This window comes from Apodemus sylvaticus, chromosome X (genome assembly GCF_947179515.1).
Source record: "Apodemus sylvaticus chromosome X, mApoSyl1.1, whole genome shotgun sequence".
In the NCBI taxonomy this organism is placed as follows: Eukaryota; Metazoa; Chordata; class Mammalia; order Rodentia; family Muridae; genus Apodemus; species Apodemus sylvaticus.
This window is the reverse complement of record NC_067495.1, coordinates 71901191-71973279: the sequence shown is the minus strand read 5'-3', so window position 1 is coordinate 71973279 and position 72089 is coordinate 71901191. Positions and strand designations below refer to the sequence as shown.

Sequence of the window (72089 nt, the reverse complement as noted above, 5' to 3'; positions counted from 1 at the left end):
AGTGGTTGTACCAGCTTACCATTCCACCAGCAATGGAGGAATGTTCCTCTTTCTCCACATCCTTGCCAGCATGTGCTGTCACCTGAGTTATTAATCTTAGCCATTCTGACTGGTGTGAGGTGAAATCGCAAGGTTGTTTTGATTTGCATTTCCCTGATCACTAAGGATGCTGAACATTTCTTTAGGTGCTTCTCAGTTATTCTGTATGGCTCAGTTGAGAATTCTTTGTTTAGCACTGTACCCCATTTTTAATAGGGTTATTTGGTGCTCTGAAGTCTAACTTCTTGAGTTCTTTGTATATATTGGATATTAGTCCTCTAGCAGATGGGGTACAGAGTTAAACTAAGAATTCTCACCTGAAGAATTTTGGATGGTGGAGAAACATCTTAAAAAATGCTCAACTTCATTAGTCATTAGGGAAATGCAAATCAAAACAACCCTGAGATTTCACCTTACACCAGTCAGAATGGCTAAGATTAAAAATTCAGGAGACTGTAGGTGTTGGTGAGGATGTGGAGAAAGAGGAACACTCCTCTACTGCTGGTGGGGTTGCAAATTGGTACAACCACTCTGGAAATCAGTCTGGCGGTTCCTCCGAAAACTGGGCACCTCACTTCCAGAAGATCCTGCTATACCACTCCTGGGCATATACCCAGAAGACTCCCCACCATGTAATAAGGATACATGTTCTACTATGTTCATAGCAGCCCTATTTATAATTGCCAGATGCTGGAAAGAACCCAGGTATCCCTCAACAGAAGAGTGGATGCAAAAAATGTGGTATATATACACAATGGAGTACTATTCAGCCATTAGAAACAATGAATTCATGAAATTCTTAGGCAAATGGATGGAGCTGGAGAACATCATACTAAGTGAGGTAACCCAGACTTAAAAGATGAATCATGGTATGCACTCACTAATAAGTGGATATTAACCTAGAAAACTAGAATACCCAAAACATAATCCACACATCAAATGAGGTACAAGAAGAACGGAGGAGTGGCCCCTTGTTCTGGAAAGACTCAGTGAAGAAGTATAGAACAAAATGGGAAGTGGGAAGGGTTGGGTGGGAAAACAGGGGGAAGGAAGGGGACTGATGGGACTTTCAGGGAGTGGGGGTCCAGAAAAGGGGAAATCAATTGAAACGTAAATAAATATATCAATAAATTAAAAAATACAAATACTATATATTTGTGATGAATAGTATAAAAAGTATACAATACTTTATATATATATAAAGAATTGCTTTGGAATTGTGATGGGGATTGCATTGAATCTGTAGATTGCTTTCGGCAAGATGGTCATTTATACTATATTTATCCTGCCAATCCATGAGCATGGGAGATCTTTATAACTTCTGAGATCTTCTTCATTTTCTTTCTTCAGACACTTGAAGTTCTTTGACATACAGATCTTTTACTTATTTAGAGCCACACCAAGGTATTTTATATTATTTGTGACTATTGTAGACGGAGTTGTTTCTCTAATTTTATTCTCAACCTGTTTATCCTTTGAGTGGAGGAAGACCACTGATTTTAGTTAATTTTATATCCAGCTACTTTGCTGATATTGTTATCAGGTTTAGGAGTACTCTGGTGGAATTTTTGGGATCACTTAAGCATACTATCTGCAAATGATAATATTTTGGCTTCTTTCTTTCCAATTTCTATCCCTTTGACCTCCTTTTGTGGTGTAATTGCTCTGGCTAGGACTTCGGGTACTATACTGAATAGGTATGGAGAGAGTGGACAGCCTTGTGTAGTCCCTGATTGCAGTGGGATTGCTTCAAGTTTCTCTCCATTTAGTTTGGTATTGGCTACTGGTTTGCTGTATATTGCTTGTACTATGTTTAGTTATGGGCATTGAATTCCTGACCTTTCCAAGACTTTTATCATGAAGGGGTGTTGGATTCTGTCAAATGCTTTTTCAGTATCTAATGAGATGATGATCATGTGTTGTTGTTTTTTTTTAGTTTGTTTATGTAGTAAATTGCATTGATGGATTCTCATATATTGAACCACCCCTGCATCCCTGTGATGAAACCTACTTGATCATGATGGATGATAATTTTGACATGTTCTTGGACTAAGTTTGCAAAAATTTTATTGAATAATATTGCATCAATATTCATAAGGGAAATTGGTTTGAGGCTCTCCTTTTTAGGGTCTTTGTGTAGTTTAAGTATCAGAGTAATTGTGGCTTCATAGAATGAATTGGGTAGTGTTCATTCTGTTTCTATTGTGTGGAAGAGTTTGATGAACATTGGTATTAGGTCTGCCTTGAAGGTCTGATAGAACTCTGCCTTAAACTCATCTGGTTCTGGGCTTTTCTTGGTTGGGAGACTATTCATCACAGCTTTTATTTCATTTCGGAATATCGAACTGTTTAGATCATTTATCTGATCCTGGTTTAACTTTGGTACCTGGTATCTGTCTAGAAAATTGTCCATTTCATCCAAATTTTCCAGTTTTGTTGAATAAAGTCTTTTGTCATAGGATCTGATGATTTTTTTTTTTTTTGGATTTCCTCGGTTTCTGTTTTTATGTCTCCCATTTCATTTGTAATTTTGTTCATTTGGATACTGTCTATGTACTCTCTGGTTAGTCTGGCTATGGGATTTTCCTATCTTGTTGATTTTCTCAAAGAACCAGCTCCTGGATTGGTTGAATCTGTATAGTTCTTTTTGTTTGTACTTGGTTGATTTCAGTCCTGAGTTTGATTATTTCCTGCAATCAACTCCTGTTGCTTCTTTCTGTTCTAGAGCTTTTAGATGTGCTGTCAAGTTGCTAGTGTATGCTCTCTCTAGTTTCATTTTGAAAGTACTCAGAGCTATGAGTTTTTCTCTTAGCACTGCTTTCATTGTGTCCCATAGGTTTGGGTATGCTGTGCTATCATTTTCATTAAATTCTAAAACGTCTTAATTTCTTTCTTTATTTCTTCCTTGAGCAAGTTATCATTGGAGTAGAACATTGCTCAGCTTCCATGTATATGTAGACTTTTTATTGTTTTTAAGGTTATTGAAGATCAACCTTAAGTCGTGGTGATTTGATAGGATGCATGGGATTTTTTTCAATCTTCTTGTATCTCTTGAGGCCTGTACTGTGACTTATTATATAGTCAGTTTTTGAGAAGATACCATGAGGTGCTGAGAAGAAGGTATATTCTTTTATTTTAGGATAAAATATTCTAGAAATATCTGTTAAATCCATTTGGTTCATAGCTTCTGTTAGTTTTACTGTTTCTCTGTTTACTTTCTGTTTCCATGATCTGTCCATTGAGGAGAGTAGGGTGTTGAAGTCTCCCACTATTATTGTGTGAGGTACAATTCGTGCTTTGAGCTTCAACAAAGTTTCCCTTATGAATGTGGGTGGCCTTGCATTTGAAGCATAGATATTCAGGATTGAGAGTTCTTCTTGGTATATTTTTCCTTTGATGAGTATGAAATATGCTTTGTTATCCTTTTTAATAACTTTAAGTTGAAAGCTGATTTTATTCCATGTTAGAATGGCTACTCCAGCTTGTTTTTTTTTTGGGACCATTTGCTTGGAAAACTGTTTTCCAGCCTTTTACTTTGAAGTAGTGTCTATCTGTGTCTCTGAGGTAGGTTTCTTGTATGCATTGAAATGTTGGGTACTGTTTATGTGTCCAGTCTGTTAGCCTGTTTATTTTTATTGAGGAATTCAGTCCATTGATATTGAGAAATTAATTGTTGCTTCCTGGTATTATTGTTGTTGAAGGTGGAGTTATGTTTATATGACTGTCTTCTTATTGATTTGTTAATGGAAGATTACTTTCTTGCTTTTCCTAGAGTGTAGTTTCCCTCCTTGTGTTGGAGTTTTCCATTTATTATCCTTTGAAGGGCTGGATTTGTGGAAAGATATTGTATAAATTTGGTTTTTTCCGGGAATATCTTGGTTTCTCCATCTGTGGTAGTTGAGAGTTTTGCTGGGTATTATAACCTGGGCTGGCATTTGTGTTCTCTTAGGATCTGTATGACATCTGCCCTGGATCTTCTGGCTTTCATAGTCTCTGGTGAAACTTCTGGTATAATTCTCATAGGTCTTCCTTTATATGTTACTTGACCTTTTTCAATTACTGATTTTAGTATTTTTTTCTTTGTTTTGTACATTTGGTGTTTTGATTATTATGTGATATGAGGAATTTCTTTCCTGGACCAATCTATTTGGAGTTCTGTAAGTTTCTTGTATGTCTGTAGGCATCTCTTTCTTTAGACTAGGGAAGTTTTCTTCTATAATTTTGTTGAAGATTTACTGGCCCTTTAAGTTAGGAGTCTTTGCTCTCTTCTATACCTATTATCCTTAGGTTTGGTCTTCTCATTGTGTCCTAGATTTCCTGGATGATTTGGGTTAAGAGCTTTTTGCATTTTGCATTTTCAGCTCAAAGGGCCAGTAATAAAATATTCAATAAAGTAATTATAGAATAAAACTTCCCTAACATAAACAAAGACATGTCCATAAACAAACAAAAAGACTTCATCACATGAAATTGATTGGATGAAAAAATAAAGTCCTTCTATCACATAATAAACAAAATACAAAATGCACAGAAAGAATATTAAAAGTGGTAAGGTTTTACATGGAAGTCCTTGATCCACTTGGAGTGAAGTTTAGTACATGGAGATAAGAATGCATCAATTCGCATTCTTCTGCATGCTGACCTCCAATTGATCCAGCACCATTTGTTGAAAAGGCTATCTTTCTTCCACTGGATATTTTTGGTTCTTTTGTCGAAGATCAAGTGACCATAGGTGTGTGGATTCATTTCTGGATCTTCAATTCTATTCCATTTGTCCACTTGTCGGTCACTGTGCCAATACCATGCAGTTTTTAACACTATTGCTCTGTAGTATTGCTTGAAGTCAGGGATACTGATTCCCCCAGAATTTCTTTTGTTGTTGAGAATAGTTTTAGCTATCCTGGGTTTCTTGTTATTCCAGATGAATTTGAGAATTACTTTTTCTAGCTCTGTGAAGAACTGAGTTGGGATTTTGATGGGGATTGCATTGAATCTGTAGATCGCTTTTGGCAAGATGGCCATTTTAACTATATTAATCCTGCCAACCACGAGCATGGCAGATTTTTCCATTTTCTGAGGTCTTCTTCGATTTCCTTCTTCAGAGACCTGAAGTTCTTGTCATATAGGTCTTTCACTTGTTTGGTTAGAGTCACACCAACACACACTGAAACTAATAGAAAAGAAACTGGGGAAGACCCTTGAGGACATGGGCACATGGGAGAAGTTCCTGAACAGATCACCAATAGCTTATGCTCTAAGATCAAGAATTGAAAAATGGGACCTCATAAAATTACAAAGTTTCTGTAAGGCAAAGGAAACTGTTAAAAGGACAAAATGGCAACCATCAAATTGGGAAAGGATATTCACCAACCCCACATCTGATAGAGGGCTAATATCCAATATATACAAAGAACTCAAGAAGTTGGATCCCGGGGAACCAAATAACCATATTAAAAATGGTGTGCAGATCTAAACAAAGAATTTTCACCTGAAGAAATGGATGTGCAGATCTAAACAAAGAATTTTCACCTGAAGAAAAGGATGGCTGAGAGGCACCTTAAGAAGTGCTCAACATCATTAGTCATTAGGGAAGTGCAGATCAGAACAACCCTGGGATTTCACCTTAAACCAGTCAGAATGGCTAAGGTCAAAAACTCAGGGGACAGCAGGTGTTGGGGAGGATGTGGAGAAAGAGGAACACTCCTCCACGGCTGGTGGGGCTGTAAGATGGTACAACCACTCTGGAAATCAGTCTGGAGGTTCCTCAGAAAACTGGACATGAGACTTCCCGAGGACCCTGTTATACCTCTCCTGTTCATATACCCAAAGGATTCCCCAGCATGGAATAAAGACATATGCTCCATTATGTTCATAGCAGCCTTATTTATAATAGCCAGAGGCTGGAAAGAACCCAGATGCCCCTCAAAGGAGGAATGGATACAGAAAATGTGGTATATTTACACAATGGAATACTACTCAGCAATTAGAAACAATGAATTCACAAAATTTTTAGGCAAATGGTTTGTTCTGGAAAATGTCATCCTAAGCGGGGTGACCCAGTCACAAAAGAATGCAATCTCTGATAAGTGGATATTAATTAGCCCAGAAGCTCTGAATACCCAAGGCACAAATTACATAACAAATGACTCCAATGAAGAAGTATGGAGAGGGTCCTGATCCTGGAAAGGATTGCTCTAACATGGGAAGGGAATATAAGGACAGAGAAAAAGGAGGGAGGTGATTGAAGAAGGGATGGAGAGAAGAAGGTTTATGGGACATATGGGGAGGGGGGATCCGGGAAAGGGGAAATCATTTGGAATGTAAACAAAGAATATAGAAAATAAAAATATTTAAAAAAAAAGTGGTAAGGGAAAAAGATCAAGTAACATGTAAAGGCAGACCTATCAGAATTATACCAGACTTCTCACCAGAGACTATGAAAGCTAGAAGATCCTGGGCAGATGTCTTACAGACCCTAAGAGAACAAAAATGCTAGCTCAGACTACTATACCCAGCAAAACTCTCAATCTCCATAGATGGAGAAACCAAGATATTCCATGACAAAACCAAATTTACATAATATCTTTCCACCAAACCAGTCCTAGACAGGATAATAGAAGAAAAACTCCAAGACAAGGAGGGAAACTACACCCAAGAAAAACCAAGAAATTAATCTTCTCACAACAAAAGTAAACAAAGAGAGCCACAGAAAGATAATTCTATCTCTTACAACAAAAATAACAAGAAGCAACAATCATTGGCCCTTAATAGCTATTAACATCAATGGATTCATTTCTCCAATAAAAAGATATAGACAAACAGACTCAATATATACACAGAACCAAGCATTTTGCTGCATACAGGAAACATACCTCAGAGAAAAAACATACACTATATAAAAGTAAAAGGCTGGAAAAATTCTTTTGAAGCAGATGGTCCCAAGCAACAAGCTGGAGTAGCAATTCTAATAGTGAATAAAATTGACTTACAACCAAAAGTTATGAAAAAAGATTAGGATGGACACTTCATACTCATCAAAGGAAAATCTACCAAGATTAACTCTCAATTCTGAACACTGATACTCCAAATGCAAGGGCACCCACATTCATAAAAGAAACTTTACTAAAGCTCAAAGCACACATTGCACCTCACACAATAATAGTGGGAGACTTCAACACCCCACTCTCTTCAAAGGACATATTAAGGAAGCAAAAACTAAATAAACTCACAGTGAAACTAATAGAAATTATGAACCAAATGTACTTAACATTTCACCTTAAAACAAAAGAACATACCTTCTTCTTCTCAATATCTCATGGTACCTTCTCCAAAATTAGCCATATAATCAGTCACAAAATAAGCCTCAACTAAAACAAGAAGAATAGAAATAATCCATGCTTCAAGATCACCATAGACTAAAGCTGGTCTTCAATAACAACAAAAACAACAGAAAGTCTACATACACATGGAAGCAGAACAACACACTAGTCAATGATACCTTTGTCAGGGAAGAAATAAAGAAAGAAATTAAAAACAACTTAGAACTTAAGGAAAATTAAGGCACAACATACCCAAATTTATGGGACACAATAAAGGCAGCGCTAAGAGGAAAATGCATTTCTCTGAGTACCTACATAAAAATTGGAGACAGTATACACTAGCAGCTTCATCTCACTGCTGAAAGCTCTAGAACAAAAAGAAGCAAATACACCCAAGAGAAGTAGACTTCAGGAAATCATCAAACTCAGGGCTGAAATTAACCAAGTACAAACAAAAAGAACTATAACTAATCAACAAAATTAGGAGCTGGTTCTTTGAGAAAATCAACAAGATAGATAAACCCTTAGCCACACTAATCAGAGGGCACAGAAACAGTATCTGAACTAACAAAATCAGGAATAAAAAGGGAGATATAAAAACAGAAACTGAGGAAATCCAAAGACTCTTCAGATCCTACTATAAATGCCTGTACTCAACAAAACTGGAAAATCTAGATGAAATAGATGAGTTTCTAGACAGATACCAGGTAACAAAGTTAAATCAGGATTAGATAAACCACATAACCCCTAAAGAAATAAAAGCAGACGTTAAAAGTCTCCCAAATTTAAAAAGCCAAGGACCAGATGATTTTAGTGCAGAATACTATCAGACCTTCAAAGAAGGCCTGATACCAATGCTTTTTAAACTATTCCACAAAATAGAAACACAAGGAACACTACCCAATTCATTCTATGAAGCCACAATTACTCTGATACTTAAACCAAACAAAGACCCAACAAAGAAAGAGAACTTCAGACCATTTTCCCTTATGAATATTGATGCAAAAATACTCAATAAAATTCTTTAAAACCGAAGCCAAGAACACATCAAAACAATCATTCACCATGATCAAGTAGGCTTCATCCCAGGGATACAGGGATGTTTTAATTTATGGAAATCCATCAACATAATCCACTATTTAAACAAATTTAAAGAAAAAAAAGCATGAAGATCTCAGTTGATGCTGAGGAAGTCTTTGAAGATAATACAATACCCCTCCATGTTAAAAGTCTTGGAACTATCAGGAATTCAAGGTACATAGATAAATATAATAACAGCAATATACAGCAACCCAATAACCAACATGAAATTAATGGATAGAAAATTCAAGCAATCCCACTAAAATCAGGGACAAGTCAAGGCTGCCCACTCTCTCCATATCAATTCAATATAGTGCTCAAAGTTCTACCCAAAGCAATTAGACAAGAGGAGGTCAAAGGGATACAAATGGGAAAAGAAGAAGTCAAAATATCACTATTTGCAGATGACATGATAGTATACTTAAGTGACCCCAAAACCTCCACAAGAGAACTCCTACAGCTGATAAACAACTTCAGTTAACATGAATCTCTATAAAATTAACTCAAACAAATTAGTAGTGTTCCTTTTCTCAAAGTATAAATGGGCTGAGAAAAAAATTAGGGAAATGATACCCTTCACAATAGACACAAATAATGTAAAATATTATGGTGTAACTATAACCAAGGATGTGAAAGATCTGTGTGACAAAAACTTCAAGTCTCTGAAGAAAGAATTCAAAGAAAATCTCAGAAGATGGAAAGATCTCTCATACTCGTGGATCAGCAAGATTAATAGAGTGAAAATGGCCATTTTACCAAAAGTAATCTACAGATCCAGTGCAATCCCAATCAAAATTTCAACTCAATTCTTCACAGAGTTAGAAAGAACAACTTGCAAATTCATCTTAAACATCATCAACAACAACAAAGCCCAGGAGAGGTAAAACCATTCTCAATAATAAAAGAACTACTGGGGCTATCACCTTCCCTCACCTCAAGCTGTACTACAGAGGAATAGTGATTAAAACTGTATGGTATTAGTAAAGAGACAAACAAGTAGATGAATTCAATAGAATAAAAGACCCAGAAAAAACCCAAACACTTATGATCACATGATCTTTGACAAAGAACCCAAAACCACCCAGGTGAAGGAAGACAGCATGTTGTTTTTTTTATTTTGTTTTGTTTTGTCTATTATTGGATATTTTATTTATTTACATTTCAAATGTTATCTCCTTTCCCAGTTTCCCCTCCAGAAACTCCCTATCCTATCCTCCGCCCCCCTGCTTCTATGAGGATGCTCACCCATGTACCCACTCCAGCCACCCAACCAGGCATTCACCTATACTGGATCACTAAGCCTTCACAGGACCAAAGGCCTATTCTCCCATTGATGCCCAACAAGGCCATCCTCTGCTACATATGTGCATGGAACAATGAATATCTCCATGTGTACTCTTTGGTTGGTGTTTTAGTCCCTGGGAGCTCTGGGGATACTGGTTGGTTCATATTGTTGTTCCTTCTATGGGACTGTTAGATATCAAAGGGAGGAGAGATCTTTGGTCCTGATAAGGCTCAATGCCCCAGTATAGGGGAATGCCAGGACAAGGAAGAGGGCATGGGTGGGTAAGTGAGCAGTGGGAGGGGGGATGGGATAGGGGGCTTTCTGAGGGGAAACCAGGAAGTGCTATAACATTTGAAATGTAAATAAAGAAAAATATCTAATAAAAATAGTGAGAAAAAGAATTTGAGATTCTCTATCAGTCATAGTCAGTTTAAACATATTAAATACCATATTCAACAGATCTCTGATTGGTTTGACTACTAGTATGTACCTAGCATATCTGAGTTAAACAATCTTTGTCTGTTATTAGGTATCTGTCTTAAACTGTACCTTGTAAAGCAAGAGACAATGTAAAGCTTTCATCTTGACTACATCAGCACTTAGCATGACTTTAATATATTTCTGACTATATTAAAGGATATGATATTAGTTATTTACTGTTATCTTGTATTTCTTAATTATAGTAGCTTTTATGAGAATAAAGCCTATTAGGTTTGGGCTTTAACAATCATAATTCTAAATTGAAGTACTTCTCACATCAAAACAAAACTTTTAAAATCATGAAAACATGCCATAAAGAGACTAGGAACTTTTTTGACCTCTGTATGGTATCTCATCACAGCATACAAGAGCTTCTGATTAGATTTAAGCCAAAACCAATGTCAGGACAGAAAATGTTAACAAGTTGGAGAAAAATAAAGGCCAGGTTCTTGCTGTTATCTGTTCCTTGGACTGTAAGGAGGGGCTACTGGAGCCTTTCCAGAGCTCAGTCAAACTGAAACAGAGGCAGGAGAATTCTAATATTCAGGGATTTTTAATATTTTTAGTGTTTTAACGTTTCAATCTATAACAGAGAGAAAATATCAGGAATTTATATCTAGTTGACATTATATTGTATTAATTAATAGCTATAACTTTTAAACAAAAACCTATTATCATATTCATTATTTTCATCATCAGATTAATAGCCATCATAATTTTTATCACCATTATAGATATTTTCATTAAAAACGTTCCCATTGTAACAATCATACTACAAAAGTCAATACTTAACAAAACTGGAGAATCTAGATGAAATGGGTGATTTTCTAGAAAGATATTAAATAACAACGTTAAATCAGGAACATACAAACTATCTAAATGCTGGGCAGTGGTGGCGCACGCCTGTAATCCCAGCATTTGGGAGGCAGAGGCAGGTGGATTTCTGAGTTCGAGGTCAGCCTGGTCTACAGAGTGAGTTCCAGGACAGCCAGGGCTACACAGAGAAACCCTGCCTCGAAAAAAAAAACCAAAACAAACAAACAAACAAAAAAACAAACCATCTAAACAATCCCATAACCCCTAAAGAAACTGAAGCACTTATTAAACGTCTCCCAACCAAATAAAAAGCCCAAGGACAGATGGCTTTAGTACATAATTCTATCAGACCTTCATAGAAAACTTAATAATACTTTTCAAATTATTCCACAAAATAATAGCAGAAGGAACACTACCTAACTTGTTCTATGAAGCCACAGTGATACTGATACCTAAACTACAATACATCCTAACAAAGAGAACCTCAGGCCAATCCCCTTATGATTATCAATGCAAAAACACTCAGTAAAATTCTCCCCAACTGAATCCAAGAACACATAAAAAAGATCATTCATCATGATCAAGTAAGCTTCATCCAAGAGCTGTAGAAATGGTTCAATATACAGAAATCCATCAATGTAGTCCACTATATAAATAAACTCAAAGAAAAAACTACATAATCATAACATTAGATGCAAAAATCTTTGACAAAATACAACATTTGTTCATATTAAAAGTCTTGGAAAGATCAGGAATTCAAGGCACATACCTGAACATAAAAAAAAAAAAAACAATATACAACAACCAAGAGCCAACATCAAATTAAATGGAGAGAAACTTAAAGCAGTCTGACTAAATTCAGGGACAAGACAGGCTGCCCACTCTCTATCTATTCAATATAGTACTTGAATTTCTAGCAAGAACATGGATAAATAAAGGTGATCTGTGTGATATAAATAGGAAAGGAAGAAGTCAAGGTATCACTATTTGTGGATGGTATGTTAGTATATATAAGCAACCCCAAAAATTCTACCAGAAATCTCTAACAGTTGTTAAATAACTTCAGCAAAGTTTCTAGATATAAAATTACCTCAAACAAATCAGTAGCCTTCCTCTAAACAAAGTATAAACTGGCTGAGAAAGAAATCAGGGGAACCACACCATTCAAAATAGTGACAAATATTATAAAATATCTTGGTGTAACTCTAACCTAGCAAGTGAAAGATCTGTATGACAAGAACTTCAAGTCTATGAAGGAAGAAATCTAAGAAGCCCTCAGAAGATGGAAAGATCTTCCATGCTTGTGGATCTGCAACATTAATATAGTGAAAATGGCCATTTTACCAAAAGCAATCTTCAGATTCAATGCAATCCCCAACAAAATTCCAACAAAATTCTTCACAAAGATAGAAAGAGCAATTTGCAAATTCATCTGGAATAACAAAAAAAAAAAAAAAAAAAAAAAACTGGGATAGCAAAAACTATTCTCAACAGTAAAAGGACTTCTGGGAAAATCAGTGTTCTGGACCTCAAGCAATACTACAGAGAAATAGTGTAAAAAATTGCATGACATTGGTACAGTCACTGTTGAAGACGCATAAATGAACCAATACACCCATGGTCACTTGATTTTTGACAAAGGAGCTAAAACCATCCAGTTTTGTAAAAAAAAAAAAAAAAAAAAAAAAAAAAGACAGCCTTCTCAAAAAATGGTACTGATTCAACTTGAGGCAGAAGAATGTAAATCGATCCATTCTTATCTCCTTGTACTAAGCTCAAGTCCAAGTGGATCAAGGATCTCCACATAAAAGCAAATCCACTGAAACTAATAGAAGAGAAACTGAGGAAGAGCCTTGAACATATGGGCACAGGGGAACGTTTCCTGAATAGAACACCAATGGCTTATGCTCTAAGATCAAGAATTGACGAATGGGACCTCATAAAATTACAAAGTTTCTAAAAGGCAAAGGACACTGTCAATAGGACAAAATGGCAACCAACAGATTGGGAAAGATATTCACCAACCCTAATTCTGACAGAGGGCTAATATCTAATATATACAGAGAACTCAAGAAGGTAGACCACAGAGAGCCAAATAAAAAATGGGGTACAGAGCTAAACAAAGAATTTTCACCTGAGGAATACTGAGTGACTGAGAAGCACCCAAAGAAATGTTCAACATGCTTAGTCATTAGGGAAATCCCAATCAAAACAACCCTGAAATTTCACCTCACACCAGTCAGAATAGGTAATATCAAAAACTCAGGAGACAGCAGGTGTTGGTGAGGATGTGGAGAAAGAGGAACACTCCTCCACTGCTGGTGGGATTGCAAGCTGGTACAACCACTTTGGAACTCAGTCTGGCGGTTCCTCAGAAAACTGGGCATGATACTACCTGAGGACCCTGCTATACCTCTCCTGGGCATATACTCAGAGGATTCCCGGCATGCAATAAGGACACACGTTCCACTATGTTCATCCAGCCCTATTTGTAGTAGCCAGAAGCTGGAAAAAACCCAGATGTCCCTCAACAGAGGAATGGACACAGAAAATGTGGTATATATATATGATTGAATACTGAATATATACAGTATTTCAATGCTATTAAAAACAATGAATTCATGAAATTCTTAGGCAAATGGATGGAAATGGAAAATATCATCCTGAGTAAGGTAACCCAATCACAAAAGAACACTCATGGTATAAACTCACTGATAAGTGGATATTAGCCCAGAAATTCAGAATACCCAAGAAACAATTCACATATCAAATGATTCCCAAGAAGAAAGAAGAGGCCCCTGGTCCTAGAAAGGCTCAGTGCAACAGAGTAGGGGAATACCAGGAGAGGGAAGTGGGAAGGGATTGATTAGGGAACAGGGGGAGGGGAGATGACTTATGGAACTTTTGGGGAGGGGGTAGTCAGGAAAGGGGAAATCATTTGAAATGTAAATAAGGAATATATCTAGTAAAAACTTAAAAAATAAAAAATAAAAGAATTTTTTATTTCTTTTATCTATATTTTTGAGGGAGGAACACTTTGCTACCTGTTGAATCTAGTTCTCATGGACATAAGATGTTTTGTAGCAGAATTAGTCATGCTACTTTCTTATCAGAGAGGCTGAGAAGCTGCTGGCCTCTTTAGGCACAGCCTGTACAGTGTCCTTGGGTTGCTTCCAGCTTAATCCAGGCAGGAGAGAGGGCTCCAAGGACAGCACCAGTTTGTTTCTTTTTGTTGTCCCAATTCAGATGTTTTTTTCCTTCTAAAAAATCCTTGAAATGAGATAAAACTACGTCAAGGGGTAAAGAACCAGCAGATGAAGTTTAACCATTTTTCCCCTTGACCCAGGAGTTAAAGATAGAGGAAAGAGGCACAAAACACACACAAAAAAAGCATAACAAAGACTTAATGGACCTGTTGGCTCTTTGTTACTGCAAAAGATGTTTAGTTTGCCTGACCATACAGTTCAACTTAGATTCTGTCTGGCATTTGAAATTATTGAAGTATAACTGTACTAGGTCCAGAAGAATGGAGCTGTTTGTCTGCCCCATGGTGTCTCTCAAGGTATTAGGAGAGAACAAATAAATCACAAGCACTTAAAGCATACAATAAGCTTACAGGAATATGGAAAAGTAACTCAAACAAAGCTAATTTTGGTGTATCCCTCTCTAGGGCTCTTCCTGTTGTAAACTTTCTAGCCTCCACCAAAACCTGCATTTGGCTGGAGTTCTCTGATTCCCACTGCCAGGGGAAGTCTCTAGCGATGACAGCCTCTCTAGCCCTCAGTCTCTACCAATGTGTCCATCCTGTCTGCTTCTACCAAGGCCTGATGCAAATCATACAAGTGGGAGCTTTGCACCTCCAACATACGTGGTTCAGAAGCATCCTTAGAATTGCCCAGCCAGGAGGGAATCTGTGTCACATCTGCCCTGCCTCCAGTGGTCTATAGGTTGTACCTCCCAAAGAAATATAAAAGGAGAAAAAAAGATTCCCCCTATACTGAACAGAGTAGGCTCCAAGCAAACAGGACAACAGACAAAAACAAAGACGTACAACACACAGAGGAGCCTGAAATCACAGATTGGTGAAGAGCCAGTTGTCAACCATAGGTTAAGAAATGGAGCAAATGACCAATTGACAGGGAGTAAACATAGGGGAAAAAAAGAATAAGAGGGAATGAGGAGGACAGATAGAAGGGAGTAGAAAGGAGAGACATTCAAGTAGAAGGGAGAAATATGCAATTTGTAAGGTTTTGAGAATTCATGGAGGAGAGCTTCCTTTTCCCTTTTGGAAGTCAGCTGAGGAAAAAGGTCAGTTGGGTGCTTTCTCTCCCTCTCTGATAGCAGGACCAGCACATTGTGGATAGTGCTAACACTGGGCTGGGGTTCCTAGGTTCTATAAGAAAAAGGCTAATAAAGCCATGGATAAAAGCCCCATCTGAACCCTTCCTTAGTTTTTCTATCACCTCCTGCCTCCAGGTTCCTGCTTCCCTTAACTTTCTATTCTGACATCTCTCTTTGATAGATTATTACCTAGAAGCGTAATCAAGTTGTTCCCTCAAGTTGCTTTTGGTCATAATATTTTATCATAGTAATAAGAATCCTCACTAAGACACCAGACAATCCACCACATTTTATGCAGACAGGACAGACAGCTCCTCAACCCAAACCACATATTACTCCTCCCTTTCACTGGGATTAAAAAACAGGATTCATCATTTTGTTACCCTCAAGAAATATACCTCATTATTAAGAATAGAGGCACCTTAAGGTAAAGAATGATGAAAGGTATTTTATGCAAATGGAACTAGGAAAAAAGAAAGTATAGCTATTTAAAAACACATAATCTGGACCAAAATGAATCAGAAGAGATATGAAAGACACTTCATACTCATCAAAGGAAAAAAAAATCTACTGGTAGAAAAGATTTGTAAGAAACTCTGTACTCCTACAGTGAGGGGAGTAAGGAAATAGAGTAAATGGAGAAAGCATTATAATATATTTATTATAACATATGTAAATGAAAACATTATATTTTTGGTTTATTATTGTTTTTATTTATTAGCATTCCAGTCATTGCCTCTCCTTGGTCCCCCTCCCATAATTCCTCATCCCATTCCTCCTAGAGGGTGCTTCTCCTCATTGGGCCTCCTCCTTCACTGTGGCCTCAGAGGTCAGACGAGGCAGACTTTTGCTATCTTTGTGTTCCAGGTTGGTGCCTCAGTCTCTGGGAGCTCCCTAGGTTCTGGCTTAGTTGAGAATTCTGGTCTTCCTATGGGGTCTCTCTCCCCTTCAGTTTCTTCAGTCCTTCCCCTAATTCAACTTTAGGGTGTCCTGACCTCAGTTCAATGGTTGGATATAAGTGTCTGCTTCTGTATCAGTCAGTTGCTGGTAGGGCCTCTCAGAGGACAGCCTTTCTAGGCTTCTGTCTGTAAGCATGACATAGCATCAGTGATAGATAATGAATATCTGCATCTGATTAATTAATGGAATTTGATAGAAGAAATAAAAGTTATACATTATGCTCATCAGGAGGGGCCAGCAAAGAAAAAAATCCAAGACATAAAGAAAACGATTATCATAATTATAAGTCAAACATAGTATGTAGAGTGTGGAAATAATATTTGTAGTGTTTTATTTGCATATAACAAGATTGCTGTATGTAGGGTTATACACATTTACTTTTTTTTCCATGGGGAAATTAGTAGTTGGATATCATGTTTGCACGACCAATTTTGTAAGGAATTTCTGATCCTTCATAAACTGAATATTTCTTTTCTTTTGGAGGATATGCTGCTCTAGGAACCCCGGATATGGAAAAGTCCTGCAAGGAAGTTGAAAAGAATCAAAGTAATTAAATGACATTTGATAAAATGTTTATGCTTGATTAGATATGGTATAGAATTAGAAAATTAAACATATAGTATATATAATTTAATTAAAATGTTTAATTACCATAATAAGTCCATAATTATTTAAATCAATGAAGTATTTCTTTTAGCAAGTACATTTTTGCTGCTTTTAAATAACCACTAAATACTTGTACTAAAATTCCTCTAAACTGGCTTTGATACTGTACAACTCAATTCACTAAAAGAAGCAACATTGCAGGCAGGATAATATGTATTTAAGAAAACTGAGTAGTTTTGCAATACTATCAAAGTTCATTTTGTTATGGTACGAGATGAATGTTAATACATCCCTGAGTAAGTCTCCTTGCATTTAATAAGTTTCATTGGTTTCAAATCTCCTTTTTAATAATTGCAAGTTTAAATATTTATATATAAATTATAGTACACAGGTGAATACAAAACATGTTATATGTAGTTATATAAACATCAATACTTATTGTATATTATGTATTCTATATCTTTGATTCTCATTTCCTAATCCAAATATACAAACTGAAATAGTAGATACAATAATCTCTATAAAGTTTTAAGCTTTTATTTGTACTGATTTTATTATGTCATTTTAGCATAATGAATTCTAGTGTTCACTATGTTATCTGTACTGGAATTATAATTATGATAACCATAAATAGAAATTGAAATGTTTTCTACATACAAAGTTTGGCTTCGTGTACATGGTTGACAAATGATTGTTTCCAGAGTTTGCTGCAGGATTACTTCGTTCTGGAGAGACATTCCAGTTAGGATATGGAGAGTTGTAAAGACTGTCTTCTTGTGCAATAAAGCTATTTTAAGAATAAAAAAATAATACTTTAAAATATAAAATATGCAATATTGTTAAAGTATATGTAAAATATATAATGTTAAATTATTATAGATTATTATTACTGTATTCTATATGAAACAAATGAAGTTACATGGAAGCCATTAGAATGAAACAAAAAGCATAATGAAATAATGACAGATAATAATAATAGACAGATAAAAATAATTCATAAGACAGAAAGTACTAAAACCATTTTTATTTTAATTATATTACAAAACCACCTAAAAGCTTGATAGTGAATAGTCACTATATTCTTTCTCAGAATGCCTAAGAAGATATGATACTTAGATAAATGGAGATGCCCAGCATTTAATGTTATTCAGTTTAATTCTGATCACTTCTGAGTTTTTCCTCAGGAAATATGCTAAAGAGTTATATTTTATCCTGTCAGAATTACCATTATATAGATATTTACAGTTGGAAATGGTGTTATTGCTAATTATGCCAGTTTCTCTCTGCAAATTTGCCTCCTATCCAAACAAACAAACAAAACAAAACAAAAATATAAACAAAGAAGTTTAGACTGTCCAAAGCTATTCTTTTCAAATAAGATATTCTTGCCTTTCTTTTTCAGTATGTGTACCTTGCACTTCTCTTTTATGGGATAAGATGGCTTACTTGGAATTTGTTCTGGATAATTGTGATGATGGAGAAAAAGAAGTTGCAGAAAAGGCTTCCGGGTTGAATAAGCTCCATGGATTCTGCATAGGGAAGTTTTTTAAGAGGAAGAGAAAGTGGTTAGTTATGACTTTAAGGAAATGTGAAATATAGTGTATAATAACTCACATTGTATCTCCATGCTAATATCTAAGTATTATGATAGTACTAAAATACTTCCTACAAAATGACATATGAACTAAAGTAAGCAAAAATATTAGGAACCGTGCAAGCATCTATTAATTGAGCTATCTGCCAACTACCATCTATCTGTCATCTATCCAGTGATACAGAATGGCATTCTCAACCTGTGTAAATAGGAGTAACATTAGGACACAATCTAAGCATTAACACTTTTAACCAAAGATTAAATTTAAGACCATCTTTCAACTGTCATAAAGTAGAAAAAAGTCATAGATACAATAGTTTTAAGACAAAATAACTCTGGAAGAGAAAATTTAAGTTGGATACAGAACCACAGCAACAGACAACTACAGTATACTATAGTGCAATTTTAATACAAAACAAAAATCAGTGCAAATCAACTGATTAAGACTTTGAACTAAAAAAACAAAACACCTCAAATTTATTTAGAAGGGCTAACTTATTTTTTGTTTTTATTTTGTTGTTGTTGTTTTTCGAAACAGGGTTTCTCTGTGGAGCCCTGGCTGTCCTGGAACTCATTCTGTAGACCAGGCTGACCTCAAACTCACAAATCCACCTGCCTCTGCCTCCCAAGTGTTGGGATTACAGGCGTGCGCCACCACCGCCCAGCTAAAAGGGCTAACTTATAACAGTATGGTTTTGTAGCAAGAAATTCACATTTTAGTATAGATGTGAAGCATGTATAATTTTCTAAGTCTACACAGAACCTATTATTTTAGGCACTTTAACTATGAGTAGAGATACAATACTGTATTGTGGTCATTTAGACAGATAGCAATTTTAAAATTAAGGATTACTTTAACTAACCACTTTGATACAACTAATTTGACAATGAGAAGCTTCAGATAGTCCGTAAAACTACACATGTACTTACTTTGACATAGAAATGGTTAGATGCTGTGAAATATACATCATGATCCTTGTGGATTTTACTTTCTCCATGAAAAACATTTCTTTTATATAATATTTTATAAAAATTTGAGATATCATATTCAACAATAGGGATTCATTGTTTCACATTCGTGTTGATTCAGAGAGAGTAGAGAGCACATTTGTCCAATACACCATGAAGCAATTTGTAGCCTATGTCATTGATTTTAAATAACAAAGAGAAAGCCACACGGAGGAAGCCTTTGGGTATACAAGGGACAGGAGCTACCAGATTAAACATTTAAACAAATAATCAAAGAGCACAAACATCATCTGTGTTTCTTTCAGAAATACAGAAAAATTTTAAAGTGAAATTGATGATAATATTATGAAAAATAACCAAATTGTCATATGCAATAGGATGTGAAGGTACATCTAATAAAACTAGACCAGCCTAAGAGCCTACCTTTTGAAAATAACAAAGAAGCGTTCTGTACTTTCTCTTTCTGAATGTCAATGATGTTTCCCCCAATTTTTATATAATACAAGTCATCTCTATGAAAATAATACCTGGAACCAGAAGAACACTGCACCATGGAGAACAAAATCTGAATTTCTCAGAGGTAGTAAATCTTTTAAAATTCATGATTAAAAAAATAAAGACAACAACAACAACAACAAACTTCGGAGGCATTAAAGTGCTATTCAGCCTTTACTATAATTGTTTTATGTTCTTATAATCTCAAGCATCCAAATCCTTCTCCATGATTTTTATTCTCAGCTAATAACCTCAATTTTTAAAGATTATAATGAGTGAGGTAACCCAGACTCAGAAAGACAAATACCACATGTTCAATCACTTGCTTTTCCTAGTTTTATTTCTCAAATGTCATGTATACAACATGGAACAATCATGGAAACCACTAATGTATAAGGGAACCATGAAGGGAATAACAAAAGGGAGCTGACAGAAAGTAGAAAAGGAAAAATGGAAAATAGGCTCCAAATAGGAGGGGGAAGGAAGGTCAGTGCAGAAGGAGAGGGAGGGAGGAAAGAAAGAAAGAACACTGTGGTTTTTTTTAAAGCTTCAAGGAATCTTATTGTTTAAATAGTTAACAAAAATTGTACATATAAGTGTGTGTGTGTGTGCATGTGTGTGTGCGTGTGCATGTGCGTGTGTGTGTGTGTGTGTGTGTGTGTGTGTGTGTATACCTCAGTACTAGGCATGAGAAATTTTAAAAACAGTTGTTGAGGGTAGTCCAAGTGACTCATCAAACAATATTGACAATGGCTGTTGCCCTGGGTTGTGTCTGAGAAGTTAAATGTAAGCTCCTGTTGCTGAAGATACTTCACACTTAGGACACAAGGCCCAGATTATTTGGTCTGGAGCTAACCTAAAGGCCTGCTTCCTGTGGTCTAGCTTTCATGGTACCAGAAAATACTATTCAAGCTGCTAAGGAAAGGAAACAATTAATAGTCCTTTTATCTATCTAGGATTCCTGTGAACCAACAATGACCAGAATGGCAGGATACCCACAAAGGTACAGTAAGCAATGGTTGTTTATTTAAATTTAAGGCCCATCCAACAGAAAGGAAACCCTGTCTGGTCTTAGAAACCTAACCTAGGGCTAATAAAGTCCTGTATTTAAAAGAGATTTGCTACTTTGCTAGACCCACATTAATTTCTGCCTACATTCTAAATCTTGTCCTTTTATCCACAGATGACCCCTGATTTTAAAAAAAAAAAAAAGCTTATCTTCCCAGTAATGGAGACCATCAGAGAAGATCTCAACTTGAGACAATATAGAACTTTATTGTATGGGTTGCAGGAGCCCAGACCCAGTGGATACATCTACACAACAGCTCCTGTATCTATATATAGTTCAGGGACCTTCTCAGAAAAGGATTAGAAAGATTTTAAGATCTAGACTACCAGGAAATCTTCTGTGAAACACTCTGTCATAGAAATGGCTGTATAAACAGGATTTGAAGAATGGCAACATTAGTGGGACATGCTAATGTGGGAGGAGAAAAAGCTCATGGAGTCACACAACTGGACAAGGAACCATAGGCAACTGAGAGGATAGTTAGTCTACCCCAGGGATGAGCCCCCTAATTGTTCAATAAAAGTGATGATCCCTGAAATCTGATATATACAGAAACAATAGCAACAAAAACCAAACTCACCATCTTGTCTTTATATACCTATGCCTCTCTCTCTCTCTCTCTCTCTCTCTCTCTCTCTCTCTCTCTCTCTCTCTCTCTCTCTCTGTGTGTGTGTGTGTGTATGTGTGTAACAATAATAATTTGGGAAGTGAGGGGGCCATACGCAGAGTTGGAGGGATTAGGGAGGGATGGGAGTAAGAAATGGAAAGGAGATAAAGGGGAAATTTCTAGTTGTGTCATGTGATGTCTTGCTGAGGCAATATCCATTGGAGGACACATGATGTTTGATGTTTGGAGAGAGAATAAATAGGACCCAAAGGAAAGTGATAGGGCACTTGCATTACTTGCAGTGCGTCCCAACTTTGCTGATCTTTCACTTCCTTGACAGAGGCATGGCAGAAAACTCCTGGCATTCTGGCTGGTCCTGGTTGCTTCTCCTGCCTTGAACTGATGTGGCAGAGGCTTCTGCTGGATTATGGCACTGTTGCTGATTCCAGTTTGGTATCCTGGACACTACTGAACTCGATTGCTGGTATCCTGATGAATGGTGATTGGAATCATCCCCAATCCTTTTACTACATTCCTTTTACCATCTTTTCTCCCCTACCTTTGGTCAGTGGGCTAGAAAGCAGTTTGAAGCATTTAAGAACCCTTTATATATATATATATATATATATATATATATATATATATATATATATAAAAGAATGAAAAACCTAAGCCTACAGGGGGAAGTGATGTAATTATATTCTAATTAAAATGTCCATATAAAGAAAAAGAAAAAGTCCTCCTTGTTAAATTGTAAAAGAGAGAACTGTTTCTGTCCTGACTACTTAATTTCTCAAAATATAAGTGTCCATAACACTTTAACATGAATAAAATGTATAAGCTGATATCAATGACCCATCCCTTCCAAGTCATCTCAAGATTAGATCTCTTTATGCCTCCCTAAGGTTTAGGGCCCAGTTATGCACATTCTTACAGTAACAACTTACTGTCATTGCTTCATACTCACAAATGCAAAGATACATAAGAGACAGAAACTCTCTTAACTCCTGCATTACTGCTTCATGTCTCTGGTTCTTATTTCTGTAAAATAACTTTAAAGGCTGTCTATCATCGTTGTCACAATTATTGCATCTTTCTTTCACTTTTGCATCCGTGTTCAGTTTGCTTCTGCCTCTGCCACTTGGCTAAAACTGTGCTTGTTAATGTTATCAACCACTTTCATATTGCCAAATGCAAACCAATAATGAACCTCCTGACCTTGTTCCACATGCTTTTTTCAGTACAGTTTAATACAGTGTGTAATTTTCTATTTTTTGAAATATATTTTCAGCCCTTTGCTATCAAGATGTCATACTATCATGACTTTTCTCCTATTACTGAGATTTATCACATTTCTTGTCAATACATCTTCTTTACTAACAGACCTCTAAATGTTGTAGAATCTAAGGAATTCTTGCTAATTAATAATTCTTGTTAATTGTTTGTTAATACGCTCTTGCTTCTAACTGTACTACAAGTTTAAGTTCAGTAGTGTAACATTAAATTGCACATATATCACCATAACTAACAAATGTTTGCTGCCTATATGTGTCCCTTGAGACTCAAATTCACATACCCAACCACCTATTCACCACTTCTGTTTGTAAGTCTAATAGGCATCTCTAACAAAGTGCCAACACCAAACATTTTGATCCTTCTGCACAAACACTCCTACACCTGTTCTCTTCCAGTTATCTTCATTTCATTAGTTCCTCTAAACATTTCCCAGTGTCATATTTTCTTTATTTCCTTTAGATCCTATTTTTGATCTATTGGCAAGTTTGTTGATCTGTTTATCCACTTCCTTTGATTCCAGCTTACATCAACCTAGTCTAAGACGTCATTGTCTTGAGCTTCTGTCAGATTCCACTCTTTATTTTGATTCAAATTTGTCTTCCTAAAAGCCAGTATCTGTGCAATATTCCACTTTATACCCATGGGGAACATCTTCTGGTGTGTCTTGCCAACTGAACTGGCAATGCAGCTGAATTGCTGCCTAAATCCTATAAATCCAACCTGCTTCCTCTACTTAAGCAACCTTTCAGCCAGGGTAAGTTTCCTTCTTTGGACATGACACCCCCTTCTTTATAGCTACTTTTATCTCCATTCAGAAAGTTCTTTCTCTGATATCTTTGTAAGTATAAAGGTTTTTTTCTTAGTATCTAATTCAAATACCTCTTCACTGAGTTATCCCTAAATTTTGGAAACAATATTGCCAATTTCCAAGTCATCATTTAGCATCTTGTTTTTTGTTTGTTTTGTATTTTTATTAATCATTTCATTCATTTCCATTTCAAATGATATCCCTCTTCATAGTTCCCCTTCCACAAACTCCCATAACCTCTCCTCTTTGTCTCTATGAGGGTGCCCCCACCCACTCACCCATTCTACTGCTTCAGCATTCCCCTAAATTGGGGCATCAAGCCTCTACACGACCAAGGGCCTCCCCTCCCACTGATGCCACGTAAACACTTGCACAAGGGAATGGATCTTGTGCTCCAGCCTCCTTCCACCCTGCCCACACCCAGAGGCAGCATCCTGTTTTAATTATATATTTTATCACAATCTGAAATTGCCTTATTTACTTGTTTCATATATTCTCACTTCCTTCTAGATTGACCATGAGGCTAAAACTTAAACTTGGATATTTTAAAACTAAGTATAAAGAAAAGGTCTAGTCATATGTATCAAAACCATGTTGGATGAATTAGAGAGGATCTAATTTAATTTACTATATATTTTATGCTAAGGACCAAAGATAATAACATTGATTCTTCCCTCACAGATTCTGAAATCCTTATGTTGTAACCAAGTACTTTAATAGCCTTTTAAAATATCTCCCTGAGAGTATAACACACACAAAAAGGGATGTCTGAGAATAAAGAAAGTGTACTGGCATTTCAGTTAAAACTAGTCTACTATTTTTACTTCTACAGTGTTCTGATTGTACTCTGATTCCTCTGTGCCTTCATGAAAGGAATTTAAAACTATTTTCTTAATTCTTTGAGAATTTCATACATGCATACAATATATTTTGATAATATTCACACCTACTAATCACCATAACTCCTCCTAGATCTATCCTAACATCTATTAAGTTTATACCTATTTTGTTATAGTCAGTAACCTAGCAAGGTACAATTTGTACTGCTCATAGAGCCACATTCTAGAGCAGGGTTGACACACCAGGTACCACAGATTTAAATAAAACTGAGTTTTCCTTCCTGAAAAACCATCAGCTGGTAGTGGCAGTTCATTAGTCCCTCCTTCACGCTAGAAAGGTCACTGTCTTGATCTTGTGCTGGTCTTGTGCAAGCAATCACTGCTACCATGAATCCATGAATGTAATGGTGTGTCATGTCCAAAAGACCCTGTTTCTCTCTAGCTCCCTGTATCTTAGAATATTTTTGCTCTCTTCTCTATGGTGATATTTGAGCTTTGGGGAAAGGGAGTATGATAGACATGTCTTATTTATAGCTGAATACTCCATAGATACTTGTTTTGTGTACTTGAAAAAGTTGCAATTTTCAGCATTAACTTTCGTCACTGCCAGACACTAAACAAAGAAACTTCTCTAATGAGGTCTGAGAGCTTCACTAATCTATGAGTACAGAGATATAAATTTAGAGGGCAGTTAAATGCTGTGTACATTTATGAAAATAAATATTAGGCTTACCTTTAGGATATAGCTCCCTAGCCATGAGTGTTTGACCAGATTTATGGTACTGGTCATATATTTCCTCCTTAAATTCAATCAAAAAATGGCTGGCTAATCCCATAACATTCACACTACTTTTGCAGCCCTGGGTACACCAGTTGTTATTGTAACTCTCAGACTTAACATCTGGTATGACTGTTAATTTCTTTGCTCCACCAGCCTGCAAAGCACCCTATGATATCTAGCTGGCAGGAAAGAAGCTTCTTACCAAATTGAATTCGGTAACCAATGTATGCGATGTCTTTAGCAATAGAGTCAGACCACCAGGTTCTTGTGGGCAACCAAGAGCAACACATATATCTTGAGAATTTTGAAGGAGGGGATGGGCTTGGAATATTTCTGACCAACAATTCAATGAGAGATAGGCCATATCTGACACTAAACTTCCTTGATATGTGTGTGTATACACATACATACTCTCTGTCTGTGTTCTCATATGTGTGTGTGTGTATGTGTGTGTGTGTGTATGTATGTGTGTGTGTGTGTGTGTGTGTGTGTGTGTGTGTGTGTGTGTGTGTGTGTGTAAGTTGCCTGCATAAGCCAGAAGAACATATCCATCTCCTAGTGCTAGGAGATTTGTAGTAAATCCACCCAACCAATGTGGGCACTAGGATCTGATCCCAGGTCCTCTACAACAGCATTAAGTGCTCATAGTTGCTGAATCATCTCTTCAAGCCCTTCAGAAGGCTTTTTATTTGACAATTTATAGGTTCTTTGAGGAGCATTCTCCTCAATGTCCAATCAGGTGGTTCTGTAAATATACATATAATTAATATAGTAGGGCTGCATGTGACTTTTCAAACATCCTTATAAATTATTCTACCTCCTGCTCTTCCTCCTTCTTACTCTCCCATACCTCACCCCATTTCCTTGCCCATTATTCCCTTTCTCCTTCTTGTCACATATGTCCTTCTATTCCCTGCTCTCTTAAGATCTTTCTTCTCCTTTACCTTTCCTGACGTCCAGGGGTACTCCAAGTTAAATACACAAATATAAATAATAATAGGTTTCAAATATGAGTGGGAAAATGTGAAAATTGCCCTTTAGGGGCCTGGTTTACCTCACTCAGTATAATGTTTTCTATCTAGATACATCCATTTACCTGCAAACTTCATAATTTAACTTTTAGTTACAGTTTCATAAAATGTCATTGTGTATAGGAATCACATTTTCATAAAGTGAATATTAATCAGTAACAAAATTTTACTTAAATCTTTCTGTTATTATCAATAATTTTAATAAAAAGAAACCAATCAAAAGAAAGCATTCTGAATGAAATTTGATTAGTTTTTACTGAACATTTAGCATATCCACATTACTCTTGCATCTTCAGGACTGACAATAATTAAGCACAAAGTGTACAAAGTCTAGTGAATAGTGCTCATCTACCCAGAGAATAAGTAAGCTAAGAGATAGAAAAAGTGAGAGGGCAGTTTTTAAAGCATCTATGATAGGATTCATCCAAAAACCAGAAGGGATTTTTTTCCGGTTTCTACTTCATAGTAATAGCCCGCCAAAATAATAACCTTAGGTCTCCTTTGATGTGTTTTGCATCACTTGTGAAATCAATTTTAACCTTCCCCATATTTTGAATATATGCCAATTGGCTTGTGAAACTTAGAGAAAAATTCACTTTCATGACTGAAAAAAATCCAAAAAGCATATATAAATGTGGCTAAAATATATCTGTGAAAGAAAAACCTAAAATATATCAGGTATATACAGGCATACAATAAAATATTAGAGACATGTCTTATAAAACCAACAAAATAATAGAATCTCATAAGATCATTCTTGCTAATTTACGCTCTTCTTTGTTATGTTTAAATTCTCTCTGATCACAGTCCATAAATTATAATAAAATTAAGTATTTCAGTCATTGGTCATTATTCTTTCCTCTCTCTCAGATCTCAATTACACTCACATGAGTGTATCCATGCATGCACTTGCCCACAATAATATATGCTATGTGAATGTATTGCAAGGTCCATTAAAATGCAGCCACCTCTGTTTGCTTTCTGTGCTACCATTAACAACACCCTGAGGGTGCTGTAGAATAGAAAGAGTGAATGAATGTGCCAAAGGTGCACACTTTATAACTGTTGTGTTAATTAAATGCCTCATCGTATTCATGTTACAATTTCTTCCACTGCATAACACTTAATAAAGAGACTTTGTATCTTGGGTTTTTAAAAGAGACAGCACAAATTTCATGTAATTGTTTTCAATAATAGAAGTCAAGGACCCCTGTGGTTGAATTAGTGAAAGGCTGAAAGAAGTTGAGGAGGAGGGCAGCGCTGTAGGAGGACCAGCAGTCTCAATTAACCTGGACCCCCGAGATCTCTCAGACACTGAGCCACCAACCAGGTAGCATACACCAGCTGATATGAGGCCCCTACACATATACATCAGAGGACTGCCAGGTCTGGCCTCAGGGAGAAAAGAGGGGCCTAACCCTTGAGAAACTGGAGGCCCCAGGGAGTGGGGAGGTCTTGTGGGATGGAGGTGGGAGGGACATCCTTTTGGAGACAAGAGGGAGGAAGAATGGGATCACAAACTTGGGAGGGGAGAGGGCAATGGCTGGACTGTAAAAATATGGAGGGAGTGATTGGGGAATGGGTGGAGAGAAGAGGGATTATGGGACATATGGGGAGGGGGGAACTGGGAAAGGGGAAATCATTTGGAATGTAAACAAAGAATATAGAAAATAAAAAAATACAAAACTAACATTAAAAAGCAAAGAAATTGTTACATATATCACCTAAAGTAATCTTATGTAAAGATTCTAATGTAAATAAATATAAAATTGATTTAAACAATTTTGAAATGACAAATGTTTCTAGAAAAATAGAATTCTTTTATAAATATTACGTATTATTTGAAAATAGTTATCTTTCAGATCCATAATGAGGAAGAAAAGCACAAAACTTGCAAGAATGAGTATATTTATCATCCATCATATCAATTTTTTTATTCTTTAGGAGATTATATATGTTCCCAAGATTTGCGTGCAACTTCTGTATTAAGTCTCATGTATTTGAGTCTTGGGTATTTATTTTATTATTTATTTCAAAATATAAATAATAGGATCTGCTACAGAGGTTTCTGTTGTGAGAAATAAATAAGATTTCTGAAATCCTGAGCCCAATGCCTGGTGTGGTATACCTTTTTATTGAAATTGTCTCAAAGACTGTTTTTAATGTAGGGTTATAACTTCCCCTATTATCCATGCTATACCTTTCTCTAAGTACATTGTATATTTTAATGGTGCAAACTCAGAGATAGACAGCTCACAGAACTTATAGTCTAAATGGAAAGGATCTCAGGAAAAAACAAGACAAACAAACAACAACAAAACAGTTTAGTCTCTGTTTCCAAAGGATAATGAGCAGATAAATTGAAAGAATGTGAACACAATGCTTTAAAATCAAATAGAGGGCTACTGGATAGAAGGTTCAGCAGCTAAAAGCAGCTACTATTCCAAAGGACCAGGGTTCAGATCCCAATAACCACAAAGTGGCTCAAAACAAACTGTAACTTCTTTCCACAGGAATCCCACTCCCTCTTCTGGTCTCAGTAGGTAATACATGCACGTGTTGCACAAACATGCAAACTGGCAAAAGATTCATAACATAAAATTAAATATTACAAATGGGATGGAACATGAAATATAAAAGTAAAAGGTTCTTTGACATTTGCAATCATTTTTCTAAAAATGGTTTTATTAGGATGTTGTTAATATAGTATAGAATACATCCACTTAAAGTAAACATTGTTTTCAGTATAGTCATAGAATGGTGTAGCTGTGAGTAAAATTGTAGAGCATTTTCATTACCTCCAAAACAAAGCTCTGTACTCATGTGCATCCATCCATCATTTCTTCTCAAATCTTACTCCATATTTCTGCCCTAGAAAATTATCAATCTATTTTCTGACTTTGGACCCTCTGGAAATTGTATATGAATGGAATTATGAAATATGTAAGTTACTGGCATTTTCACATACCAGTGTTTGTAAGTGTCATCTATGCCATAACATGCCAGAATTCTTAATTTTAATAGCATATGATATTTTATTATCAGAATATGCCTCATTTTGTATATCTATTGATTGATGGATATTTTGGTTCCGTAGTTTGTCTATCTTGAGTTTGCTATAAACACTCCTGAATAAAATATTATTGGACTGTAGCCACTTTTCTTGTTCTATGCTTACTAGTAGAATTTCAGGTCCTATGGTCACTAACTCTTGGAGCAAGTGCCAAGCTGTTTCTTTAAAAAAGCTGTGCTCTAGTGCATTCCAAATAGCAGTGCAAGAAAATTGCAGTTTTAAATGGTCCTCACATAAGGAGGTCAAAGGGATACAAATTGGAAAGGAAGAAGTCAAACTATCATTATTTGCAGATGACATGATAGTCTACCTAAGTGACCCAAAAAACTCCACTAGAGAACTCCTACAGCTGATAAACAACTTCAGCAAAGTGGCAGGTTATAAAATCAACTCAAGCAAATCAGTGGCCTTCCTATACTCAAAGGATAAGCAAGCTGAGAAAGAAATTAGGGAAATGACCCCCTTCACAATAGCCACAAACAGTATAAAGTATCTTGGGGTGACTCTTACCAAACATGTGAAAGATCTGTATGACAAGAACTTCAAGACTCTGAAGAAGGAAATAGAAGAAGACCTCAAAAAATGGGAAAACTTCCCATGCTCATGGATCGGTAGAATCAATATAGTTAAAATGGCCATTTTGCCAAAAGTAATCTACAGATTCAGTGCAATACCCATCAAAATCCCAACTCAATTCTTCACAGAGTTAGAAAGAGCAATTATCAAATTCATCTGGAATAACAAAAAACCCAGGATAGCTAAAGCTTCTCAGCAACAAAAGAAAGTCTGGGGGAATCAGTATCCCTGACCTCAAGCAATACTACAGAGCAATAGTGTTAAAAACTGCATGGTATTGGTACAGTGACAGGCAGGAGGATCAATGGAACAGGATTGAAGATCCAGAAATGAACCCACACACCTATGGCCACTTGATCCTCGACAAAGAGGCTGAAAACATCCAATGGAAAAAAGATAGCCTTTTCAACAAATGGTACTGGTTCAACTGGAGGTCAGCATGCAGAAGAATGCAAATTGATCCATCCTTGTCTCCTTGTACTAAGCTCAAATCCAAATGGATCAAGGACCTCCACATAAAGCCAGACACACTGAAGCTAATAGAAAAGAAACTGGGGAAGACCCTTGAGGACATCGGTATAGGGAGAAAGTTTCTGAACAGAACACGAATAGCATGTGCTCTAAGAGCAAGAATTGACAAATGGGACCTATAAAATTACAGTTTCTGTAAGGCAAAGGACACCATCAAGAGGACAAATTGGCAACCAACAAATTGGGAAAAGATCTTCACCTACATCAGATAGAGGGCTAATATCCTATATATATAAAGAACTCAAGAAGTTAGACTCCAGAAAACCAAACAACCCTATTAAAAAATGGGGTACAGAGTTAAACAAAGAATTCTCACCTGAAGAACTTCGGATGGCGGAGAAGCATCTTAAAAAATGCTCAACTTCATTAGTCATTAGGGAAATGGAAATCAAAACAACCCTGAGATTTCACCTTACACCAGTCAGAATGGCTAAGATTAAAAATTCAGGAGATAGCAGGTGTTGGAGAGGGTGTGGAGAAAGAGGAACACTCCTCCACTGCTGGTGGGGTTGCAAATTGGTACAACCACTCTGGAAATCAGTCTGGCGGTTCCTCCGAAAACTGGGCACCTCACTTCTAGAAGATCCTGCTATACCACTCCTTGGCATATACCCAGAGGATTCCCCACCATGTAATAAGGATACATGCTCTACTATGCTCATAGCAGCCCTATTTATAATTGCCAGATGCTGGAAAGAACCCAGGTATCCATCAACAGAAGAGTGGATGCAAAAAATGTGGTACATCTACACAATGGAGTACTATTCAGCCATTAGAAACAATGAATTCATGAAATTCTTAGGCAAATGGATGGAGCTAGAGAACATCATACTAAGTGAGGTGACCCAGACTCAAAAGGTGAATCATGGTATACACTCACTAATAAGTGGATATTAACCTAGAAACCTGGAATACCCAAAACATAATCTACACATCAAATGAGGTACAAGAAGAAAGGAAGAGTGGCCCCTTGTTCTGGAAAGACTCAGTGAAGCAGTATTCAGCAAAACCAGAATGGGGAAGTGGGAAGGGGTAGGTGGGAAGACAGGGGGAGAGAAGTGGGCTTACGGGACTTTCTGGGAGTGGGGGGGCTAGGAAAGGGGAAATCATTTGAAATGTAAATAAAAAATATATCGAATAAAAAAGGGGGAAATCATTTGAAATGTAAATAAAAATATATCGAATAAAAAAATAGCTTGCTATAAAATCATATTAAGAAAGGAGACACAGCTGTCTGTGCACCTACCCTGCAAGAGGACATCTGCCCTGAAGGGAGTCTCACAAAAAAAAAAAAAAAAGAAAGAAAGAAAGAAAGAAATCTCAGGATTGTTTTGATCTGCATTTCCCTAATGACTAATGATGTTGAGCACTTCTTAAGGTGCCTCTCGGCCATCCGAATTTCTTCAGGTGAAAATTCTTTGTTTAGATCTGCACACCATTTTTTAATAGGGTTATTTGGTTTCCTGGGGTCTAACTTCTTGAGTTCTTTGTATATATTGGATATTAGCCTTCTATTAGATGTAGGGTTGATGAATATCCTTTCCCAATTTGTTGGTTGCCGTTTTGTCCTTTTAACAGAAACTTTGTAATTTTTTACAGAGCCTTACAGAAACTTTGTAATTTTTTGAGGTCCCATTTGTCAATTCTTGATCTTAGAGCATAAGCTATTGATGTTCTGTTCAGGAACTTTTCCCCTGTGCCCATGTCCTCAAGGGTTTCCCCCAGTTTCTTTTCTATTAGTTTCAGTGTGTCTGGTTTTACGTGGAGGTCCTTGATCCACTTGGAGTGGAGTTTAGTACATGGAGATAAGAATGGATCAATTCGCATTCTTCTGCATGCTGACCTCCAATTGAACCAGCACCATTTGTTGAAAAGGCTATCTTTTTTTCCACTGGATGTTTTCGGTTCCTTTGTTGAAGATCAAGTGACCATAGATGTGTGGATTCATTTCTGGGTCTTCAGTTCTATTCCATTGGTCCACTTGTCTGTCACTGAGCAAATACCATGCAGTTTTTAACACTATTGCTCTGTAGTATTGCTTGAAGTCAGGGATACTTATTCCCCCAGAATTCCTTTGTTGTTGAGAATAGTTTTAGCTATACTGGGTTTTTGTTATTCCAGATAATTTTGAGAATTGCTTTTTCTAACTCTGTGAACAACTGAGTTGGGATCTTAGAAACAGAAGGAACGCTACCCAACTCGTTCTATGAAGCCACAATTATGCTGATACCAAAACCACACAAAGATCCAACAAAGAAAGAGAACTTCATGCCAATTTCCCTTATGAATATTGAAGCAAAAATACTTAATAAAATTCTTGCCATCTGAATCCAATAACACATCAAAACAATCATCCACCATGATCAAGTAGGCTTCATCCCAGGGATGTAGGGATGGTTCAATATAAGGAAATCCATCAATGCAATCCACTACATAAACAAACTCAAAGAAAAAAACATATGATCATCTCATTAGATACAGAAAAAGCATTTGACAAAATTCAGCATCCTTTCATTCTAAAAGTCTTGGAAAGAACAGGAATTCAAGGCCCATACCAAACATCATTAAAGCAATATACAGCAAACCGGTAGCCAACATCAAACTAAATGGAGAGAAACTTGAAGCAATCCCACTAAAATCAGGGACTAGACAAGGCTGTCCTCTCTCTCCATATCTTTTCAATATAGTACTTGAAGTCCTAGCTAGAGCAATTAGACAACATAAGGAGGTCAAGGGGATACAAATTGGAAAGGAAGAAGTCAAATTATCACTATTTGCAGATGACATGATAGTCTACTTAAATGACCCAAAAATCTCCACCAGAGAACTCCTACAGCTGATAAACAACTTCAGCAAAGTGGCTGGTTATAAAATCAACTCAAGCAAATCAGTGGCCTTCCTATACTCAAAGGATAAGCAGCCTGAGAAAGAAGTTAGGGAAATGACACCCTTCCCAATAGCCACAAACAATATAAAGTATCTTGGTGTGACTCTAACCAAACAAGTGAAAGATATATATGACAAGAAGTTCAGGTCTCTGAAGAAGGAAATCGAAGAAGACCTCAGAAAATGAAAAACTCTGCCATGCTCATGGATTGGCAGGATTAATGTAGTTAAAATGGCCATCTTGACAAAAGCAATCTACAGATTCAACACCATGGGTGTTTTGATCTACTTTCTAATAAGGATGGCCAAGAACAAAAACTCAGGGGAATGTAAATGTAAATAAATTATATCGAATAAAAAATAAAATAAAAAAAAGCAAAAAAAAAAAAAAAAAAAACTCAGGGGACAGCAGATGTTGGAGAGGATGTGGAGTAAAAGGAACACTCCTCCATTGCTGGTAGGATTGCAAGCTGGTAAAACCACTCTGGAAATCAATTTGGCGGTTCCTCAGAAAATTAGATATAGCAGTACCTGAGGACCCAGCTACACCACTCCTGGGCATATACCCAAAAGACGCTCTAACATGTAATAAAGATCCATGCTCCACTATGTTCATAGTAGCCTTATTTATAATAGCCAGAAGCTAGGAAGAACCCAGATTACCTTCAACAGAGGAATGGATACAGAAAATGTTGTATATATACTCAATGGAATACTACTCAGCTATTAAAAACAATGAATTCATGAAATTCTTAGGAAAATGGATGGAGCTAGAAAATATCCTGAGTGAGGTAACCCAATAACAAAAGAACACACACTGTATGCACTTGCTGATAAGTGAATATTAGCCCAAAAGCTCGGAATACCCAAAGTGCAACTCACAGACCACATGAAGCCACAAATTATTTTTAAAGACCATTAATATTCCTCATGTTTAAAAAAATCTTGTAATTCTGTACTTCTATAGGACCACAAAAGAACCTCAAGTGCCTTAAGCAATTTTCAGCAAGAAGAACAAAACTGGAAGCACAACACTGCCTGATTTTTAAATATAAGACAAAGTAACTGGTGAGTTGGTGGGACTGGTAAGAGCTCTTGCCACCAAACCTGATGACCAGAGTTTAGTCAACAGAACACATGTGGTGGAAGGATAGAACTGACTCCCTCAGGTTGCCCTCTGACTATCACATACTTTCTGTGGAATAGTGTATCTATCATATATCATTGCCACCTGTACAAGAGCAAACCCACAGAAGACTGAATCAGAATGGAGTGCAAAAAATTATCTGTGAGCACTTATAGCTAACTGATTTTCAAGTTGTATGAATGTTCATTTGCTGTATAAAGCAATAGGCATTCATAATAAGATTTCTGCTAAGATATATCATGTACTTTGGACAGATTGACTCCCAGTGACCCTCTTATATACCTCATCCCACACTTTGCTAATCCTCTGCTTCTTCTCATATAGACCCCTTTCTATTTTCTTAACATATGTATATGTTTTTGATGTATCTATCATCTAGGTTCTATCTAAGATAGAATACATGCAAAATTATCTTTCTGAGTGTCATTTATTTAGCTTAGTGTAATGATTTCCATAACCTCCTATTCTCATTCAAATGACCTAATTTTCTTTTCCTACATGGCTCAATAATTACCATTGTATTTCTTTATTTTATATATATTTAAATATATGTAATTTATAAGATGTAATGTTATATATGTAATATATAATATGTAGAAGAATTTTAGCAAGAACCTAGAGTGATGGCACCAAAGCTTTGAAGCCTTTCATCAGTGACTGCTACCTGACATTTTATAGGCCTATTCATTTGAAGGATTCTCAGAGACTTTGCATAACTTAGTCCCCAGACAGCCCTGGCAAACCAGGAAGTCTTGAATGACTGAGAATCACTTAGGTGATGGGTAGATCAGATAAGAAGTTTTGGAATGAGTAAATTGTCTTGATAAATGAGCCTTTTAATATAACAATACATAGAGCTTCTAGGAAGTTGTCAGTTCTCTGTCCTCCAGAGGCTGAAGCTTAAATTCATCCTGCTGTGGCTCTCTCTCTTCTTTGATCAACCATCCAGCATAACCCCGAACATCAGCAAAATTATATATATATATATATATATATATGTGTGTGTGTGTGTGTATATACATATATAATTTTGTATATGTATATATATAATTTTATTTATACATTCACTTGTCCTTGTACCTACAGATAAGCATAGTCTTTACTTCTCATCAAGGAAATTTCTCTTTGCTATAGATAGAGACCATTATAGAAAATCACACCAATCAAAATGTAGATTTGTGGAGACTGATCCCAACTGATTCGTCTACAAGACCATTCCTGTACCTAAGGTTCAAATAACATTGTGGAAGAAGAGGTGGAAAGAATTTTAAGAGCCAGAGGTTGAGACTATCAGAAACTAGACCCATAAAGGCCCACCAAATATGATTGCCGAAACATAAACTGAACAAGCACAATAGACATGCGAAAGTGGACAGAGGAAAGCCCATAAGGCCTCAGGCCTACACAAAGAACTCTAGGGCACCATAATAGCAGAGAGGAACATACCAATTGGTTATTCAATGCCAAATGGTTAGTACTGAATATAAGTGCGCGTGCGCGCGCGCGTGTGCGTGTGTATGTGTGTGTGTGTGTGTGTATAATGAGCATTTTATTCTAGGAAAAATTATCTGCATGTAACAATTCATGTGAAAAGATGCCCTTTCCTATCCATGGTGAACTATTGATTGACAGGCTCTTAAGCACATCTGGTGGAGGCAACAAGAGCTGCTGTGATTTCCTTAATACAAATGCACTTTCTTTTTTTTAATTTTTTTATTCAATATAATTTATTTACATTTCAAATGATTTCCCCTTTTCTAGCCCCCCACTCCACGAAAGTCCCGTAAGCCCCCTTCTCTTCCCCTGTCCTCCCACCCACCCCTTCCCACTTCCCCATTCTGGTTTTGCTGAATACTGCTTCACTGAGTCTTTCCAGAACAAGGGGCCACTCCTCCTTTCTTCTTGTATCTCATTTGATGTGTGGATTATGTTTTGGGTATTCCAGTTTTCTAGGTTAACAACCACTTATTAGTGAGTGCATACCATGATTCACCTTTTGGGTCTGGGTTACCTCACTTAGTATGATGTTCTCTAGCTCCATCCATTTGCCTAAGAATTTCATGAATTCATTGTTTCTAATGGCTGAATAGTACTCCATTGTGTAGATGTACCACATTTTTTGCATCCACTCTTCTGTTGATGGATACCTGGGTTCTTTCCAGCATCTGGCAATTATAAATAGGGCTGCTATGAACATAGTAGAGCATGTATCCTTATTACATGGTGGGGAATCCTCTGGGTATATGCCCAGGAGTGGTATAGCAGGATCTTCTGGAAGTGAGGTGCCCAGTTTTTGGAGGAACCACCAGACTGATTTCCAGAGTGGTTGTACCAATTTGCAACCCCACCAGCAGTGGAGGAGTGTTCCTCTTTCTCCACATCCTCGCCAACACCTGCTGTCTCCTGAATTTTAATCTTAGCCATTCTGACTGGTGTAAGGTGAAATCTCAGGGTTGTTTTGATTTCCATTTCCCTAATGACTAATGAAGTTGAGCATTTTTTAAGATGCTTCTCCACCATCCGAAGTTCTTCAGGTGAGAATTCTTTGTTTAACACTGTACCCCATTTTTTAATAGGGTTGTTTGGTTTTCTGGAGTCTAACTTCTTGAGTTCTTTATATATATTGGATATTAGCCCTCTATCTGATGTAGGATTGGTGAAGATCTTTTCCCAATTTGTTGGTTGCTGATTTGTCCTTTTGATATAAGAGTGGCTATGGTCAAGGTGTTTCTTCACAGCAACACAAAACGTAAGAGAACATCACTGAGGTTTTTAAACCCATGATATAATTTATTAAGGTATTGCTAACTTTCTCTCAGTACTTTTTGCTTTTGTGAAACTTATTCCTGAGCCATTTTTATTCATCCTGGTAAAGTTGTAATTAAAATTGTTTTGTTAATTTCAGAGCAGTTTCACATAGATAAAAATTGTTTATTAGAAGGAAACTTTTCTAGAGAAACAACGAGTTCATGAGACATTTGTATCTTCTTTGTGTATCTAACCTTATGTATGTTATAGCCTTATCTATCTCAAGCTTATCATAACAAAAGTATATGAAATAGGTAAAATAAAGTTTTGTTTTAAACATACTTTAGAGTAAACTATTTAAAATATTTTAATGTAAAACTAATGTGTGAAATCAGCAACTTGACGTTATAATTACTTATTTTAACATCATAAGAGGATATGTCTGAGTACAAATAAATTAAAGTATAAAATTTTGTTTTTAAAAAGTAATTATCTTTTTTATGTACAGAGGATTTGCTTGACTGCATATGTGTATGTGTACCACCTGTGTGCATGATGCCCATGGAGGCCAAGATCATGTGTCAAATACCCTGGAACTGGAGTTACAAATGGTCGTGGGCTGCATGTAGGTGCTAAGAATTGGACATTGTGTTCTCTGGAAGAATAGCAAGTTCTCTTATCCACTGAACCATTTTTCCAGTCCCATTACCTAAACTTTTAGACTGTTAATCTCTAAAATGATATTGGCAATCAACTCTTTCTTTTTTGTATTAGATAAGTGTAGGAATAATCTACAACTCACAAAAAATGATTAAAGAAGACACAAGATGTTCTTTCTTTGTCTGTTTACTTATAAAATCCTGCAACTATCTGCTCTATAGCTGACAGTTGTCTGGGTCCAATGTCCAGTATCCAAATCAGTGCTATATGCACAGACTGAACTTCAAAGCTTAACAAGAAGCATTCATGAACTTGTGTTACAGAAATCTTGCTTTGCCTCCTTTACACTAACATTTCTGAAAAATCAGGCTTAGGAATCCAACTGTAGGTTGTTTAGCACCAAATGGTCAGCTCTGAAAACATACACATGCAAATAACACTATGTTGTCTAAACATATTGTATTTTGTATATTCAAGAATATATGTATATGCATATAAATGTATATGTAGTAATTAAAGACAACGATGCCAGAAATTTAAATGATGATGAAACAGGATACATGGTATAGATTATGGACAGAAAGAGAAGAGGGAGAATGATGTTAATATTCAAATCTAAATATGCAACAAAATTATAGAATATATTCAATGACAGAATATTGCAGCAAAATTAGCAGAATTTAAAACTTTCCTTGTTTAGTACTGGAATAGGGAAAGATTGATATATTTTCCTAATTTAATGACTGATCTAAATTGCTGTGTGAGTGAGTTAATTGTGTAATCAAAATTCATTCTATAAATGGATGTGCTATCATTATGATATAGTAATAAAATACTTGAGGCAACCATCTAAAAAATAAGGAAAGTTTATATCTCCTTACAGTTTCAGAGGTTTGTGTTTATGATTACTTTTCCCCTTTTCCTGTGATCCTGTGATAATGTAGCACTCTTAGTGGGTGAATAACAGAGCAAAATCTGCTTTATCAAGATCCGAGGATCACAGAAAGATGAACTTTGTAGGGTGCCAATATTTGAGAGAATATCCCTAATGAAACGTTTCCTACTAGTCCTCATTTCTTAAATGTTCTAATTGCACTATATTCCTCAATAAAAAGCTTTAACATATGATGAACTTGTGACAGACAACTGACCATCATAGCCAATACAAATATCCAAGAATACTGTGGCCAGCATGGCAGCCACACACTGATGTAGATAATATATTACCATTAAGAAGTACAAAAACTAAAAGTGAAAAGTGATAGCGCATCATTTGCTAGATAATTATTCCCTTTGTTATCAATCACACTACCTACAGTGTATATAATACTAATAAAATGAAAATATAGTTTTCCAAATATGTTTCTATGACATTTGCAGTTTTTAAAATGCAAAACAGGTTTGAAAATTCTTTTCTCTGCATAGGCCCTAGTGAATATATAAACAATGACTTTCATCTAGATATTTTCTTTCATGGCTTATTATATTACCATAAAATACAGTTGTGCACACCTCTTCATAATTGCTTTAAGTCCTCATATTTCCCTATAATAGACTTCTCATTTATAAAGATCTCCAATCCTACAGGAGTTGGAAAATGTATTTATATTATGGAAAATCAAAAAGCAAGAAAGTTACTTAACTATATCTACTTGGCCTTCATTTGGCATGTTTGTTTGTATTTTGTGGCTAAATGCTTTCATGCATGATATATTTTATATGTAAGGAGGGTAAGTTTTTACTTCCATAGAGATAACGAATGATAGAGTATGTTAAAAAAAATATTCCAGTGAGCTTTTACTGGATCATGTTACTATTTTGTAAGATGAACAATGGATTATTGAGATTTGGAGCTGATTTGTTTTCATGTTACAATAAAGGAGCTGAGAAATTATTGGCTTCCTAAATATATTTTGTAAGATTTAGACTTTTTAAAACAATTTCTTGCTTTAAGAGATCAAAATTTATTCTATTTTTTATTTAAATAGAAATGTATTTATTTATTTAAATAGAAAGTTATTTAAATAACTTTCAAATTCAAATACATTTTGATCATATTCTCCCACTACTCTAATTCTCTCCAGATAATTTCCCCCTCCCTATCCACCCAACTTTAAGTTTTTTGTCAAAAACAAAACAAAACAACAAAACCAAGAACATAAAACTACATGCAAAAAGAATTTTTCTCAAAAAAATTGGCTACGGTCATTGAGAAAATTGTTTTAATATGCAGAACAGCCCATATTTGTTTTGTCCAATATAGTAGCCACTAGCACCATGTGGGTAGTTACATATAAATTAAAGTTAAAATAAAATTTACAATGAATTCTGGGACGATGACTCAGCAGTAAGAGTGCTTACTGTAGCAGCCTAAGATGATGAGTTCCATTTCTGAGATCTTTGGTGGATGGATGGAAACAACTCTCTGAATTTGCTTTCTTACCTCCACACATGTTGTGTGACATGAAAACATGTGTACGTATATACATAACACAATAACAATAAATAAATTTTTGAAGTTTCATTTATGTTTATTTTCTTTGCATGAGTGTTTTCCTTGCATACATATATGTGTACTACGTGCAAGCGTGGAGGTCAGAAGAGGATGGTGACTGCCTTAGAACTGAAGTAAAAGATGGTAAAGAGATACTATTTGGGTGCTGGGAATCAAACTCAGGTCCTCTTGAAGATCAGCCCCAATAAATAAAATTATTTAAAATGAAAGAAAAATAATTCCTTATGTATGATATTCACTTCTTAAGTCCTTATCATTACTATTGTTATTAAAGAGATTGCTTTGTGGTTAAAAGCACATTTTGATACAATGACCACTAAAACCTGAAGATACATAGAACAATAATTCATATTTGCCTGTGGTATATAGAATAGCATCAAATAAAATATGATCAAGGGGAGAGCTATCATGATTCTATAAATTAAAACTATTTCCACCAAAATCAAACACTCTCTCCCTACCTATTCAGTAGAGTACTTGAAGTTCTAGCTAGAGAAATTAGACAACAAAAGGAGGTCAGAGGAATACAAATAAGAAAAAAAGTCAAAATACCATTATTTGCAGATGATATGATAGTATACTTAAGTGACCCCAAAAAACTCCACCAGAGAACTCCTACAGCTGATAAACAACTTCAGCAAAGTGGCTGGATATAAAATTAACTCAAATCAGTAACCTTTCTTTATACAAATGATAAACAGGCTAAGAAAGAAACTAAGGAAACAACACCCTTCACAATAGTCACAAATAATTTAAAACATCTTGGTGTGACTCTAACCAAGAAAGTGAAAGATCTATATGACAAAACCTTCAAGTGTCTGAAGAAAGAAATCAAAGACAATCTCAAAAGGTGTAAAGATTTCTCATGCTCAAGGATTCACAGGATTAATATAGAAAAATGACCATCTTGCTGAAATCAATATACAGATTCAATGCAATCCCCATCAAAGTACCAACTCATATCTTCATAGACTTAGAAAGAGTAATTTGAAAATTCATTTGGAATAACAAAAACCCAGGACAGCAAAAACTATTCCAAACAATAAAAGAACTTCTGGGGGAATCAGTATCACTGACCTCAAGCTGTACTACAGAGCAAGTGATAAAAAATGTGTGGTATTGGTACAGTGACAAGCAGGTAGATCATTGTAATAGAAATGAAGATCCAGAAATGAATCCACACACCAATGGCCACTTTATCTTTGACAAAGGAGCTAAAACCATCCAGTGGAAAAAACACAGCACTTTCAACAAATGGTGCTGGTTCAACTGGTGGTCAGCAGGTCAGCATGTAGAAGAATGCAAATTGATCCATATTTATCTCCTTGTACTAAGCTCAAGTCCAAGTGGATCAAGGAACTCCACATAAAACCAGACACATTGAAACTAATAGAAAAGAAATTGGGGAAGACCCTTGAGGACATGGGCACAGGGGAAAATTTCCTGAACAGAACACCAATAGCTTATGCTCTAAGATCAAGAATTGACAAATGGGACCTCATAAAATTACAAAGATTTTGTAAGGCAAAGGACGCCATCAATAGGACAAAACAGCAACCAACAGATTGAGAAAAAAAATCTTTACCAATCCTACATCCAAAAGAGGGCTAAAATCCAATATTTACAAAGAACTCAAGAAGTTGGACTCCAGAGAAACAAATAACCCTATTAGAAAAATTGGGATACAAAGCTAAACAAAGAATTTTCAACTGAGGTATATTGAATGGCCAAGAAGCACCTAAAGAAATGTTCAACATCCTTTGTTATCAGCGAAATGCAAATCAAAACAACCCTGAGATTCCACCCCACACCAGTCAGAATGGCTAAAACAAACAAACAAACAAACAAAAAAACCCTCAGAAGACAACAGGTGCTGGCAAGGCTATGGACAAAGAGGAACACTCCTCTACTGCTGGTGGGATTGCAAGCTGGTAAAACCACTCTGGAAATCAGTTTGGTGGTTCCATAGAAAATAAGACATTGTACTACCTGAGGACCCAGCTGTACCACTCCTGTGCATATACCCAGAAGATTCTCCAACATGTAATAGGGTGGAGAGAAGAAGGTTTATGGGACACATGGGGAGGGGGGATCTGGGAAAGGGGAAATCATTTGGAATGTAAACAAAGAATATAGAAAATAAAAATATTAAAAAAAGAAAAGAAAAGAAGGACACATACTCCACTATGTTCATAGCAGCCTTATTGATAATAGACAGAAGCTGGAAAGAACCCAGATGTCCTTCAACAGAGGAATGAATACAGAAAATGTGCTACATTTACACAATGGAGTACTATTCAGCAATTAAAAACAATGACTTCATGAAATTTGCAGGAAAATGGATGGAACTAGAAATTATTATCCTGCATGAGGTAACCCAGTCACAAAACAAACACACACAGTGTGAGCTCAATGATAAGCAGATATTAGCCCAGAAGCTCAGAATACCCAAGATACAATTCACAGGCCACATGAAGCTCAAGAAGGAGGACCAAAGTGTGGATGCCTCAGTTTTTCTTGGAAGGCAGAACAAAATACTCACGAGAAGAAATTAGGAGATAAGTTATGGAGCAGAGACCAAAGGAAAGACCATCCAGAGACTGCCCTACCTGGGGATCCATCCCATATACAGATACCAAACCCTGACTCTATTGTATATGCCAAGAAGTGCTTGCTAACAGGAGCCTTGTATAGCTGTCTCCTGAGAGGCTCTGCCAGTATCTGACAAATACAGATGTGGATACTCACAGCCGATACTCACAGGGTCCCCAATGGAGGAGCTAGAGAAAGGACCCAAGGAGCTAAAGGGGTTTCCAACCCCATAGGAACAACAACAGTATCAACCAATCAGATCCCTCAGAGCTCCCAGGGACTAAAATACCAGCCAAAGAGTACATGTGGAGGGACACAGGGCTCCAGCAGTATATGTAGCAGAGAATAGCCTTGTTGGGATTCAATGGGAAGAGGTGGCCCTTGGTTCTGAGAAGGCTTGATACCCCAGTGTATTGGAATTACAGAGTGTGGACGTGGGAGTGGTTTGGTGGGTCAGGGAGAACCCTTATAGATGTAGGAGAAGGGGAGATGGGAGGGGGGTAAGATATGAGGCCTGCGGAGGGGAAACTGGGAAACGGGGTAACACTTGAAATGTAAATAAAGAAAATATCCATCAAACAAAGGAAAAAGTAATTATATATTTTTGGTATGTCCTCCAAATAATTAGGCACAGAAACAATTAACCACCATTTATTTTTGAAACTGAAATAGTTTAACCTTTTTATTGAAATCAGTATGTGCATATGCCTGTACATGTGTATACGAATAATACTATTTTTAAAACTGAAGTTTTGGTAATTTGAAACAATGGGCCTACAGAAAATTTTGTGGTATATGAGACTAGAATTTTAGTTCATGAGTTTTTAAAAATTAGATTTGTGGGAACTGGAGAGACACCTCAGTGGCCAAGAGAACTTGCTACCTCTGCAGAGGAAGCAGTTTAGCTCCTAGCACCCACATGGTGGTTCACAAACACCGCTAACTCCAGATCCGGGGAAGTCTGACTTCTACAACCACAGACAAACCAGTCACACAATTAAAATCAATTAAAATCTAGATTCCTGATCTCAGGAGTTTTTTCTGTCAGTAATGTGTTTGCAGACAGAGTAAAAAAAAAAAAAAAAAAAAAAAAAACCACAGAATTTCATTCCAAAAGCACACATGAAGCAAAGCCTGAATTGGTGACACACATGTCACTCAGGTCTGCGAGTGTAAAGGCAGGCTGATCCTGGAGGCTTATTGGCCACCTATGCACTTGTTGAACTGCAGACAAATGAGAGAAGTCATGTCTTAAAAGCAAGATATATGATACGTAAAGAATGACAGCCATATATCGTCTTCTGGTCTCCACAGTACATCCACACAGGAACACACACACACACACACACACACACACACACACACACACTTGCATACATACCTGTACTAGTATACAAATACGCACAAATATACTCAGAAAATTTAGATTCCTTCTTTTGCAACCATTAATACTTTTAAAATAGCAAAACCACATATTGGGTAAGATTTGGGTTTTTTGTTTTGTTTTTTGTTTGTTTTTGTTTTCTGCCTCAAAAATGCAAATTGTTTACAGTATGAAGTCAAAAACTTTGCAAATGGAGGCCTAAAGCCCTCCAGGTCACTGCCCCACCCCGTGCAGTCTCTGGTTCAATATAAACATGCTAGTTTTATTAAGAGAAACAACATGTACATATTGCAGTGTCCTACACATAATCCTCAAAATAAATTTCTGAATCTTCTACAACATGCCTCCTGTTAGCCTGATTTCCTCCCACTAAGCCCAACAGTTTATTACCTGTGCCATCATTATTTAGTAATAAAATAGTCTGAGAAAGTTTTATGAATTTTAGAAAATTATGATTATGAGAATCTTAATTTGCTGATTAAAACGAGTTTAAGGTATTGGAAGCACTTTATTTAATTACTATTGTGTGTGAATGTGCATGTATGAGTGTGGGGGGTGCACGCGCCTGTGCACATGCATGCATGTGTGCATGTATATGTGTGGAGAGAATGCTGAGCAGTGTGCATGCCATGGCGCAGCACAGTGGAGGTCAGAGTGAAAACTGCAGTTGTCACTTCTCTCCTTCTGTGTGGGGTCCATAAATCAAACTCAACTAGTCAGGTTTGGCATCCAGGTTATTCACTGCCATCTATTGGTAAACTTTGTGACTTTGCCTTTTGGAGGCCTGCTCTTTTCTGAAGAGGAAACAGGAGGGAGAGTATATCTGGGAGAAGGGAGGTAGGGGGGAATTGGGAGGAGTGGAGGGAGGGGAAGCTGCTGTCAGGACATATTGTGTGAGAGAAAAATCTATTGTGAAATAGTTTTAGAAAAATATTAAAAAACATAAAGTAGGCTTATGGTATAATAAAAGAAAATGCACTTTTTATTTTAATTTTTGAGGCTACAACATGAACTATCTAGGACCACTTGAAACAAAAGTTTTAGGGTTTAGATATAATGATTAGATCGTTATATTAATCAGGTACATTAAAAGGACAAGAAGGTTAATTAGTATCAGTCAATAATCACTCAGAAACAGCTTTCATATCTCAGAGGAAAAGAATAGCTTATTCAAATTAAAGCAAATTTGGAAAGTTCTTTTACAGGTGTTACTGTCATTGTTGGTGTCTCATATTTCCAGCTTTTTAATCAAAATTTAGGCCATGATTCCATCATAGATTATCAGTGAGCAAGGGCTGAAGACAAAGAAAATACCGGGTTTTACTAAATTAGTCATATGGCTTCTATATATAGTGCCAGCATGTTTTCTCAAAGGCTGTTGCCAATTAGCAATTAATTTTAGTCCAGCTTGGGTCATAAAAGATAGGTCTTCCCCAGCCAATTGCTCCTTGACAATGCTGCTTTCTATTACTGGGTCCATTGTAATTCAGACCTAGAGGGAAATATCTACCTTTTAATTCCATGGAGTAATGACACAGAGCATTAATCCTTTGCCTTTGAATCTGAGAGAGACTATATTGGATTGAAGTTCAGTTGGTTAGCAATCATATTCCATCAACATCTGAAAGGTAATTATGTTTTTAGCAGACAGAATAACATGTTATGTCTTATGCACTACACAGTGAACCACCTTGCTACTGTGCAGTGAATTGTGGTTGTTTTTGTTATAGATTTGTGACATTCTTAAGGGATCTAAAAAGGATAGCTGCAGAGATTTAGTTTCATATGTTCATGCTTATATCAGAAAGATAGCAAATTTTCTGAGACAATGAGCAGTTATAATATGATACAAATTAAACTATTTTGGAATAGAGATGCAAGCTTTGACATCTACTACTTTATCTCACTATAGAGTTTCTAGAATTAGGTTCACACCTCGTGATTACTCTAGAATAATTCCCAAGATTGAGGCAGAAAGTTTTATCAGATACCTTATACCAGCCTCCCATTCTTCAATTGTCTGTGCATTACATTTCATTTCACAGGACATATGGCCACACAAAGCTGTTCCTATGCTCTAGGCATAAGTCCGTTATTCTGTGTGTACTCATAGCCTCCTAGGATGCAAAAAGGATGCAGCAAACTACTTTTCTCCTGGTAGACAAGTGCTATGTGATAGTTTTACCTACCCCTTGTAAATAGTAACAGATGCCATTTTCAGATTAATAACTATACTCTAGGCATAAGTCCATTATTTCCCTTTGCAATCTCATATCCAAACATAGTTTAATGTCAATTTAAAATGGAACAGTCCAAGAATCAGAAACTTTAACTATTCAAATATTGTTAAGTTCTATTCCCCTGTCTCAATAGCTCATATTTTTATACATTACCATGTTATTCCATGAAACACAAATGCTAGATTCACCTGTAACTGCACCCTGACATTAACTATACCAGTCAGTGCTAGGCAGGCTGGTACAACCCCTTGTGGAAATCTCAGACACTTGAAGAGAGAGTAAGGAGACATGTGGTTGGGGGAAGGGTTCATAAGTTACTAATTGCAGTATCAGGTGCTCTAGACTCACCCGATTGAGGTAAGGTCGGTATTTAGCACAATTGTTACTTGAATATTGAACTCATATTACAAACATAAGCCAGGTTGACAAAGGGACAGAGAGATAGGGGGAAAATGAAAGCATTAAGAGAAATGCTAGAGAGAATTCTAAAAGACGTTGACAACATATCTAAACAAAACAGGGAAAGATATTATATGATAGAAAAAAATTAAAAACACCAAAATTGAGCCTTGAAAATAAAATTTTAATTTATCCAATAAATTCGTGTGTTACCAATTAAAGATGGAATTTTTCTATTATTAACTCATGGCAAAATAAATGTTTGTTACATATGAGAAAGGAAATAATAAAAGGTAAATGAATCTATCGTGTGCTTTTATATTCTTTCAGATAGGCCCACTGGAGGGATATCCTGATAGGTATCCTCAGTGCCCCATCCAGCTGGACGAAGCCATATCAAATCATTACCCCTATTCTTCAATGGCAGTAAGGTTAGCACTGTAGAGGAAGGGAGATGATAAAACAGCAGGAAAGGACTCTTAAGAGAAAGCTTCCTGGGATCAAGAAAATATAATCTCAGGGTATGGTGAAAACCTCATATACTCAGTCAAGGAACCACCTCTAGGAAGATGAGCTTATAGCAATAATATACTCTTAATAGAGCCTCAAATGGTCAATATGTGCTGGTTAAGTTTAAAGGAAAGATGCGTAATATGGAGGAAATTGTTTTTATTTTCTTTCAAAGTCGTTAACCCCATATTTCCTGAACTGCATGTTCCCAGCAACGACCTAAGGTAGGGATTTAAAAAAAAAAAAGAAAAGAAAAGAAAAGAAAAGAAAACAGAGGCAATGACCAAGCACACTCATGAGATCAATTTGGGTTCTGAAACATTATTAAAGTCTTCTTACAAAAATTGCCTTGGTGGGGTTGAAGGGAGGAGCTACTTGTTGATTTAGAGAACATTTTGGTAAGAAATGTCTTAAGAGATAGACTCTCAGTGGCAAACTCAGACATTTAAATAACAACTGGGAAAAATGCCTAGCTATCAAGTGTGGCCTTAATACAGCAGATTTAATTTTAAACTTTTATTATCACTTCACGTAAAACAAATTTTATCATGGTCCTAGATGAATAGTAATATATTTTCTAATAACCCCTTTGATTCAGGAATTTTTAACTGTGGTAAAAGTTCTTGAATAAATCACTTTTTTTTTCTGGTAAAGTTCAGCGTGCTTACACTCCCACATCTGTAACCCTCCCCCTAGAAAAAAACACTATTTATTCATTAAACAGAATCATTGGAAGGTAAAAGGTAATAAGGAAATATATGTTTCAGATCACAATTTTATCTTCATTAACCATACTTCAATAACATTATTGAAAGTTGGAAGCTAAATAATTGTGTTGATACTACTATAAAATGTTTAGAGGCAAATTTTAATATTCATCATGGATTTAATCTTATGAGATTCAAAAATGAAATCAACAAAGAAAAGTTTATTTCTAACTAGACCACAAACATGCCTTTAGCAATGTTCTCTTTTCTCTTGTGATTACTACATGGGAACAGACAAATGCGGACCCTGATTTTTAATTAAATGTACCTGTGTAATTGTGTGGAGGAGTATGTGAAAGTTAGAAGACAGCTGGTTAGAGGATTGCTTCTCTCATTTCTCCATAGGCTGGTGTAAGTGTCTTTAGCCACCTTACCTGTTGAGTTCCTGGATTAATACTTTAATGTGGATATTCTCAGTTTTTTAAGGTATAAAGTCCATCTTTGCACAAAACAAAATAGAGTTTTAAATGAAAATGGAAATAAGTCTAACAACCAATTTGACCAATTGTTGCTTTCTGCTAAGATTATATGTTTATTGCCTCAGTGGGAGAGGGTGTGCCTAGTTCTGCAGTGACTTGATATGCCAGGGCTGGGTAATACCTAGAGGGTGTCTCCCTATTCTCAGAGGAGAAGGGGAGGGGAGAAGAACTGTAGGGGGCTGCAATCTGGATATAAAGTGAATAAATAAATTAATTGATAAAAAAGAAATTTGCCAAAATAGAAAAGATTATAAGACCGTTTGCCTTTCACCAGAGCATGAGATTGGTTTTGATGTTTAAACAATTTCACTATGATTTTTTCAGTTTCTTTATTGAACGAACCACACAAAGTGAAGATAGGAAGAATCATATTCTCTTTCCAGTTAATGAGACATTCAGTGTTTCAAGAATGCCTTTTTAGGTAAAATACTGAACCACAGAAAAAAGTAATCTTAGTCAGGCATGGTTGCTCACCCCTATTATCCTAACCCAGGAGGACTGCCTTAAACTTTAGGCAAATCAAGGCTACAAAATGAGACCCTGGCTCAAGAAATAAAGAAAGTCTAAGACATTATCATGGCAAAGGGACTATTTTGCCTTGCTAATTTACAAATTTTACAAAATTATAAATTTTCTTTAGAAATTCAGAATTTGTTAAGTGACAAAAGATAAAGTTCTAGTTATTTATATATCAAAAAATGATAGCTAATAACCTACTTAATGTCAAATAAGTATGCAGAGATATCACATAATGAAAATGCAGCAATGATCTTGAGTTTATCAAAATTTTCACAGAACTGTTTATAATAGAGGGGGATTACTTAACCATTTGAAATGATATTGACTTCTAAGGAGATAGTAAGTCAAAATATTATCTTGTATATAAGGAATACTTTACTCAACTAGACATTTCATATATTATTGCCTTAGAATTTTATTGTTGTGAAGAACACCATGACCATGGCCAACTCTTACAAGGGAAATCATTTAACTGTAACTGACTTTCAGTTTCAGAGGTTTAGCATGGTGATGTGCAGGCAGACATAGTGTTGGAGAAAGTGCTGAGAGTTCTGCATCCAGATCAGCAGGTAGGAGGAAGAGAGAATGCCATATTGGACCTAGCTTGAACATCTGAGACCTCAAAGCTCACTCTCAGTGACACATTTGCTCCAGTAATGCTACACCTACTTCAGCAAGGCTATATCTCCTAATAATGACATTCCCTATGAGCCTATGAGGGTCATTTTCTTTCAAACCACAGTTTTCTAGGATGAATGATTTACTGATGAATGATTATCATCTCAATTTGAATTTACTCAATTTGTAATCAATATGGACAATTCAAGGATTTTGTGTTTATATTGTGTTAGCTAGATGAATAAATAAATTATCAACAGAAAACTATATTTAATCCAGTAGAAACACTTTGGTATTTAGCATCTGAGAAGTTACTTTTTTAATCAAAGGCAATATTTTAAACGTATAATTACAGTATAATGTATATAGACAACTTTCTAAACAGCTTAAGTCTTTGAAAGTCTCCCAGTTCTTTATCAAGTAGCTAACTGATATAGTCAATTTTTATTTTTTAAAGTATCCAAACTGGCAAAGAATTTTAAAAAGAAGACTGTGCTAGATTGAAACAGACATTGTGGATGATTTGAGGCTTCCCTAGGAAAGGAAATAGTCACAGCACTTGATTACAAATATTTAGATAGACATAATAACAATAGCAATCATGTATTCACAGAGAGATTGAGAGAAAGGAAGGGAAATTTTGTATATAATAAATAATGCCCAGCTAATGAGCATTTCATGTGCTTCTCCTCATGAGTTTTAACCATACTCAGAGTGTGCAAAGCACTTTTTTAAAAAAAGAGAGGAAAATAGAGAAAATGAAATCAACTCAGGGATTTCAAAACTAGATAGGTGACAGGCGTCACTATGGAGTCTAAGAACAAGTAAATTATTAAAATGGAAGTATGTGTTATTACATGTTAGGTTCTTTAATTCAAAATTTCTTCCTACAAAACAATTGCTCACTTCAAGGGAAAAACAGCCAGCCAAAACCATTTGACAATTTTAGAGAATATCATTTTGGAGATATGAATATTTACATTAGCATGTTTGTCCAGAGCAGTTTTATCTTCTTTTTTGAAAAATGCTTTGGAGCAGATCTTTAATGCTGCTATTTTAAGGTTCAAATATTTAATTTATTTGATTTTAAGTAGAAAATAACTCACCACAAATCCTCCATTCAACAAACGTTTAGGTTAACATTGTAAGGTTTCAATTTTCAACTGGCCTTGATATTAAGATGCTACCAGATCAGACACATATGTAGAACTGTACTGCGCTTGGGGTTATTTAATTTCAATACAGTTTGTACTTCTTTAAGAATACAAACATCACTATTAGCATATTTAAGGATAAATAAAAGCTAACAAAGAGATTACTTTGTGGTACTTAGTGATTTGACGAACAATATTTCTGACACTCTCATATTTGTGGTCTATTGTGACAACAAGGTCCCTTTTATTTTTTATTTAGAGTAGTTCCTAAAATACACTGAACCCAAGAGTTCCACATGACTTCTTTTAAATGATCTGTACAATTGGAGCTGAATTGCTAGATGTGAGATTTTAATATCTAGACCAAATTCTTGGCATTTTACTCATCTTCATTGCCCTCTTCTGGCAACTTTTGCTATTTTTTTGTTAGGTAGTTTAGTTTTCTCCAAGCTTGCCTTTGATATCTGTTTTATCTTGACTTTACCCAGAGGAAATGATATATAGAAGAGACAGGGAACAGCTCCAGTGTCACTGCTGCAGGCCTGGCTTATACTGTATTGATATTTGATATATAACCTGGCACCAACCATCCCATACTTGTGCAATTTTATCTCTTGATAACATACTTTTAACATTAGAAAGCTCTGCTTTCATTCTTTGTGACATTTCTGTCTTTGATGTCTTCAGTAAACTTACTTTATTTGACAAATGAGTTTTAGTATTTACCTCTCCTTGATTAGGTTGAGGAAGATTCCTATCAGTACCGAAACCATATGCAGAATTATGCTGAGGTCGAAGTTCTGACATACTCCTCTGCACTCTGGCACATAAAAATGCAATTCAGTTAGCATAAAACATTTGCATAACTGGTTATAAACCAATATCTTAATAATATTTTTTGAGAATACACATCAAATGCTTCCATTTTAAGACTATACTCAAGAAAAAGAACTGATAAAAGCTCCAATCTATCAAATCTATTTTCTGATCAAGATGCTTTTCTTCACCTGATTTTATACAACATTTTGCTTTAAAAGCATTCAAGCATATTGTAAAGTCAAAAGAAAATGCTAGCAAATATCCACATCTCCCCCACATTGACTCAACTATCACAATTTTGTTGCATACAGTAACATATGCATATTTGAATACCTATTTTCCTATGGAACTATTAATCAGTCCTATTTATTATGCAATGGAAAGTAAATTTTAGAAATGAGGGTATTACACAAAGAATTTTACTACATCGTTTGAATATTACAGAGAGCTTGCTAATTGAGTGTTTTAAAATCAATTTACAGATAAGAAACCTAAGGCCTAGACAATTTGTGGAAACTTCCTGGGCCACCTATTTAGGGATTTGTGGGGGAAGAGATATTAACCCTACTCAGGCTCAATAATCTTTTCATTATCCACTAATTTAAATAATCTCACAGAGTACAGTCAGAAATACCTTCTTGATTCACAGTTCAGATAATAAAAGAGCTATAAAAAGAAACTCAAATTGAAAATCACATTAAATTAAAGAAAATAGAGTAGCTAAAGTATTTATAAAGAAAACCCATGAATGACCTCCAATCTTGTGAAGATTATTATTATCTTGATAAAATCTGTTTTGTTTGTCATTCTTAATATCATTAATTATTTCATTTAAATCTCAGAATAATGAAGAAACAAGATATAAAAACTCTTTCTATAAATGAGAAAAGAGTGAACTTTGGTTTATTCAAAGTCATAATTATTAAAAGAAAGAATTGGAATATATGTTCATTGATTAAGTACTTTGGAATAGGGGCCCTGGAGTTAAGTGCTCAATAATTTATAGAACTTGAAGTTTATAGGACTTTGAAAGGACCTATATTCAGTTCCCAGCACCCATGTTGGGCAGTTCAGCAGTGTCAGAGTCTCAGATTTCCTCTTCTAGCTTCTATAGGCATTCATGCTCATGTGGTATACAAAGACACACAGACACATATGTAACAGTGATAAATCTAACAAAGAACATTGGGATAGGAAGATTACAGAGAATATTTTTAAAATGACCTGCATATGTGTTACTTGTAATTATAATGGTTGGCTAGTGTCTCAAAGAATTTACGACCTCATATTAACTGATAATTTGAAATTCATCATATTAATTTTAATTTACAAAATTATGTTGGTTAACATTTATTATATATACCACATACATAAACAGATGAATATATATATATATATATATATATATACTACATGACACCTTAAAGAATATGGAATAATGGCATAAAGATTGGAACTCTAAAATGATAAAATGGTTGGTGAATTTAATCTTACTCTTTCTATAGACAAATACCGATGGCAGATCAAACTGCTGATTTTGTTGGAATTTGAAAGCCAACTCTTATCAATATGAGGCAAACTGTATCAGACACTAATATTTCAATGTACCCTCATAATGCATGAAAGGAAGGTAACATTATCTTGTCATGAAGGAATGATGAAGTAAAGTAGATAAAAATTTTAATTAACTGATAGAAAATTGATGAGATTATACATTGATATTTAACCCCCATATTTCTAAAGTTCAGAGACATTGAAAACCATAAAGGATAGAGTTTCTTTATATAAAGAAATAAAGGTGATGCAGGAAAGCATACCAACTTTAACACTGTTTTAGTTAATTGAATTCTGTTAGCACAGCATGAAATTTATGCCTAGTAACCAGGCTCAACACCACAACCTTGTCCAAGTTATTTGATCTTTCTATGCCTCAGTAGTCTCATCAAAGTTTTATAGGGTTGTTGAGAGGATTAAATGAATTACTAGGCATGAAACATTTGTAACTCATCTTGCTATGCATAATAAATAGTCTGTACCTGATTGCTGCTTTTAGTATCATCCTCACCATCTCTGAAGTGAGTAGGTCTGATTATAAACATCTCTACTTTGTAGATGAGGAAATTAAGCCTAAGGATATTCAATTAGTTAAATAAGACAAAGTATCATTGCAGCCAGGACAATCAGATTCATCTTTTGGTGTCTTGGATATTGCTGCTAGTATAAGGAAGTTGGATGGACTGGCACAGCCACCTCTGATCCTCTATTCCCACACTACCAGAGAAGAATATGTGGTACATACAAACACTGAAATGGGACATATTGTCAGTTGATTTGGTTGTCATTTATAGAAGGGCTTTTATATTTTTTCTCTACTGAAATCCTAAACCAAATATGTATACTTTGGCAATGTTAACTTGATGTTGCATTACAGGGTTGATGGATAGGAAAGAAAACATACACATTACATTCATAGTAAGTGACATTCATTATTTCTTGATTCATAAACTGGTCACATGAGACAGAAAAGTGAGAAAAGACATACGAAATTTTCTCTGAAGTACTGAGAAATTTCTTACCCGTGATGATTTCCATTCTTCTTTGACTTCCTTTTACAGTAATGGACAATCTGGATTACCACACCAACAATTATAGCCAGAGCTATTCCAGGCAATGTTGCTACTAAAACCAGGTCCAGAGTGTTCCATAGTTGATCACATTTCTCTCCCATGTACCAGTAGTCTCCCCATTGGCCTCTGAAATTTGGACATCTAGGTAGGGATAAAATAAATGTTTCAAAAAATAGGGGAATACAAGTTATCTCATATGAGTGAATGAAATATTTCATTCTTGTTCAACCATGAGACTTCTTAATCTATTCAGGGATTTATGTCATCCCATTTTTCCACCTGAACAAGTGCTCTAAACCTACAAGATTTGATACATTGAGTAATCATAACAAAGCTGTGGAATTTCAGGATTTCCTAACCATCAGCTAATGAAGACGCAACAATTAGTACATAGAAACAGGGAGAGAAGAAAAGCTGTCTTAAGTGTGCTTTCAAAACTATCCACATTTTGTGCACTGTTCCTACATGCATTCTACTTTGACTCCTCCAGCTTGCTGGCTTCTGTTAAAAAAAAATGGACTTATACTCAGTATAAGCTGCCAGTTCTATAGAGGGCAGGCCATGTTCCTCCCACCCACTAACTTCTACAAGAAAAAAAATACAAGTTAAGAGACTAAATGGACCACACCATAAGAAATGCAAGAAGCAACATGAGAAGAGAATAGGCTGCCAGTAAAATGTGTTCCCCCATCTTTCCCATGGCTTCAGGGGTTCCTTTTTATTTTTTGAAAGAAGTGACTCATTTGTGAACTGCATGTGTTTCATAAGTCTTGGGATGCAGCCAAATAATGTGAAAATGGCTCTCTGGTGCATAGACTAAAATCTGGTGTAGCATACACCCACATAGAAATGTCTATGGGTTTGTGAAGTCAGGAGAATGAGATTTTTCATGCCTCCCCTGGAAGTGACTAGAGGAGAAGTTTGCTGGGCTAGTGTCTTTATGGATACTGCCTCCTAAAGGATTGATATGAGATTACCCAGTTATACAATAAAGGCAGTAAGGCAAGCTACTTCTGGGCTTTTTGTATTGTTCTAACACACTAAATATAACTGTCATGTTTGACATAAAGGAACTGACTAGATAGTTATAATCTTTTATAGCACCAATTGTCTGTGATTTCTTTAAAAAATGTATCTGCCAGTTACAACCTAATAGTCATCTACTAATAGGATGTGCCTTTCAGCATGCAATATACTTTCACCCATTTAAAGAGGTTGAAGAACAGTTTTCTTTTATCTTATCCACCTGCCTGTATTTCTTCCTGGGAAAAGATCTTGGTGAGAAAATATTTCTTTATTTAGCAGCAAATCACAAATGAACTATCTACCTTATTTAATTCATTCAACATGTTTTGACTATGTGTTAAATATTATTTCAGATATTTGCAATACACTGCTGAATAAAATAAAATTATCCATATGCTCAATTGGCATAAAATATAGCAGAAAGAGAGAGAGATGTAGAAAAAAAGTAAGCAAAATTAGTAATTTATCTACCATGCTTAAAATTGAGAAGTGTTATAGAGTTAAGTAAAATCAGTTGAGGGGGCAGGGGGAGGTTGACACCATTAATATCTTCTCCAAGTAACAATGACCTTTCTTATACAGCTTCTGAGAAATGAGATTTTAAAATGTGGATTATGTTGAGAAATTGGTCAGAATATAGAATAAATACAAAACATTGATTATACAGCATAATTAATGTATTTAATGATTGTATAACATTGTCTTGAAAAATACTAAGAGTAAATATGCTTTTATCCAAAAAGATGAGGTCATGCATATGATAATTAACTAGATTTAACCCAATTGTAATGGATATGTATTTGAAAATCCCATGTTTTACATAATAAATACAGAGATTCATGTGCCAAGTAAATGAATTAATATTTTTATGAAGATTTGATTCCATAATTACACTAAGAAACAATGAATTTTACATAGTACTCAAGTCTACTGTGAGAAATACAAGGAAATATTTCAAATGTTTAGAATTGTAACTGTCTCAGACTCTGTTCCAAAATAACATTTTATTTCTTATCCCTAGCCTCATGGTGCTAGAGGCAACATAACCCCTCATTTTTTTAATTTATCAGTAGCAATTAACATAGCTGACCACTCTCCCGTCACTGGATTTTCACTTGGCTTCCGGAACATTCTTTTATTATGCATTTTTCTAGTTCATTGTTTATCTCTAAATTACCTTTGTTAGTTTCTTGTCTTCACCAATCTACTTAAAGGTTGGACTGTTTCATGGATATCATTAATATTTTTAGACTTGTATGCTTATCTTGGAGTATTTGTGGAATCTAGGAAACTAGAAAAGACCAGAGAGAAGTGAAAGATCTAAAGAGAATGGAATAGTGGACCACAGATTATATGAAATGGGGAATAAGGGAAATGCAGGTTTAGGTGGAAAAAATAATGAAAGGCAGAGGAGAAGGGATAACTAACAAGAATGTTTGAAGAGCCAGATATGCTGGGACATGCCTTTTATTAAGCAATCAGAGGCAGAGAGGCAGAGGCAGAGAGGCAGAGGCAGAGAGGCAGAGAGGCAGAGGCAGAGAGGCAGAGAGGCAGAGAGGCAGAGGCAGAGAGGCAGAGAGGCAGAGGCAGAGAGGCAGAGAGGCAGAGGCAGAGAGGCAGAGGCAGAGGCAGAGGCAGAGGCAGGCTGCTGTTTGTAAGTCTGAGGCCAACCTGGTCTACATAGTGAATTTGATGCCAGCCAGAACTACATAGTGAGGCACTGAATAATAATCATAATTGTTTGTAAAGGTTATATAGAAATCTATTATACACACACACACACACACACACACACACACACGGGAGGGAGGGAGGGAGGAGAGAGGGAGGGAGGGAGAGAGGGAGAGAGAGAGAGAGATGAGGGAGGGGGTAAGAGAGAGAATTTAAATAAAATTCTAGTTGAAATCATCCTTACACAAAAAATTACAGAGAATTATGCTATTTCTAGAAGCCAAAGGTTGCCAAGTTAAATGCCTGGTGCCAAGAGTGGGATACTTCTCCCTCTGGTTGTTGTTCAAAGGTGACCCAGAAATCCCCAGAACAGGTTATCAATATTGCTTCTTGTGGCCATTGGAACTTATTGATAAGACTTTACTACTGAATAAACCACATGCTTTCATCAGAGGGCATAGAAAACTCAAGTTGATAATGATTTGGAAACTCCTTCCTTGCTGGGTCAGCTTCATAGTATCAGAAGGTGCTGTGCAAGCTGCTATGGGGGAGAAAGTCAGCAAGCATTTTACCTAATTGTAAACTTTGACAATGACAGGTACAGCAGAATATACCAGTGGAAACAATAGTGGCACAGATGTTACGGAAGTAATGCACCCTGTTTGATTGTATTTAAGGCCCAGCCCACAGTTGAAGGCACATGACTAATACTAAAATCTGGCCACAAACCCATGGTTAGGAAGCTCACAGGCCCCAGTGTGAGTCAACCATTCTTACTTTGCTAAATGGATACTGCATCAAACTGCCCTCTGTATTAAAATCTCTCTACTCACAGATTAATACGCAGCTCACTTACCAAATATACATATTACAGTGGGTTATTATTTACATGATACTATGAAACTGACCCAGCAAGGAAGAAGTTTCCAAATCATCAACTTGAGTTTTCTATGTCCTGTGATAAAAGCATGTGGCTTATTCAATAATAAAGCCTTACCAATAAGTTCTGATTGGCCACAAAAAGCAATATTGATAACCTGTTTTGGGTATTTCTTGGTCACCTTTGAGCAACTAAAAACAACTAAACAGCTAAGAAACCTAAGAATCAATTTAAAATGAGAAACAGAACTATGGAGAAGGTTCTCAAAAAATGAAACACAATTGGCTCAAAAATACTTCAGCACCCATAACCATCTAGAATATACAAATTGAAACTACTTTGTAATTTCACCTTACCCCAGTCACAATAGCCACTCATGTGCATATACTCAAAGTACTCTACAGCCAATTATGGAGGTACTTGTTCATTCATGTTTAATGCTGCTCTACTCATAGTAGCTAGAAATTGGAAACAACTTAGACATCTGTAAACAGATGAATGGATAATGAAAATGTGGTATGCTTACACAATTGAATATTATTCAGATGTTAAAAAAGTGAAATTTACAGGTAAAATGGATGGAGCTAGAAAAAAAAGCACCCTAGATGTGATAATCTAGACTCCCAAAGAGAAATATTTTTTAAATCGTTCTTAGCTATTTATATTTCATCTTTGAACTTGTCGAGTACAGTAGTATGCTTTTAATTTGGTTGGTTTCCTTTTTGAAATTTAGACTTTTTTAGTTCATATATATTTTAGACACTAATCTTTGAGCTACGGTATAGATGGTGAAGGGATTTTTGTTCTTGTAGTTGTTTTGGTTTCGTTTTCAATTCTGTAAGCTGGCAATGGCCTTTCTTTGCAGTTTGTTTGACCGTGAATACCCTCCTGGCTACAATGAAAGAATAAGAAAATTAAAGAATGAATTATAATTTGAAGTAGACACTCTCAGAGCACAGTTGTACATACTTGTAATCCCAGAACTCTTGATGCAGAGATAAGGGGTCACAAGCTCAAGGCTATCCTGGGATATATAGCTATATTTTGTCTCTCAAACAAAGAAATAGAGGCTTTTCCCTCCTTCAGTTTCTTAAATGACTAAGAAAATGGGGAATGAAGGAGCCGAAATTTAAATTCCCTATTGCTTCTTTGAGGGAAAGAACGATAAGGGAAAACGGCTGCTGACTCCTTTCTTATGATCAGAACAGCAAGGACTCTGGATATCTAAGAAGAGAAGAATGAGGAGGAACATGAGACTCAAGTGAAACACAAATAGACACACAGATACACACACACACACAAACATACACACTCACACTCAAGCTTTGGCTTTTACCTGCCAACTAGCCAAAGACAAAGAAAAAGAAGAACACATGAAAATAGAGGAAAAGGCCTTCATGATCAAAAAAAAAAAAAAAAAAAAACTACAACTGGCTAAGTTTATAATCTCCAGAAATGTTAGATACTACAAAAGCTTAAAACATTTAGCTTCATGAGAATCTGACTGCCTAGATGATGGGTCTCTGGGACAGAGAAGAAATGAAGCAGAGAAAATAGTAATATTATTGTGCACCCATCCCTAGGCATCATGTTGGTAATGACTGTCACATCTCAGGAAATATCACCCTTACTTAATGGATTATTTTGGGCAGGAGGGAGGCATGACCAACTTTCAGTAGAAGGACAGTTCCCGTGGGAAAAGATAGAAGAAGGATATTCTGCAAGAACTGAGCATTCAATGGCAATTTGTACTCAAATCTTTCAAGGGTATGATAAAGCCATTTTTTGTAGCCACAATGAAAAATAGCAGTTACAAAGTGTTCCTTGATAATTTGTAATCTGTTTTCTTCTTCTCTCTTTACCCTGATAGTAGGCCAGTATGTTCATTGTGTGGGCATGGCTATTGTGGCCCTGGAAAATAGCAAATGTAGCCAGGACAGGGTGTGACTTGTCACAAGACTTGATAGGAAAAAGAAGTAAATAAGAATAGAAGTGGCAGGAGGGTTAAAGGTCAGTTAAGATAACAAGAAAGCAGATGTGTTATGATTTATTTTCTTCTTACAGCCTTAAATGCAATCTTGGTAGTTTTATAGAAGGAACTTGGGTCCAAATAACAATTGCAAGAATTTGCTCCCCAGAGAGGAAGAACAGCTTACATATTCCAGCACTGATGAATGCTAAGCCTGGGTTTTCCTAACTTGATATGCTTAAGAGTGGGAGCATAGTTGCTTCAAATTGATGCCTGCAAGGGGTAACCAAAGGCTTTACATGATTGTGTTTAAACCTCTAAAGTCCTTGAAAACTAGGATGGATAGTCTGTAAAGGAGGACATTACAAACTTCTTTGGGAGAATTTAGGCACAAACATGTGGAAGCAAGTTCTGGCATTGTGACGGAAAGCAAAGCAACCTCTGCTGCCAGGTAGCAGAAGCATTCAAGCGGATAGCTCAAAAGGAAAGGCAATACAATGAAGTACTGTGGAGTGTTATCAATTCTCACAGTATCTTCAAAAGTCCTGAGTTACCAGTGAGAAAGATGACTGCAAATTTGAGACTAATGATTAACTACTTGGAACTAATATTTCTTATTTCTGTTGCACTACCTAACATTTCTCTGGTACTGGGAAAAATCCCCTCCCATAGCTTTTTCAGCACTCCTAATTAAATGCATAATACTTAGTTACACGCATTTGGGAAGAAAGAATGCATATTCCTAACTGTTATCATCTGGTTCCATTACATACATAAGCACACATACATACTCTCTCTCTCTCTCTCTCTCTCTCTCTATATATATATATATATATATATATATATATATATATATATATATATATATATATATATACCATATATGTATACTCATGAAACCTATGTGTATATGTATATACATATGTGTGTGTGTGTGTGTGTGTGTAAAGTTTATACTTTGTCATAAAATATACAAGATAACCTTTCAGGGATTATTTGTATAGTTTGTTATTAATTCTTTTTTATTTTTTAATTTTTTTATTTGGTATATTTTTATTTACATTTCAAATGATTTCCCCTTTTCTGGTCCCCCACTCCCTGAAAGTCACATAAGCTCCCTTCCCTCCCCCTGTTCTCCCACCCACCCCTTCCCACTTCCCTGTTCTGGTTTTGCCTTACACTGCTACTCTGAGTCTTTCCAGAACCAGGAGCCACTCCTCCGTTCTTCTTGTACCTCATTTGATGTGTGGATTATGTTTTGGTATTCCAGTTTTCTATGTTAATATCCACTTATCAGTGAGTGCATACCATGAATGATCTTTTGAAATTGGGTTACCTCACTTAGTATGATGTTCTCCAGTTCCATCCATTTGCCTAAGAATTTCATGAATTCATTGTTTCTAATGGCTGAATAGTACTCCATTGTGTATATATACCACATTTATTGCATCCATTCTTCCACTGAGAGATACTTGGGGTCTTTCAAATTTCTGGATATTATAAATAGGGCTGCTATGAACATAGTGGAGCATGTATCCTTATTACATGCTGGGGAATCCTCTGGGTATATGCCCAGGAGTGGTATAGCAGGATCTTCTGGAAGTGAGGTGCCCAGTTTTCTGAGGACCGCCAGACTGATTTCCAGAGTGGTTGTACCAGTTTGCAACCCACCAGCAGTGAAGGAGTGTTCCTCTTTCTCCACATCCTCACCAACACCTGCTGTCTCCTGAATTTTTAATCTTAGCCATTCTGACTGGTGAAATCTCAGGGTTGTTTTAATTTGCATTTCCCTAATGAAGTTGAGCATTTTTTTATGATGCTTCTTGGCCATCCCAAGTTCTTCAGGTGAAAATTCTTTGTTTAGCTCCGTACCCCATCTTTTTTAAATTTTTTTTATTTTCTAAATTCTTTGTTTACATTCCAAAAGGCTTTCCCCTTTCCCAGTTCCCCCCTCCCCATATGCCCCATAAGCCTTCTCTACACCCATACTCCAATCACCTCCCTCTTTTTTCTCTGTCCTGGTACTCCCCTACAATGCTGGATCAGGCCTTTCCAGGATCAGGGCCCTCTCCTTACTTCTTCATGGGAGTCATTTGATATGCTACTTGTGTCTTGGGTATTCAGAGCTTCTGGGCTAGTTAATATCCACTTATCAGTGATTGCATTCCATGTATATTCTTTTGTAATTGGGTTACCTCACTTAGGATGATATTTTCCAGTTCCAACCATTTGCCTACAAATTTCATGAATTCATTGTTTTTAATTGCTGAGTAGTATTCCATTGTGTAAATATACCACATTTTCTGTATCCATTCATCCATTGAGGGACATCTGGGTTCTTTCCAGCTTCTGGCTATTATAAATAAGGCTGCTATGAACATAGTGGAGCATGTATCCTTATTACATGGTGGGGAATCCTCTGGTTATATGCCCAGGAGTGGTATAGCAGGGTCCTCTGGTAGTGTCACGTTCAGTTTTCTGAGCAACCTCCAGGCTGATTTCCAGAGTGGTTGTACCTTCTTGCAATCTCACCAGCAGTGAAGGAGTGTTCCTCTTTCTCCACATCCTCGCCAACAACTGTTGTCTCCTGAGTTTTTAACCTTAGCCATTCTGACTGGTGTGAGGTGAAATCTTATGGTTGTTTTGATTTGCATTTCCTTAATGACTAATAATGATGAGTATTTCTTTAGGTGCTTCTCAGCCATCCGAATTTCTTCAGGTGAAAATTTTTTGTTTAGATCTGCACCCCATTTTTAATAGGGTTATTTGGTTCCCTGGGGTCATGGGGTTACTTCGTTTTCTGTGGTCTAACTTCTTGAGTTCTTTGTATATATTGGATATTAGCCCTCTATCTGATGTAGGGTTGGTGAAGATCTTTTCCCAATTTGTTGGTTGCCAATTTGTCCTTTTGATGGTGTCCTTTGCCTTACAGAAACTTTGTAATTTTATGAGGTCCCATTTGTCAATTCTTGATCTTAGAGCACTTTTCATTGTTCTTAGTAAGAGTCCAGTATTTTGTAGTACTAAGGAAGAACTTCTAGTCAGTAATTGGTTTGTTGAAAAAACACTTATAAAGAGGAAAGATAAAATAGTACATGTATGGAGATGAAAGTATATTCATTCAGAATTTCTAGAGCATACTCTAACTGCATTTTTCCAACTATAATTTTTTCAAACTTCAGAGCCTTGCCTGTATGTGGTTATGCTATTGTACATTTTAATTATTCACTCCTTGCTGGCTATACTCTCTTTAGTCAATGAGGCAAGCTTTCTTGTTTATATGATATCTTTTTCTCCAGTCACTCTCATTTTTAGGGTTAGAAAAATAGAAAATCTGTTTAAATTTTTAATATGATTTAATAACTGGAAAAAAGGTTGTCACAAGTCATAGCATGTCTAAAGCATATTCTGATGTACAAACAAAAGATTGTTATTCATTATTGAATAAAATAATAGGTAACTAATTTCCTTTCTTGTTAGAGGGATAAAACAGTTTACTAATGAATATATATAATCAAGATATAAAAAGTCTGTCTTCAGAAAGCAAATCTGAATGATATTAATCTCCCAAAGTCAAAAGAAATCATCTCATTTTTAATTTTTAAAATGTCAGTATAAGTTTCATAATATTTTAGAAAAAGAAACAACCATTGTCCCATGTGCATAGGAGCTGTTTCTTATTACCTTATTATTTAAAGTGTTTCATCATTGCATATATGAAACAAAGAATGAAACAAAAACACAGATGAAATTACTTACAATAGACCATGTTTTCTTTTTCTACAGCATAAATACTACTTACTTGCAGAAGGGCTTGCCATCCTTGCATGCACAAACAATAGACTCTGGGCAGAAACCTGTTGTGTTTCCTCGACAATCATAAAAGTCTTGCACAGATGTACAGTTGGCTGTAAACAGTAAAATTCAAAAACTATTTTAACAACAGAAAATAATGTTTCAAATGTATATACTACACATGTGCAAAGTTCTAAATGTTAAGAAAATTGTTCATGTGGGAAGGAGAAGTTGGGAACAGACATGAAAGTGAAAATGATGAAATTATCTTTTCATTAACAAAAAAAAGAATTTTAAAATAAAAATGAAAATAAGTTTGTGCTGCTTTTATATTTTCCAGACATCATATGGATAAGGATTAGGCCTCAAAATTCGAGATGAATATCCAAATATCTTTTCCTCATACTATTTTGTTCGGTTTATTTTGAAAATGGCTTTGTGTAGATCCATAGCATTATGGACCAAAGGACATCTAATGCTCTTTCAGAACAAATTTGAGCATGATATTCTGGATATGGAGCAAAACATCATATCTAATGGTAGAGGTCATATACAAGTGGCATGCTTATCCTCAGTTTACTCTTTTTAACCCTAGAAAATCAACTGCATCCCTTTCCCTTCAAAGAGATAGGAGAGAAGTCCAGGGACATGGTAGAACGAATTAAAATATGTAGCAGTGGGGGGCAGCAAGTGAGGGATGGGGAACCACTAGAAAGTCCTGGACACCAGGGATATGAGAGGCTCCCAAAACCCAATGGGGATGACCTTAGAAGAAATGTCCATCAGCGGGGAGATAGAACCTGTAGAGACCATATCCAGTGGATAGACATGGCCCCAGTTGAGGTAGGGGGCCACCCATCCATCTCAAAATTTTTAACCCAGAATTGTTTGTGTCTAAAAGAAATGCATCGACAAAGTGTGGAGCAGAGACTGAAGCAAGAAAAGGCCATCCAGAGACTGCCCCACCTGGGGAATCCATCCCATATACAGAAACCAAACCCAAACACTGTTGCGGATACTAAGAAGCGCTTGCTGACAGGAGAATGATATAGCTGTTCTCTGAGAGGCTCTGCAAGAACCTTACTAATACAGAGGTGGATGCTCTCAGCCAACCATCCTACTGAGCACGGGGTACCCAATGGAGGAGTTAGAGAAAGGACCGAAGGAGCCAAAGGAGATTGCAACTCCATAGGAAGAACAACATCAACTAACCCCCAGAGTTCCCAGAGACTAAACTACTAACCAGAAAGTAAACATGGGCCAGTCCATGGCTCCCACTAGATATATAGCAGAGGACTGCTTTATATGGCATCAATGGGAGGGGAGTCGTTTGGTTTTGTGGAGGCTTGATGCTCAATAGAAGGAGGATGCTAGAGAGGTGAGGCAGTAGTGGATAGATGGTTGGGGAAGCACCCTCTTAGAGGCAAAGGGAAGGGGCATGGGGTGGGCGGGTTGTGGAAGGGAGATTGGGAAGTGGGACATTTGAAATGTAAACAAACATTTTTTTTTTTTTTTAAGAAAAGGGCACTAATTTACAAAGGCAGATTAAAGAATCCATCAGATGTGTCTCTGACTCTTTTTCTTGCTCTTGGTATTCTTTTCCTCCTTTTGGGTTGCCTTGTTCATCCTGGATATGAGGGCTTTTGCCATAACTAATTCTATCTTATTCTATCATGTTTGGTTGCTGTTTGTTGGAGGCATGCTCTTTTGTGAAGGGAAATGGAGGGGAGTGAGTCTGAGGAGAGGTGAGGTGGTTAGGGACTGGGAGGAGTGGAGAGAGGAGAAACTGTGGATGGGATATATTGTATGAGAGAATATTCTATTTTCATTAATAATAATAAAAATTATCCCCCAACTAGTAAGCCACAGAGACTAAAACAATAGGCACTTCAGCTTCAACACATACTGTTTTTGCCCAAGGCCTCCATAGACACTTATTTTGCCAAAGATATGACTGCAGTAACATCCCAATGAGAACTAAGAAAAAGGCTAGTCTAAAAACAGGTGGAAAGTGGTTGTTCCAAATCACAGGATGCATAAAACACAAAAACCTTAATCCCAGAAAATGGTGAATCATTTTTATCCTCCACCAGCACAGACACAAAAACAAAGAGTTTATAGAGTGATTTTTCAGAATTGTCTGAATCCTAGTATCTCTTTGGCACAGAAGAAGTAGGTAATGGAGAATCCAATAGGAGGGTAATAACCTTTTTTAGAGCCTATTTTCCTGATTTTCCTATTTCAATATATTATTAAAAGGAACAAAAGAGAAACATCACAAAACACAATGGCATTTGTAAGCAAAACTAAAAAAATAATATAATACTTTGAAGTTTGATTCTCATTTTTTTTCTAATATGAAAGCAACTTCAGCTGGCCAAAATGTTCCCTCTAACTGCACATTATAGAAATCCCCAGTTACTGAAGCAAATATTGCTGCTTAGGGAAGCTTTGGCCACATCTGTTTTTTACCAGGCAATGTTTAGAAAAATAAACATAGTTCTTGTCTTGGCAACAATATTAGGCTTTATTTTGTAGACAGACACGATTAGTTAATCTATTTTTTAACCACCAGTTTAAAGCAATCCATGTGATTTGATTGTATCAAGCACATAACTATATATATATAATAATATATATAATATATATATTAGACTGAAATTTTTCTAAAAATATATTACAACTTTATGACATTCTGAGAAAAAATATTTTTTTATTTTTTTATTTCATTTTCTATATTCTTTGTTTACATTCCAAATGCTTTCCCCTTTCCTGGTTCCCCCTCCCCATCGGTCTCATAAGCTCTCTTCCCTCTGCCCATTTCCCAATCACCCCCTCCCATTTCCCTGTCCTGGTCCTCCCCTACAATGCTGGATACACTCTTTTCAGAACCAGGGCCATCTCGAGAAACAAATTATTAAACATAAGTGGCCTAAACCAATTATCAGCATCCTGAAAATAAAATCTTTACTTATTTCCCCACAGAATTTTTCACCAAAGAGAATTTTTACCTAAGAGATAAGAAACAAACATGTTAGCTTCAGAAGAAAAAAAAAATCCCTTCAGAAAGTAAACAACTCCAATAAAGGAGATACTTTCAAAATTTACATATTTTCAATAACAGAGCTTTTGCCTAGAATGCTGGTTAATTTGTTAGGCATGGACACCAAAACCCAATTAATTCATTATGTCTTCAACCTATAGAAATAAAGCAAATAAAATTGTCTTACGTTGGGAGCAATGTGCCATCAAAAACCAGGAGATGAACAGAATTTGAGTCAGTACAAATGTGCAAGCTGCCATTACGAGAGTAAAGCAGAGCCCTAAGCAGTGTTAACAACTGAACTTAGGTCTCCCGCTGTCACGATAGTCAGCTGCTGAACAGAGATTGTGAGTGGCTTATATAGGAGATATGTGAAGATGGATTTTGAACTTTTCCCTCACAGCCTGTGTAAACTGCTAATTAACTTTTCCTTGTAGATTTATTGGGTGCCTGTACCCGCAGTTCCTACTTCTCAGAATTCATGTGATTTGTTTATGAACTGTATACTGCTTGTGTTTATTCTCAACTCTGTGCCATTTCCTCAATCTATTTGTTCATCTTTCTACTAGGTTTCATAATGTTTTGCTATTGCCAAAGGAGAATCTTTATTTGGAACATATTTCTATGAATACAGTTTTCAGCACTGCTTAGAGTAAGAGATCTCTGACTTTACGGCCATGGGGACTGCTAAGCAAGAATCAGAGGAGGAATAGATGCAGAAGCAGATAAGGAGAACTGCGAGGAAGAGAAAATAAAGCAATGAAGAGGAAAGTATTACCCAGCAGCAAACACACATGTAAAAAGGTTGGGACACAGCTTTCATGTTCATAGGCAATACTGAGAAAAACAAATATAGTTTCTGGCTTGGAAAACATTTTAGGATTTAGTTTATATACAGATTTAATTGCATTGTTTATTTCTTTAGCCATTACTTTAGAAAATATTGTATGTACTATTTGCTGTTTGGAATCCCATTGTTTTGCTTTATTTTTGACCTCTGTTTTCTAGCTACCAATAAAATAACACTACGAGCTCCAGGTTGAAACTTCTTGTTACCATGAATAAAAACATGATATCCAATAAAAGCATCCTTTCCTTGTCATACCCTGATTCAATATAATTTATTTATTCTGCACAGTTTTATTTAATATTTTAAGAGCAAGCTATTTGTGTTATACCATGGCAATTAAAATGTGTATTCCATAGTATTCGTATGCTCTTTATATAAATATATTTATATAAAAATATAAATACTCATTTTGAGTATAAGCAATTTTATTTATTTGGATCTATTATGGTTAAAGCCAAGATCTTGTATGCACATAGTAAAATCTGACATGTTATAAATCCAGAATTTAATTCTTTCCTAGTCGGTGACTTTCCTCTACAATATCCACTGCATTCTTTTTGAGACAGACACTCACTATATGGTCCAAGTTGACCTTAGACTCAGTGGTGATCCACCCAACACAGCTTACTAAGTGTTGAGATGTGTCACCACACCTATTTTCTAGTGGACTTTAAGACGAATATCATTTCTTCTTGGCTCAGAACTTATAAATTACTGCTGTCATTCAAGAATTCTGCTTATGTAGTCTAGTGAAGGTAATTGAGGCCTTCTACATGTAGTCTTCTTGCAGCTCTGTCAGAAAAAAACCTTTTCCCCATTAAATCAAAATCCACTTTCCTGAAACTTCTGGTCAGTAAGAAACAAATTGATTATGATCCACTTTTGAAGTTCTGGTATAAAGTGAGATTCTGTAACTACAGAAGCACTCAGTCATGGGGAGGGAAGGTTTAGAGCTCACATATCCAATTCAATATGGATGCAGTCATCAACTGCTTCATCTATATAATTTTTAAGACACAAACATTTGTTTCTAATTTTGTATAGTAAGCACACAATGGTAGTTACATATACAACAAATTTCTCCTCAGTAACCTAATAGACATCTTTCATGCTTCATAGAAACAAGAATTTCCAATTATTTCTGTTACAGCCTATTTTTGCAGCTAAGAGGGGTCATATGGGAAAATCCAGAGAAATAACAGACTAAAAGCAAGTTTGATAAGGTTTCTCAGAAAGTTTTTCTCACCATAAAGAAAGTGCTGCTGTGCTTTTCGGCCCCTCTTACTCCTCATTGCCCACATCTTGGTGTGGCTGTAATGATGGAACTGTATAAACTCATCTGGCCACCTTAAAACCCTAGATCTTACAGAATAAAAAAGTGGACAAAAATATGTGTTTGAGTGACTGGACTGATTCTGAAATTGCATAGCTTCAGACTTCTTAACAGGTGACATTTACAAATAAACTTCTGTTGTTTAACTACATTTTTGTTGTTTGTCTGGGGTCCCTGACTTACAATGGGTCAAGCATCAATGGGAGGAGAGATCCTTCGCCCTGTGAAGGCTCAATAGAGGCCCTAATAGAGGGAAATCGAGGGGAGGTGTGGGAGTGGGTAGGGTGGAGGAGCATAGGAGGTAGGAGGTGGGAGGAGGGGTTGGGGATTTCTGGGGAGGGGGGAAACTGGGAAAGGTTTTAGCATATGAAATGTAAATGAAGATTGTATTCAATAAAAAAGAAACTAAAAAATATAATAAATAAAATAAAATTCAGAACAAATATTTTCCATTGGAATAAACATTCAATGCCATTTTTGCTTTAGTCATTAAATGAACTGAACCTCAAATTCAGACAACTAATATATCTAGATTGTAGATGAGAAAAGAGAAAATTAAATGTAGAAAAATAAGTTCAAAATTATATACATCAAATGCTGCTAACCTTTAGAGTGGGTAGTCACTAAGGGCTTGCAAAGATCAAAGAAGTGTTAATAGTGTGTTTCTTGATTGGGTTTTCACCTGTGTAAAATATATATGTGTGAATGTATAGTTTGTCAATATAAAACTCAAATTGAAATTCGTTTTTAAAACAGAGCTTGGAATTCCCCATAGAAATAGTATCAATTAGTTCAATGTAGACTAAAATCAAATATTTTTCTTTTAAAAGGTACTATGACTTTACTTTTTTAACTAGCTCTTTGAGAGCTTTGTGCAATGTAATCATATTCATCCCCTTTCCCAGATTCTTCCTAAATCCACCCCCTTTCCTTATCCACACAACTTTGTGACCTTATATGTGTAAATCCTCTAAGACAAATTTGTACTTCCCAAATACTATTGGGTGTTTGGTCAGCTATTGTACCATGGTCAAATTACCAGGGGCTATACTCTTAGAGAAAATGGACTTTTCCTTACTAAGAAGTTAACAACTGGAAATGTCTCCAGGGATCTGGGTGTGATTTTGAACCCAAGTCCCTCCTCTACTTTGAGATTTTACCATGCTTGATTTTGCACAGGTTTTGCGCGCATGGTTACAACTATTGGGAATTCATGTGCATGGCTGCAGTGCCTTACCCAAAATATAATGTTTTCTTGTAGCCATCCTCCTTTATCTCTTACACTCATTCCTTCACATTTTCCAAAATGGCCCATGAGGCTTTGGATGAGAGGGTTGGTATATATGTTCCATTTAAGGTGTGGCATTCTGTGATCTCTTATTCTCTGCACCTTGGCTAGTTGTGGGTCACTGTGTTAATCACCATTCACAAATTGAAGCTTCTCAGATAGGGATTTTGACATGCATTGATCTATGGATATAATAAGCCATAAGGAGTTGGCTTAATACTATATCCATTTAGCAGAATAACAATGGTAGTCCTGTTTAGCCACAGGTTCTTGGCCAAACAATGATGGCAGGTATGTATTTCACCTTGTACAGCAGAAGTTAGATCCAATTAGAAAGTAGTAGTTTACTCCCATGGTGTTTGTTCTCTTGCAACAGTGGACATGTCTTGCAGAGCAATCATTATTGTAGCTCAGATGCTAACACTATGAAAGCTAGTCAGTAGGGATGAAGGTACTAGGTATGTGTCAGCTTGATTTTGCCATATTCTATGAATCCCTTCAGCAATAGGGCTTTATCATCCAGTTCTAGAGGGTAGCCAAAGGACAGAGACAACAGACCTTAATGTTTGGAAGTCTACGTGTTGTCACTGGACAATTCCTTAAGAAATAAACAATTTCTGGTACTGGGCATTTTCTTGGTAAGCCCTGGTGTACAGTAGGGGTATTACTGCTCCTTATAGGATATCTTTAATTTGAATCTACACACACACACACACACACACACACACTATGCAGTAGGAAGTTTCTATGTCTTTTTTGAAATGTTCTTAGTATTACTTATGCCTCCTTATACTCCTTCTGCTCTACTCTGTGCTCCCCAACCCAATTTAACCCTTTCTAATCACATATTCATTTGTATCCTTTATATCAGTGCATTCTATAACCCCTATCCAAACTCCCTCTCTATTGCCAGTTAGTAATTTCCTGACCTCTATGGGTATTCCAAATGAAATATACATTTCCAAAGATTCAACGTTAACACCCACAGATGAGTGAAAAATGTTATGTTTGTCATTCTGGGTTTGGGTTACCTCACTTAGAGAATTTCATTTTTCTGAAAACCACATTTTCAATAGCTATTTATTCAGTTAATGGTCCTCGAGGCTATTTTCATTTCCTGGATATTGTGAGTAGAATGGTAATGAACAGAGATGAGCAGATAGCTCTAGAGGATGGGAGTCCTTTGAGTCTGTATCCAAGAATGGTATAGCTTGATCATACAGTAGATCTATTTTTAGCAATTTGAGGAGCCTCCACACAATTTCCAGTTTAAACTCGTACCTTTTTTCCTTGCACACATATCTCTATTTTGTCATCACTTTTTGTAACTTAGTCATCCTAAATAGGATGAGATAAAAATCTCAAAGTTTTAATTCACATTGTCCTAAAATCTAAGGGCATTGAAAAATATATTTAAATGTTACTTGTATTTAACCTGTAGAGAACCCTTTGTTTAGTTTTCTGACCCACTTTTTGATAGTTTGATGGTTTATCACTGTATTGATTTAGGAGTGGGAAAGCTCACACAGCTGGGCTCAAGTTCTGACCCTGTCCTAAACTTCCTAAACTTCTTAT

The 72089-nt window shown here is 36.1% G+C and overlaps 1 protein-coding gene across 2 annotated transcripts; it reads right to left on the bottom strand.

The window, feature by feature from the left end:
- Positions 1-16717: 16717 nt before the first annotated feature.
- LOC127675699 (uncharacterized) lies at positions 16718-67303 on the bottom strand. 2 transcript variants are annotated; one of them, XM_052171763.1, is made up of 7 exons: positions 67231-67303; positions 64008-64113; positions 54609-54800; positions 51910-52033; positions 18373-18455; positions 17584-17713; positions 16718-16840 (listed from the first exon to the last, which is right to left on the bottom strand). In XM_052171763.1, exons 1-7 carry the CDS (start codon positions 67301-67303, stop codon positions 16718-16720), a joined length of 831 nt encoding a protein of 276 aa, XP_052027723.1. The 2 variants fall into 2 exon arrangements, with proteins under 2 accessions (XP_052027723.1, XP_052027724.1); XM_052171764.1 differs by having other exon boundaries at positions 51940-52033.
- Positions 67304-72089: the final 4786 nt, after the last annotated feature.

What these genes read in the sequence shown, in the direction of transcription:
- LOC127675699 (XM_052171763.1), bottom strand. Translation starts at nt 67,303, where the DNA reads ATGGCAGCTTGCACATTTGTACTGACTCAAATTCTGTTCATCTCCTGG. An exon ending in AAACTCATTTGTCAAATAAA is followed by an intron (nt 18,456 to 51,909) that starts GTAAGTTTACTG and finishes TTCCCTATGCAG; the next exon opens with AATCCATGGAGCTTATTCAA. An exon ending in TTATCCAGAACAAATTCCAA is followed by an intron (nt 17,714 to 18,372) that starts GTAAGCCATCTT and finishes TTCTTAAAATAG; the next exon opens with CTTTATTGCACAAGAAGACA.